Source organism: Colossoma macropomum, unplaced genomic scaffold (assembly GCF_904425465.1).
Source record: "Colossoma macropomum unplaced genomic scaffold, Colossoma_macropomum, whole genome shotgun sequence".
In the NCBI taxonomy this organism is placed as follows: domain Eukaryota; kingdom Metazoa; phylum Chordata; class Actinopteri; order Characiformes; family Serrasalmidae; genus Colossoma; species Colossoma macropomum.
Window position 1 is genome coordinate 485,708 of NW_023494799.1, and position 64,534 is coordinate 550,241.

A 64,534-nucleotide genomic window follows, 5' to 3' on the forward strand; every position below is an offset into this window, starting at 1 on the left:
CAATAAGAGTCATTTTGTAACTGAGTTAAAGTTAAAAAGATGAAGTTAAAGTTAAAGTGCGAGGCATCTGAACTGTGTTCAACAGTCTGATTTCTGTTCACTAATAATTTCTAAAATGAGTTTATTTTGCCTGAAATGCCTTTTTTCTGCGGAGGCTCTTGATGAGACTGACATGCACTACTGAGAAGAAGTAAATGATTCTAGTAATGTACATTGTTATACAATATAAATTTACTATTAACGACTGTTCAGCCTGTTTATTTGTCTTACAGTGTGAAATTAAAACTTGTGAAAGTTATTTTTCATTTTTTTTTCTTTTAAAATTTACAGATGTTCATGGTCAGTTTTCTGAAAAGTGCTCCAAATGTCTTAATAATAATAAAAAGCTACAGTGCAGTGATATAAATATTAAACTATATCTACAGTTTAGAGAACGCGAATCTGTTGAGGATCTGCAGGAACTTTAATCTGAGTGTAAATCAGTGATACATCCAGATGCACCACATGCTGATGATGACGAGGGCGTAGCAGGTGATGATGATCAGGTAGATTCTGAACAGCAGGAAGTCCAGGATGTAGCCCACGTGACACCACTGATCCTGGAGCTTCTCCTCGCGCTGCAGGACGTTAAGGTGTGACCTCATCGCCCGCAGATCCGCACAGATCTCCACCAGCTCCGGAACCGCCACGCCACCCGACACGCACACTGAGACACAGAACCACAACAGAACCAGAATAAACACTCAGCACGCGACGAGAACGCTCATTCATGTGAACCTCACTTTCAGCAGTGTGTGTGTGTGTGTGTATAGTGACTGTGTGTAACGTGTGTGTTTGTGTATACGGTGTGTGTCGTGTGTGTATGTTTAGTGGGTATATTCTGTGTGTGTGTATTTCATGTGTATGAGTGTGTTTGTATGTGTACAACGTGTGTATGTATAATTTGTATAGTATATAGTGTGTGTGTGTGTGTAGGTATGTATATTTTGTTTGTGTATGTGTTTATTGTGTGTATGTATGTGTGTGTATGTGTGTTTATTGTGTGTATGTGTATATCATGTGTACCCTGTATATAGTGTGTGTGTGTGTGTGTGTGTGTGTCTCACTGCTGTTTGCGCTCAGGCTGGACGCTGTGTGTGAAGTGTGGACGGTCCAGGGGTCGCCGCTGTCCGTTTTGGTCAGCTCTGTTTTGGGCGGTTCTTCGGGCCGTCTGTAGCAGATGAGGCCAGCGATGTACCGCAGAACCACAACCTGCACCCAGCGTGGAACCTCTCTGTACTTCATGGAGTTGTGGTGGAGAACGTTGGTGATGATGACCGTCTCCAGCAGACTGATCACCATCAGAGCCAAACACACCGAGAAATAAATACCTGAACAAACACAAACACGTCAGACAGGATTAAAGTGAAAGCAGAACACAAAAATATCCACCTGACCGCTCCAGATGTGGATCAGCCCAGACGTGTTTTAGTGTCTAAAGTTTGCTCCTTTAGTTTTAGCGCTGGTGCTATGAGGCTAACGTACAGTGCTGTGCAAGAAGCCGTTTAGTACAAATTACTAATATTTCTGAGGAGATTAGATATAAAATATTCCACTTACATAAATAAGGAGAAAGTTGAAGGAAAATGCATGGAAAAAAATAAGAGTTTCCAAAACTGGAGTTTAAAAAACTGATTAAAAACTACAGACAAAACCTTCCTCCTAACAACTACCTGGAAGAGCTGGTCGACCCCAAAACTGCCCCCACCAGATTAACAGCACTTAAAGCTTTCATCTCTGAGAGAGAGGAGAAAATCAAGCTGCTTCAGATCTGAAAACATCCACAGGTGTTTCTGTCCATCCTTCCACTGTGAGAAGACGACTCAGCGCTGTGGGTCTGAAAGGATGTGTAGCTGTCAAGAAGAACCTCACTGAGAAAAGGAGACGGACACATTGAACAAAGAAGCTGAACAATGGACTGACCACCCCAGAGTCCAGACCTCAACACCACTGAACGTGTTTGATTACTTCAGAAAATCATCAACCAGCTTCTAAGACTGAACTTTGGAGGTGTGTCTGCAGATTCTTTGAGGAACTGAAAGTGAGGCTCCTGAAGAGAATGGAAGCTGGAATAAAGGTAAAATGGTGATTTGTACTTAAAGGCTGTTTTGACTGGAAATTAAACGCATTAAGGGTCTCTAACTTTTGAACAGTACTGTAGCTAACAAGTTCACACCCCACCAATTAGCACAGTCCTAACTCTCTAATAGTCTTGATCATGTTGTTTCTGACACTGTATGACTCACTGTGCTCTGTAAACGTGGACTAAAGTACGGATATTCAGGTTCTAAGATGCGGCTCCGCTGATTTACTTTTGTCCATTTTTATAGATAAAAATGTCCTCATCGGTAACAGTGAGCACTATGCTAACTGACAAGGTATGCAGTTACATTACTTTTATGTCTTTGAAAGAACCAACTCATGGTGCTTAAACGTTCTTTCGGTTCTTCTGTAGGCCTTTCTGAGGTATCTGACCTATGATCGGCGTTCCGTTGGCTGTGCTGGGCAGCAGGTCGTTCATGATGAGCAGAAACACGGTGTAGCCCAGGATGAGGGTCATTTTGAAGGAGGCGCGGTCCACGCTGTGCGGCGGCAGGTAGAAGGACAGGATGTCGATGATCATGAGGAACGAGCTCGGGATGAGGAGGTTCACCACGTACAGAATCGGACGCCTCTTTATCACCACCTAGTGGACAGACATGGTAACGCAGCTCCATCAGGAACCAGGTTCAATATAAACCACATTCATTTCATATTTTAGTCAACAATAATGCCAAAAAACACTTTTGATAAACGCACTCGTGGTCATTCTCACCCAAAACGTGATGATGTCCCACTCGTCTATTCCAAACTTCAGAATTCCTTCTTCTCCCAAAATCTCCACCAGCTCCCACTCTCCGCTCGCCTCCAGGTACCGCTTAGAGTTCCCGGATATCTCATCAAAGGGCAGCGCTGTCTTCACCCGCACATGCTTTACTGCACACACACACACACACACACACTCTGGCCGTTAGAAACACTAATATTTACATATATATATATATATATATATATATATATATACATATCCACTGACCACTGTAATGTGATCAGACTGTAGATCACTCAGATTAAGTGTGTCTGTTAAATGCCATAAAAATATATGTATATGAAGATTTTGATTCCAAGGTGCTGTTTATCCATTTGTAACAGTTTTAAAGAATTTCTTGTTGTGTTGTATTTGTTCTCTAAATAATCACCTTTGTGTGGTTTTATTCCCCAAAACAGTTTTAATAATGATCATTTTTCAGCCTCTCTTTATCCCTTACTGTTAAACTGGCTGTTTCTGTTACTGTGCCTTTAAGACTGATATATGTAAATGAGCTCTGTTCTGATTGGCTGTCCTGTGTTACGCCTCATTCAAAAAGCAGTTCAGGCTGAAACACTCCTTATAATTTCAGTGTGAGTCGGCTGAACCTTTATCAGCGTTTATACACAACAACGAACTCTTTCACTAAAGAAATTCAGCTTTCTGTGTTTTGGGCCTTTAACCTTGTTGCAGAGTGTTTGTTGCGGAGTGCTTTACTGGTGTGCATGTAGGAGCCGAAGGTGAAGGTGCAGTTCTGGATGTCGAACGGGAAGCTGAAGATCTCCAGGTTACATGCGCTGACCAGTCTCAGCATCCGGTCATAACGGATATGACCCGTATGATTAACGTATACATACGGACACGCTTGGGACACGTCATCATCAACACTGAAACACACAGGCAGACAGACAGAGGGATATTTCAGCATCATTATTTCTGTCTAATCTGTATTTTCATTTTTTCTGTTATTTATATTCCTCCTTTGCAACAATGTCTGTATTTATCTCTGCAGTCTAAAGTCTGTGAGTCCAAACTTCAAATAAAATATTAAAAACAAAAAAAGAAAATTACTAAATCTGACAAAGGGGTCCAACTTCCATATGAGAGTACACTAACAACTCATAAACGATAATGTCCGGCATCCACAGGTTGTTGACGGGGAGGGAGATTTTAGTGATTCCGTCACAGACGTCAGGATCCCAGATCAGAAACTCGTGGAACCAGTACTGCAGAAAAACACACAGACAGTCAGGAACACACTGGGATCAACTACAGCTCAATCACCCTGACGCTGTCTGTAGAGGAACACCTAGAACCTTGTTCATCATTATCAGCATCTGTGTCTCACTTTTCTGTATTTTCCATGTTTTGTGTCTGTTCCTCGTGTAGCACTTCATGTTATTCCGAAACCACATTCACTGTTTTTAGTTTCTTTGTTTTCTAGTGAATTTGGCGCTGTTTGTGGTGTTAGGCTAAGCTAACCGTCACTGTTTGTGGAGGAAGGCTAAGCTAACCGTCACTGTTTGTGAAGTCAGGCTAAGCTAACCGTCACTGTTTGTGAAGGAAGGCTAAGCTAACCGTCGCTGTTTGTGGAGTTAGGCTAAGCTAACCGTCACTGTTTGTGGAGGAAGGCTAAGCTAACCGTCACTGTTTGTGAAGTCAGGCTAAGCTAACCGTCACTGTTTGTGAAGTCAGGCTAAGCTAACCGTCGCTGTTTGTGGAGTTAGGCTAAGCTAACCGTCACTGTTTGTGGAGTTAGGCTAAGCTAACCGTCACTGTTTGTGAAGTCAGGCTAAGCTAACCGTCGCTGTTTGTGGAGTTAGGCTAAGCTAACCGTCACTGTTTGTAAGGTCAGGCTAAGCTAACCGTCACTGTTTGTGAAGTCAGGCTAAGCTAACCGTCACTGTTTGTGGAGTTAGGCTAAGCTAACCGTCGCTGTTTGTGGAGGAAGGCTAAGCTAACCATCACTGTTTGTGGAGTTAGGCTAAGCTAACCGTCGCTGTTTGTGGAGGAAGGCTAAGCTAACCATCACTGTTTGTGGAGTTAGGCTAAGCTAACCGTCGCTGTTTGTGGAGGAAGGCTAAGCTAACCGTCACTGTTTGTGGAGGAAGGCTAAGCTAACCATCACTGTTTGTGGAGTTAGGCTAAGCTAACCGTCTCTGTTTGTGGAGGAAGGCTAAGCTAACCGTCGCTGTTTGTGGAGTTAGGCTAAGCTAACCGTCGCTGTTTGTGGAGGAAGGCTAAGCTAACCGTCACTGTTTGTGAAGTCAGGCTAAGCTAACCATCACTGTTTGTGGAGTTAGGCTAAGCTAACCGTCACTGTTTGTGAAGTCAGGCTAAGCTAACCGTCGCTGTTTGTGGAGTTAGGCTAAGCTAACCGTCACTGTTTGTGAAGTCAGGCTAAGCTAACCGTCACTGTTTGTGAAGTCAGGCTAAGCTAACCATCACTGTTTGTGGAGTTAAGCTAAGCTAACCGTCGCTGTTTGTGGAGGAAGGCTAAGCTAACCGTCACTGTTTGTGAAGTCAGGCTAAGCTAACCATCACTGTTTGTGGAGTTAAGCTAAGCTAACCGTCGCTGTTTGTGGAGGAAGGCTAAGCTAACCATCACTGTTTGTGGAGTTAGGCTAAGCTAACCGTCACTGTTTGTGAAGTCAGGCTAAGCTAACCGTCGCTGTTTGTGGAGTTAAGCTAAGCTAACCGTCGCTGTTTGTGGAGTTAGGCTAAGCTAACCGTCACTGTTTGTGAAGTCAGGCTAAGCTAACCGTCACTGTTTGTGAAGTCAGGCTAAGCTAACCGTCACTGTTTGTGGAGTTAAGCTAAGCTAACCGTCGCTGTTTGTGGAGGAAGGCTAAGCTAACCATCACTGTTTGTGGAGGAAGGCTAAGCTAACCGTCTCTGTTTGTGAAGGAAGGCTAAGCTAACCGTCGCTGTTTGTGGAGTTAGGCTAAGCTAACCGTCGCTGTACCCAGTTTGACTGTTAATTCAGGGTTTGAACGTCACTCAGACTCTTACCAGCCGCAGCCAGAGGAACGTGGTGAGGATCTGCGTCTTCTCGTTCTGCAGGAGAGAGTATAAAAAGCTAAATCTGTACTTTATTGATAGTGAAATACTGGCTGCAGTAGAAGTACCAAACAACAACACTGAAAAAAAGCGACCACTGAGTTCCCTAGTAGAACTGCAGTGGAACCTCTTAGAACATTCAGGCTGCTTATTTACATTTTCCTAATGTTCCTAAAGTAACAGCTAAGATTAACAGTTAAAATAAAACTGAAAATTGGAATGAGATTCCAGTTACTGACTGCAGTTCCTACGCTGCAGTTTTCCTGTTTATTTTTTCTTGTAATTTCATTTCATTTCAATTTTATTTTTCTTTGTTTAGTTTTATGTACCAACCAATAATTCTACATTATAATTTTCCAGCCTCTCTTTATCTTTTGGAATTAAACAGGCTGTTTTTGTTACTGTGCCTTTAAGACTGATATATGCATATGAGCTCTGATTAATTGTCCTGCATTGTGCCGTATTCAAAACGCAGTGTAGGCATAGCTAAACTGTGAGCGCGTCAAAACTGCTGTAGGTTAAGTGGGCGTGGCTAAACCACTGTATGTAGAGTGGGCTCCACAGTGAGAGGAGTGACCAGCAGTAAAGCAGAACAGGAGCTGAACCAACACAGCAAAATGAGATTAAACCCAAAACAGATAATTACAAGCTAAATGTTAATGGCTAAAATGGGAAATGGAGATAAAAGCAGATGAATCGCTGATGTGCTTCACTAGAAGTGAAAATATTGGCATTTGAAAAGTATAAATCCATCAACGAGTACTGAAATCCATGGAACTGAGTTAATGGAGCTAGGTAGACCCCCCGAAATACCACCACCCACCCATCACCCTCATCACCCACCACTAATCACCCACCCCCAGCCCCCCTATTACCCACCCCCAACTCACCACCCCCAGCACGGCGTAGAGAGTGAAGGAGATGTTGGTGATAGTGGGGTTGCTCAGGTTAACGGCTGGTCTGAACGGTTTCCTTTCAAACACTTCCTGCAGAGAGTCGAACGAGGGTCCGCTGTCACCCGGCCGACACCTCAGCTCACACACACTCACAGAGGCTGAGGAACACACACACACACACACACACACACACACACACACACACACACACAGACGTATATTGTATGTATGTGCTGAAACATTGTGACTTCCTGCCTAATAAGCTGTTGGTCCTCGACCTGCTGGACATGGACTCTACAGGACCTCTGACGGTGTGCTGTGGTGTCTGGCACCGGAACGTTAGCAGATCCTTTAAGTCCTGTAAGTTGTGAGGTGAAGCTGCTGTGAACAGGACCTGTTGCTCCAGCACATCCCACAGATGCTCGATCGGACTGAGATGTGGGGAATTTGGAGGCCACGGCAACACCTTGAGCTCTTCGTTCTGGTCCTAGGCCTGCCTGAACAATGTGTGCAGGTCATTATGCTGCTGAAAGAGGCCACTACCCCCAGGGGGGGCAACACCATCACCATGGAAGGTGTACCTGGTCATCAACCATGTTTACAAGAAAGAAAGAAAGAATTGTTGAATTTAAATGATTTAAAAATTTAGAAAAAAATGATTTAAAAAAAGGAGTAACCATGTTGTTGTACCATATTTCATTCATATGGAGCCAATGTTCACGTTTGAATCAGGTAAATTTAAAGGAACCTTTAAGTAACTTTTTGTCAAACTGCTGTCCAGAGCAGAACGTCTCCCAGAGCATCACACTCCCTCCACCGGCTCGTCTTCTTCCCACAGTGCATTCTGGTCCATCACTTCTCCAGGTGAACGCTCACACATACCTGGCCATCAACGTGATGTAAAACAAAACGGGACTCACTGGACCAGGCGACCTTCTTCCATCGCTCCTAGGTCCAGCTCTGACGCTTAAGTGTCCACTGTAGGTGCTTTCGAAGGTGGACGGGTCAGCGTGGGTGCTCTGACCGTTCTGCAGCTCCGCAGCTCCATACGCAGCAGGATGAGATGCACTGTGTGCGGTTCCTACTGTAACCATCAGTAAACATTACTTTACCTTTGTAGCTCTTCCGTCGGTTCTGGCCAGGTGGGATTGCCTTGGTTTACCTCATGCATCAATGAGCCTCAGGCGCCCAACACTCTGTTGCTAGTTTGTGGTTTGTCCTCCTCGGTCCACTGTCAGTAGGTACTCACCACTGCTGACCGGGAGGCACAAAAGCCTCGCTGTTTCGGAGTTGCTTGTCTTAACACATCCAACATGGTGACTACGAGAACCGACCGTTCACTCACCATCTAGTATCTCCAGACCTTCAGCTGCACTGCTGTTACGAGATGATCAGCGTTACTCGCTTCTTCTGAAAGGGCTCGTCATGTTTTGCAGGTGTGTAGTTGATGTGAATATGATGCTAATACTGTACAATTCATTAGTGCTCAACAAATAATTAGCAGGATTTAAAAAATACTTCAGGAAATTTTAGGTCCAGAATAATAACAGAGCTGTAGATTATTATCATATTCATCATATCAGATAAATTATCAGTAAAGCTGTAAAGCATCACCAATGACGTGAGATTAAAATGATCATCCAGAATGAGATTATAATAAAACTGAGATTCAGAATGGCTGATTGAACAGTGCTGAATAATAATTACAATATTATTGTTTTTGCACATGAACAATTTATAGTTAAAGGCTATTTGTACTATATTATGTATCATTTAATGTACTATATAAGTTATTCATGAGTAAAATCACAAAAAATAACAACTGTTTCTTTGCAAAAGTCAATGTTTTCCATACATCTAAACAATGTTTATATATATATATATATATATATATATATATATATATATATATATATATATATATGTAATGATATGATGATCTAAATGAGTTTTCTGATTGTTATTGATGAATTAGTGTTTATACTTTCTTCATTCTGTTGGTGTTAATCTCATACTTTTATAACATCATCATTAAAATACACAAATAATTAATTCTAAATCTGATTACAGAACAGTGATATAACAGCAGCTACACTTTACCACATTCATATTTATATAATAAAGTTATGAGTTACATCTTTATATGACAGTGAGTTAAATCTGCTGTAGAAACTCTTACAGGAACACAAACATCTCTGTAACGAAGTGAACAGATGAAAATGAAGAAATCAGAACAGCTTTAATTAGAATGAATTAAAGGTCATTTAGTCAGGAGGAGTTAATAAAGAGACAAATAATTAACCTGGAATAATAAGATTCTTGTGCTGTTCAGCTAAAAGATTAAACATGAATATAACTGTAACTGTAATACTGAGATATTTATTACTGTCTGTTTACCTGTGAGGAGAATCAACCCTGCAGGTAGAAGGAGAGCCTGGAGTCGCCCCATAATGCCCTGCGGTTGATCTGGCTCAGCCGCTGAGGAGCACAGTGAGCGTCTCTCAGGATCTTCATCTTTTAAAGCTGTTTTTTAGCACCTGTGATGATCAGTCAGCCGCTCTGTTTGTGTCTCAGTGTCGATTCGGCTGTTTTTCCCCGAACAGAGAACTTTAACACCTTTAATTAATTAATGAGAAACGAGCCACAGTCTGATCAGCTGATCCTCACGCATCACTTCCTGTCCTTTAGAGAATATATATGTTTATTTTTAGAGTTTCGCATGAACTCATAACGAGTCCTAAAGATCATTTCTCTACTTCACTTTTTCAATAAATTGACTCTCGGGTCATTTTAATTTATTATTTAAAAGAAATTAATATATTAAAACATCCAACCAAATATCCATCACTAAACTCAGAAACTGCCTTAGCATTCATATTTGATTAAACTGTAAATAACGCAGATTATTGTTGTTATATCAGTTTTACAGCACTGTTATAAACAGTTTTATAAAGGAGACGCTTTTCAGAGCTCAGAGTTATTTGTGTAAAACTGAAGCTGATGTTTTTGTTTCATTATTAAAGTTGTGAGTTTGTGATTTTAACATAGTTATTGGTGGTTTTAAAACTCTAGCACACTCGCTGTGTGTGGGGGGAGGGTGGGGGTGCTGTGGTGAAGAGTCAGTGACGGAAAGTATACCCTAATTCTGTTTGGTGTTGATTGGTTCTGTGTGGTTCTGTTTGATTCTGATTGGTTCCAATTAGTTGAAGTGATTACTTTGATCCCAGTTTCTTCCAGTAAAGCCCCCCAACTGAAACCCAACAAAGGAAACACAAGAGAACAGATGTTTCTCAGCATAAATGATCAGCATTGTTCTTTATTAGTCAGTCAGTAGAGCATAAATAAAGAACCTTACAGCAAACAGCATAAACAGATAAATAAAAGTAGAGAAACCATGGAAATGAGTGTAGTGTAACTATAGAAAGGGGTGTAGTGTAATCATGGAAAGGGGTGTAGTGTAACCATGGAAAGGGGTGTAGTGTAACCATGGAAATGAGTGTAGTGTAACCATGGAAAGGGGTATAGTGTAACTATGGAAAGGGGTGTAGTGTAACCATGGAAAGGAGTGTAGTGTAACCATGGAAATGAGTGTAGTGTAACCATGGAAATGAGTGTAATGTAACCATGGAAAGGGGCGTAGTGTAACTATGGAAAGGGGTGTAGTGTAACCATGGAAAGGGGTGTAGTGTAACCATGGAAAGGGGTGTAGTGTAACTATGGAAAGGGGTGTAGTGTAACTATGGAAAGGGGTGTAGTGTAACAATGGAAATGAGTGTAGTGTAACCATAGAAAGGGGTGTAGTGTAAACATAGAAAGGGGTGTAGTGTAACCATAGAAAGGGGTGTAGTGTAACCATGGAAATGGGTGTAGTGTAACCATGGAAAGGGGTGTAGTGTAACTATGGAAAGGGGTGTAGTGTAACCATGGAAAGGGGTGTAGTGTAACCATAGAAAGGGGTGTAGTGTAACCATGGAAAGGGGTGTAGTGTAACCATAGAAAGGGGTGTAGTGTAACCATAGAAAGGGGTGTAGTGTAACCATGGAAAGGGGTGTAGTGTAACTATGGAAAGGGGTGTAGTGTAACCATGGAAAGGGGTGTAGTGTAACCATAGAAAGGGGTGTAGTGTAACTATGGAAAGGGGTGTAGTGTAACCATGGAAAGGGGTGTAGTGTAACTATGGAAAGGGGTGTAGTGTAACCATAGAAAGGGGTGTAGTGTAACCATGGAAAGGGGTGTAGTGTAACCATGGAAAGGGGTGTAGTGTAACTATGGAAAGGGGTGTAGTGTAACTATGGAAAGGGGTGTAGTGTAACCATAGAAAGGGGTGTAGTGTAAGTATGGAAAGGGGTGTAGTGTAACTATGTAAATGGGTGTAGCGTAACCATGGAAAGGGGTGTAGTGTAACTATAGAAAGGGGTGTAGTGTAACTATGGAAAGGGGTGTAGTGTAACTATGGAAAGGGGTGTAGTGTAACCATAGAAAGGGGTGTAGTGTAACTATGGAAAGGGGTGTAGTGTAACCATAGAAAGGGGTGTAGTGTAAGTATGGAAAGGGGTGTAGTGTAACTATGGAAAGGGGTGTAGTGTAACCATGGAAAGGGGTGTAGTGTAACCATAGAAAGGGGTGTAGTGTAACTATGGAAAGGGGTGTAGTGTAACCATGGAAAGGGGTGTAGTGTAACCATAGAAAGGGGTGTAGTGTAACTATGGAAAGGGGTGTAGTATAACCATGGAAAGGGGTGTAGTGTAAGTATGGAAAGGGGTGTAGTGTAACTATGTAAATGGGTGTAGCGTAACTATGGAAATGAGTTTGGTGTAACCATGGGAACAGCTCGTACTGCAGTATGAAGACTGTAAATTCTATGTTTGGCTGTGTTTTCTGTACCAGCTCAGCCACAGGATGAGGATGATGATGAAGCTGATGGTGATGAAGATGAAGTAGAGGATGAAGAGCATCCGGTCGATGACCAGGCCCAGATGAATCCACTCCTCTGTTCGCTCATCCGTCTTCAGGTGATCCTCCACCTTCAGCCGGATGGAGAACAAATCTCTGCTCACGTTCCTCAGTTCCTGCAGCAGCTCTGGATCGGCCCTCTCTCTCTTTCTTCTCTCTCTCTCCAGAGCTGTGTCTCCCGTGTCTCCAGTGTCTCCTGTGTCTCCAATGTCTCCCGTGTCTCCCGTGTCACCCGTGTCTTCTGTTCTGTCAGACTGTGTTGAGAGTTCTCGGCTGTTTTCTGTTGGAGTGAAATCAGATGATTTATTAAAGCCCCACAAGTTCCAGCAATTTAAACAACATTAGAGGATAACTGTGTTTCTGAAAATTGACGATAATGCAGTAATGTGTAAAAGCTTATGCTCTAGTATCATTCAACACATGTAATTCATAATTCTGTGTTGCGAATGGTTTTATAGTAATGAATTTATTAGTTGTTCCCATCAGGTTTAACGTCATTTTAAATATTGAGTTTAACTGTTTAAAAACTGAACTGAAACATTAACTGAGTATAAAAAACAGCACTAACGATAATAATATTACACTGTAACTGGATGATTAATCAATAATGTCAGAATGATGTTATTCTGTAAGCAGATAAACTGTCTTATTAACTATTACTGAGTATTTAAGATGCAGAGTTCGATGGGAGAAAATTTAAAACTATAACTGAAGTTAAGTTTGTATTGACCCGTTAACTGTGTCACTGTTTTTACCGTCAGGTTTGGAGTTTTTATTCAGGCAGACGAGCCGAGCGCCGCACTGCAGCAGAACTTTGAGCCAGAGCGGTAACCGCGGGTAACCAGCAGAACTGGACAGCAGGTTAGTCACTAATATCGTCTCTAATAGACTCCCCACCATCAGCGCCAAACACACCGAGAAAAACACATCTGCACGCAAACAAACACACAGTGAACAAACAAACACATAGTGAACAAACAAACACAAAGTAAACAAATAAACAAACACAGTAAACAAACAGTGAACAAACAAACGCACAGTAAACAAACACAGTGAACAAACAAACACACAGAAAACAAACAAACAAGCACACAGTGAACAAACACACAGTGAACAAACACAGTAAACAAACAAACACACAGTGAACAAACAAACACACAGTAAACAAACAAACAGTAAACAAACAAACACACAGTGAACAAACACACAGTGAACACAGTAAACAAACACACAGTGAACAAACAAACACAGTAAACAAACACAGTGAACAAACAAACACACAGTAAACAAACACACAAGCACACAGTGAACAAACACACAGTGAACAAACAAACACAGTAAAAAAACAAACACAGTGAACAAACAGTAAACAAACAAACACACAGTGAACAAACACAGTGAACAAACACAGTAAACAAACAAACACAGTGAACAAACAAACACACAGTAAACAAACACAGTAAACAAACAAACACACAGTAAACAAACACAGTAAACAAACAAACACACAGTAAACAAACAAACACACAGTGAACAAACACACAGTAAACAAACACAGTAAACAAACAAACACACAGTAAACAAACACACAGTAAACAAACACACAGTAAACAAACAAACACACAGTAATGTTGATAATTCTGTAAAGTGACCTTAAATGCAGCATGAGCGGAACCGAAGTGCAGGAACTGCTAACTGTCTGACTGACATTCCAAAATCAGTGCAGTTAAACTGTCACTTCCTGATCAGATCAGTAAATACAGCATCTTTGCACCCCTACAGAAATGCATGATGGGTATTTGTGCCGTACTGATGAGCGGGATGTTGTTTCCTGTGACGGGCAGCAGGTCGTTCATCAGCAGCAGGAAGACGGTGTAGCCCAGGATGAGGGTCATCTTGAAGGTCGAGCGGTCCACGTGCTGAAGGGGCAGCAGGAAGCTGAAGACGTCCAGAGCGACGAGGAAGCAGCTGGGCAGCAGCAGGTTCACCACATACACGGCCGCCTTCCGCCTCAGAACTATCTGACCAACAGACAAGGACCAGTCACTGACGCTGATTACTCAATAACTGCGGTCAGTTAGTCGACAACCTTTTCTATATTCTGCAACCTACATTGTTTAATACTCCTCTAAATATTTATGAATATCATCCGTTTTTAAAGTGCACTAACATGGAAGACGAGGCCGTCCCACTGATCCTGAAGGCTGAGGTTTACATCCACTTCCAACTTTTCAGGAATGATTCCAATCAGCTCCCACTCTCCGTTCGTTCCTAGGGTTTCCAGAGAATTCTCAAATACGTTCAGCGCAGCATCAGCGAAAGATAACTGGACATCAGACACTGTTCAAACAAAACATCAGAGGAGCAGTTACTCTTCCTCACTTCCTTTACTTCAGTACAGTGCTGATGGATTAGTGATCTACTGTTTCCTCGTTTCACCTCAATCCTTAAAGGGGAATTTCTCCATAATTCAGTGTGTGAGATGTAAACAGAAGGATTCAGAGTGGTTTGGTGTGAAATGGCTCAGATGTCTTTACAGTGGTGGTGATAGGAACCAGGGGTCGCCATGACTACAACACAGATATAGACATTTTATTTACTATCCAGAACCACCAGTGAACCTACACGAGTCTTCTGAGTTTATATGGAATGTTGATGATGGAAAATAGTGGAAAATCTGAAATAATAAGTTTTCTTTGGGGACTATTTTGCCTCACAGCGCCCTGCATGTATCCCTCCACCATGAATGGAGTTTAAGTTCTCTAAACTCTCATAAAACAGTGTCTCAGTCATCAGGCAGTGAATTCATAACCATTTCATGTAGGAACTTTCTGTGAGGGAGCTTTTAGAGGTGGACATCTGGTTCCTATCACCACCACTGTAATTTAACAACATTTGTAACAACATCTATTTCTCTGTTCTGGGTTCAGTTTGGTTCTGCTGAGCTGGTTCAGCTGCTGTTCTCGTCACTCCCCTCACTTTGGAGCTTCAGCGTTTTATTTTAGACCAAAAATAGAAATATAGAGTTTAATAAACAGATGCCCAGATTCTTATTTTCCACTCCACCTTAAACAGGGCAGCTGTTACATTCTGGTTCTGCTGTTTAAGGTGGAATGGGAAGTTCTAAAGAGAAGCCAGTTTAGCCACATAGTTTGTGTGCTGAGAGATGCTGGATGTTCTGAGATTTTCCCCTGTGTTTGAGCTCACTGGTGTGCAGGTAGGAGTTGAAGGTGTAGGAGCAGTTCTGGATGTCGAAGGGAAACGTGTAGATGTCCAGATTACACGAGCTGATCACATGGAAGGGCAGAGCGTCCGTCACATGGCCTGTGTGGTTCACGTAGACGTAAAACGTCGCTGGAACTTTGTTTTCATCCATACTGCAGAATCAGAACAGTGGGGTACAGACAGTTATTACAGATTAATAAACAGGTCATACTGTAATATACGCATATATTAGGTTTGTAAATGTACAGATTAACCAATAAATAAGTAATTATTCGACCAACATTATCAGTTTAAGGGTTAATTTAATTTGATATCAGTTTCAGTGAAGAACAGATCGTTTGAAATGGTTTATTATTCAAGTTGTGGAACGTTTTTGAACTGGACACATGAGGGTGCTGTAGGAGATTCTGTGGCTGTTTGGTCCATGTTCTCCAAGAGAACGTGTGGAGAACCTTGATGCGAGGAAATCACACAATTATAGAAAAGGACGTGGTGGACCCTGAGCTAAATCTAGAACCGCTCATGGTGTTTATGTTTTAACTTAGTAACGAGTGATAATTAGAACCTTTGGTAGAACACCATTTCATATTCCAGTCATTTCATCAACGTTTTAGTTTTAGCTCAAATACAGTCGTGAGCCCCAATCAAATTATGTTTTGTCGATTTCATAAGTGTAAGTAAGTGACCACGCCCTCTACGAACACACTGCAATATCAGACTTTTCTGCAAATTTGTTTTATTTATTTATTTATTTATTTATAGAGCACTTTTCATATTGGTGGCAGCTTGAAGTGTTAAGTATGCAATTTCTATGTATTTCCTGATTTAGAAAAGAGCACTAAAAAAAGTATAAAATATAAAATGAGCCATAATTTAATAACGTATAAAATTTTGCACCGGCCACTCGGGCCGTAAAGCCAATAAATCTCATGGCCAAAAATAAAAATGTATCATTTTGTTTGTCGTTTACAGTCATGGGTAAAAGTTTGAACAGTCCCAGTCAAAATATATGTTTTATTAATTTTCTAATTGACATTAAATTGACACGTCCTCCACAGATTATTGACACGTCCTCCACAGTTATTTGCTGAGTTTCACATCTGAAAAAAATATAAAACAGAAAATGTACCATAACTTTTGCACAGGCCACATTTTATGCTTTATTTTTATTATTTTGTTTTCCAGTGTGTTAAATTCAGTAAATAAACAATGTGTATTAGTGCGCAGTAGTGAGTCTGTAGAGGACGTGTAACTTATTTGCACTCAGAACATCAATAATTACATGGGCGCTCAAACTTTTGCACATGGCTGTAGTCATGAATATATTAGAGCTTTTCAGTTTGAAGAGAACCCGGTTCTTGTGTGAGGTTTGTTTAATTTGGTTTTGGGCGTTTATTTATTTACATGTTGACGTCTGGTTCCACCTGTCAGTCCACAGCGATCAGCTTTATTATTGATATTTTGTGGGTAAACGATTAATTGCAGATTGGTGGTGGTCAGTTATCGGTAGGTTTAAATAAGAACCTAAATCTGTGACGTTACAGACGCTTTAACTCACAACTCATTAATGACGATGTCAGGGATCCACACTGAAGTTCTGGGCAGTGAGATCCGCTCGGTTCCGCACTCAGAGGGGTCCCAACTCAGACCCTCCACATTCCAGGACTGCACACACAACACATTATAACACTCATACAACCCCCTCACACACACACACACACCTTCAGAGAGACTCACAATTATATTCACACCAGTTATATAAACAGTTTTTATCTGAATGTTATACACTGACCAGTCACTTCATTAAGTCCACCTCCTTGTTTCTACACTCATTGTCCATTTTATCAGCTCCACTGACCATATAGTTTCACTTTGTAGTTCTACAGTTACAGACTGTAGTCCATCTGTTTCTCTGATACTTTGTTAGCCCCCTTTTACCCTGTTCTTCAGTGGTCAGGACCCCCATGGACCCTCACAGAGCAGGTACTATTTGGGTGGTGGATCATTCTCAGCACTGCAGTAACACTGACGTGGTGGTGGTGTGTTAGTGTGTGTTGTGCTGGACTGAGTGGATCAGACACAGCAGTGCTGCTGGAGTTTTTAACCACTGTGTCCACTCACTGTCCACTCTATTAGACACTCCTACCTTGTCGGTCCACCTTGTAGATGTAAAGTCAGAGACGATAGCTCATCTGCTGCTGCACAGTCTGTGTTGGTCATCCTCTAGTCCTTCATCAGTGGTCACAGGACGCTGCCCACAGGACGCTGTTGGCTGGATATTTTTGGTTGGTGGACTATTCTCAGTCCAGCAGTGACACTGAGGTGTTTAAAAACTCCAGCAGCACTGCTGTGTCTGATCCACTCAGACCAGCACAACACACACTAACACACCACCACCACGTCAGTGTTACAGCAGTGCTGAGAATGATCCACCACCCAAATACCTGCTCTGTGGGGGTCCATGGGGGTCCTGACCACTGAAGAACAGTGTAGCCAAGTATGCAGAGAAGCAGATGGACTACAGTCTGTAACTGTAGAACTACAGAGTGAAACTATATGGTCAGTGAAGCTCATAAGGTGGACAATGAGTGTAGAAAGAAGGTGGTGGACTTACTGAAGAGACTAATTGTGTTTATGTGATATTATAAATAATGACTGTGTGAAATGTAACTGATTCTCTCTGCTGTGAAGATCCTCACCAGGTAGAGCCAAATGAACATCTCCAGAACTTGGCCTTTTTCATGCTGAAGGAGAAACAGAGTTTATGTCATTATGAAATGATAATGAGGTAATAATACAGTAATAACAGAGTTTTTTACTGACGACTCCTAAAATGCCATAGATATAGAAGTCGAGGGTGATCACTGTGGGGGTCTGCAGGCTGATCACGGGCCGAACTTCAGTTCTGTAGAGCACAGTGTCCTTCAGAGCGGTCAGCAAGGCCTGGGCGGTCGGCTCTGAGCAGTTCACAGACTCCACAGGGTGGGGGGGCAGCACTGAGACACGGGGGAGGAATAATCAGTCTTTAATTAACGTTCACTGAGAAACACTTTATTTATAAACCTCAACACGGAAATTTACAGTTTCAGTCCTGAACACTTTAAAGAACTTTAAGATTGTTTTTCTATTTTGCTATATTATAATTAATATTAGCTTTAATAGAGAAATAAAAATAAAAAAAAACATAAAAACATAAAAAGATTTATGTCTAAAACTGTTATGAATTAATATACAGCAACATCTGAAGAGCAGTTTGTTTGTCATTTGTTTGTATTATTTATAGTTATTAATTTTAAAAGACACTTATTGACCAGATTATAATTAGAATTTTATATGAAACAAGATTGATTTTATATTACTGAATGCAATTATATGATTTTTATTTATGGGCTGTTTTAAAGGCTGTAATTCCATCACTTTTTTTAGTTTTTTTAAAAAATGAAACTGTTCCATTAGAAATAATTCAAACTCTAATAAATGATTAATGAAAAGATACACTTCTGTAAATAGTCAGTGTTTAATGTTCTTACAGTTCAGGATGAAGCAGATGATGATGATGATGATGAAGCTGAGCTCCGAGTGTTTAACCTGCAAACAGCGCTTAGAATTAAACGATATTCAGCCAATAATTAATAATAAGCTGATTAATGAGAGTCTCAGTGTAATAATCAAACGCTGAAGTCTGATCACAGGAACAACCTGCAGATTTTCAGCTGCTGTTTATCAATACATTAAGAAAAAAACAAACATGGAGTTCAGTCAGCAACAAACAAACAAACAAACAATCAACAAATACAAACATTTTTTTTACCTGAGACATGTTCCCAGTGGCGCTGCTCTCAGAGAAGAATAAACCCAAACAAATAAACGAGCGGCTTTTTTTCTGGACGTCAGTGAGTTTAAATATTCGCAGCTGATTTGCATAAACAAAGTCAGAGAGCGTGTTTATCACAGCAGAACGAGAGAAACAGCAAATCACAACATACAGACGTGCAAAACAGCAACAAACATGCAAAGTGTGACAGTGTGTGGAGTCTCCTCAGAGCAGATGCTGCGGTCAGTAGGCTGGTGGTCACTGAGCTGGTGGTCAGTGAGCTGGTGGTCAGCTGCTGATTTTCATCTTCAGTAACTCAGTAAACTCAGTAAATCTTCTCTGAATGAACAACAAGATCTTCTTCTCTGTTATAATCAGTCTCTGCACTGCGGCAAACAAAATAGAGGCACTAAAGGGTTGTTGGAGTGACATCATAGAAGAACCATTCCTGGTTCCCTAAAAGAACCCTTCAGTGGGTGGTTATCTGATCAGATTAACTGTATAATTGAACTATAAATAATTAGATTACTGTATAATTGAGCTATACATTGCGTTCTGAGAGTCTTCAGAACCTTTCACTGTTTACATGTTGTTTTGTTGCAGCCTCGTGTTTTTCCCATCATTCCGCACTCACAGAATTTTGGAAATATTTGCAACTTCATTGAAAAGGAAACACTAAAATATTGCACTGTCACAAGTATTCAGACCCTTACCATATGAAGTATTTTTTGAAGTAGAGTTAGGGTTAGGGTTAGCCACTTTTACAGAGCAGCATGATGCTGCCACCACCATGCTTCATTGTAGGGATGGTATTGGGCAGGTGATGAGCAGCGCCTGGTTTCCTCCAGACATAATGCTTAGAACTGAGGCCAAACAGTTCAATCTTGGTTTCATCAGACCAGAGAATCTTGTTTCTCATGGTCTGAAAGTCCTTTAGGTGCTTTCACGTGTCTTTTACTGAGGAGAGGCTTCTGTCTGGTCACTCTGCCATAAAGCCCAGATTGATGGAGTGCTGCAGTGATGGCTGACCTTCTGCACTGTAAATCTCACTGCACATCTTAATGAAAGAATTAAGTTTACACACCTTAAATACTGCAGAAATTTGGAGTAACTTAATCTGAAAAATTCAAATTAACTCAAAAATGAATTGTTGAGATAGTAACTAGTCATTTTGAGTAGGATTGTTTTTTCATCATATTTTGAGTTGAGCTAACTTTATTTAAATGTATTATATTCACTATTGTTATTTAACTTGATTTTACATGCAAATACAAACAGGGCAATAGTGGGTTGTTTTTAAAGTCTGTTAATAATTTAGTGTGGCTTAATGTGACAGACGGCATAAATGTTTACATTTAAATAATTTGGACTTTCGTGCTTTTTCCTAACTTTATTTTGATGATTTCAGACTCAAACGGATCTTTGAGTTGAACTTATTGCAGTTTAGTTTCGACTCTCAGCTTTACTTCATAAATGTTTGGTCAATGAAACCTTAGTTAAACTCACATCATTCCTTGTCTCTTCACCATCTGTGTGTTGTCATTCTCCCTCGTGTCGACTAGATTAATAAACGTTTGTGATTCATGCCAATCAGTGTGGATCAAAAATGAGTGTTGAAGACGCTGAGTTACTGAGTTCCTCTCTGCTGATTGTGGTTCTGTTGTGGTTAAAAGCTACAGAAACTACATCGGCACTCTGGACTGAGCTGTCAGCGTTTGGCAAGGTGGTCTGAAGTAACATTAAGTTGAACAAGACATTGTTACAAACGTCTATGATCATATCTCTGCAATACAACATGAATTTGTTAAAATGATAGTCTAGTTTAGCCCAGTAGTGAATTTAATTTACAATTACTTAATTATACTGAGTTAGTAAAGCTTAAACATAAATCCCAAATACTCAATCATTTTAATATCAACAAAACAAATGCAGTTAGTACAATTTACTCAGTTTACTTAAGTGTAAATTAGTTATTGAATATTGAATCATTTGAGTTGATTTAACTCATCAGGTTTTACAGTGTGGAAGTTTCTCCCATCTGCGCGCAGCATCTTTAGAGCTCAGTCCCCGATTACTTAGTTTGGTGGGGCGGCCAGCTCTAGGGAGAGTCCTGGTTGTTCCAAACGTCTTCCATTTAAGTATTATGGAGGTCGCTGTGCTCTTGAGAACTTTCAGTGCAGCAGAAATCCAGATCTGACCTCCACACAGTCCTGTGTCTGAGCTCTACAGGCAATTCTTTCCTCTCATGGACAGATGTGTGTTTCCCAAATGATGTCCAATCAAGTGAATTTACCACAGGTGGACTCCAGTCAGGGTGTAGAAACATCTCAAAGATGTTTGATAGACATGGAAGACCCCCAGAGCTAAATTTTAAGTGTCATAGTAAAGGGTCTGAACACTTACGTCCAATTTTTAGTTTTTCCTTTTTTAATAAATTTGTAAAAATTCTGTTTTCACTTTGTCATTATGGAGTATTGAGTGCTGATTGATGGGGAAAACTTGATTTCTTATTTTAGCTCAAGGCCTCAACATACCAAACTGTGAAAAAGGTAAAAGGTAAAAGGGCCTGAAGACTTTCTGAATGCAGTGTCAATAATCAGATTACTGTATAAACGACTGTATAAATGATCAGATTTACACCATTAATGTCAGTGTTGTAGATGTTGATGATACAACAATAAACAGCACAGAGAGAAAAATGAGAAAAATGTATGTGTGAGCTGTTAGCAGGTGTTGTGTGTTTGAGTGTGTGTGTGTGTGAGTGTGTGTGTGTGTGTGTGTGTGTGTGAGTGTGTGTGTGTGTGTGTGTGTGTGTGTGAGTGTGTGTGTGTGTGTGTGTGTGTGTGTTGTAGAGAATCATTTGAGTTGCAAATTGTGAAATGCAAATATTTGTATCAAACATTATATCGATCTGCTGATTATTTGCATTGTGTGTGTGTGTGATTGTGTGTGTGTGTGTGTGTGCGTGTGTGTGTGTATATGTGTGTGTGTGTGTGCGTATGATGCCACAGTGAATACCTACACAGAATGAAGTGTCTGTCAGTGTAAATGAGTGTAATGAACCTTAATAGTTAAATCATTAAATCTATCTGATGTTAATGAAGGTTGTTATCTCGCTCTGCTACATCAGTGATCTCTGATCGAGCAGCGCTGCAGTGGAGGTTTAGTTCCCCGTCAGAAAAGCTCTTCTGTACAGCTGTGAGTAAAGTAGGTTTCATAGTTTTGATCCTCATCTGTCTCTTTCAGCAGCAGCGCAGCGACAGCAGGAATCACATCCAAGGCTGACGCATCTGAGGAGCTCACGCTTCCGGTTTTCCGTCTTGTTGGAGTCGTTTGATTGGCAGGTTGAGCTGTAGCTGAATGTCCTCTAAAGCCAGAAAGACACTGTGTGATGTTAGAGATCTTGTTCTTTGGTGACTCTCACTGTCCGTTTGAATAGACCATCGTGTTCAGACAAAGCTACGATTTATAAACTCACACTGTACGAAGATGCTGGAAACACCCATAAGCACCGGAGAATAAGACGACACCTAAAATCATGAACCAGGAACCTTTAAATTTTACATCAAAGAGGTTAACCTTCAAATAGGAAACAAAACTCTGAGTAATCTCAGCAACTCAGAGGCCAAAAACTCCATAATCCTGATTCTGATCTCACACTGAATGTCCTTTTATTGACACATTGGTATTTATCTGTATTTGTATTTGTTTTTCTTTAATAAATGTAATAACTTTTAAAACCCTGCTGTGAACAGATGTAAATTAGCGTTCCTCTATAAACACAAAACACAGTACAACTGAAGGTTGAGGATAATTATATGGTGCAGTTTCAATGATGCTGTTTCTTACACACAGATACTCACTTATCTCTTCATTAGTCATTATTAGTCATTATTCTTTATTGTATTTATTGGATTTGTCTCTTAGTTTAATGCTTGTTACCAGTCTGTGTTTGTCTGGTCTGTTCAGTGTGTTGATGTCCTACATGTGAGACTCAGCACGACTGATTCCTCGTATGTGTGACACACTCAGTGAAATAAAGCGATTCAGATTCTGCGAAGTTCTGAACTTACAGTAGCTTCTGTTTAGACTTTGCAGGGAGGCCAGTGAAGAGAGAGTTACAGTAATCAATACGAGACACAGTGAAGGCAAATCTTGAGCATCGTTATTAGTCAGGAACAGATGAAGACGAGCTGTGTAACGTAAGAACGGCGTCTCAGTTAGGGACTTAAAATGTGCGAAATTAAGTGACGGTTCAAGTAAAACACCAAGATTTCTGATGGCAGGTGCAGATTTAACAAGCACAACATCAATACTGACAGAGAAACTGGATGATTTAGATTTGGAGCCGACCAGTAAAACTACAGTTTTATCAGTGTTTAACAGGAGAAAGTTGGTTACAGTCGGTTGGTGCTTTGGGAGGGGAGTCTGGTGTGGGGCGGTGAGATATAACTGAATATCATCTGCATAGCAGTGAAAGTTAAGGCCTGTCTAATCTGGCAAAGGGGTAAGAGGTAGATTAGGAAAAGAAGGGGTCCAAGAACTGAACCCTGAAGAACACCACATTAATAAACAAATCAATTATTATTAGTATTATTCAAGGACAGAAGTGTTTTATTTTTTCCACTCCAGAATACATTAAATATCCTCCATACAGTAGAAACATTATAGTATATACATTATTCTTAATGCTTCCAAACACTACAATGAATATGTAATGCAATTGTGTTTATTACTGTGTTATTACTGTGCTGGGCTCTGAGAGCAGATGCCCTTCAGACAGGCCTCACAGTGCAGTCTCTCATGCGGACCTTCGATTCTGCCGTCAAAACGTAAGTTCCTGTTGGACTCTGGCGGTTCCTCCCCGTAGCACCTGATCCTGATCTTCTCCATCAGCTTCTCCACCATCACGTCGATGTTCTCCACAGTGAAGCTGGGCTCCTCCATCCTCGCTGCCGAGCATCTCCGGCACTTCTGCTTAAAGCGCCTCACTCTCACCGTGCCGCGACGGAGGGACGACTCACGGGAGAAGTGGAAGAGAACCTGCACTTGCTTCGACGGCCACGAGCGCCGGCACAGAGAACAGCGGAACCTGCGGGAGGGGGTGGAGCTCAGTCAAGAAGCTGGACAGGTAAACATCATACATCATTAATATAAATAAAAGCTCTTTCTCATAACTCTCAGAGTTCACTGGACTCAATCAGCCAACACAGATCTGCATAATAAACATCAAAAAGCATAAACAGTGTGAAGATTATTACACAGCTCTGAAAAATAATAAAGCAGACCAAACTGACCAAACAGACCAAACTGACCAAACAGAACAAACAGACCAAACTGACCAAACAGATCAAACAGACCAAACAGACCAAACAGAACAAACAGACCAAACAGATCAAACTGACCAAACAGAACAAACAGATCAAACTGACCAAACAGAACAAAAAGACCAAACAGACCAAACAGAACAAACAGACCAAACAGAACAAACTGACCAAACAGAACAAACAGAACAAACAGACCAAACAGAACAAACTGACCAAACAGATCAAACAGAACAAACAGACCAAACAGAACAAACTGACCAAACAGAACAAACAGAACAAACAGATCAAACTGACCAAACAGAACAAACAGATCAAACAGACCAAACAGAACAAACAGACCAAACAGATCAAACAGACCAAACAGAACAAACAGATCAAACAGACCAAACAGACCAAACAGATCAAACTGACCAAACAGACCAAACAGATCAAACTGACCAAACAGAACAAAAAGACCAAACAGACCAAACAGATCAAACTGACCAAACAGAACAAACAGATCAAACAGACCAAACAGATCAAACTGACCAAACAGAACAAACAGATCAAACAGATCAAACAGACCAAACAGATCAAACTGACCAAACAGATCAAACTGACCAAACAGCGTGATACATTTTTCATTCTGCAGCATAAAGTTTTGTATCTATGAGCAACAAAGATGAGCAACTCCAAATGATAAATATATTTACCTTCTTGATTCCCAGAGAAAAAATATAGTTATTTTACCATTTAATCTCAAAATCATTGTAGATACTGAATAATTCATAATAAACACTGAATAATTCATAGTAGATACTGAATAATTCATCCTTCATTCTTTCTTCTTCTGGTTCTCATGGTTCTGTATGTAACCCCTGCCTTTACTGAGGAACCCTTTTAGAACCCATTCTGAAGGTGCAGCTGTATCTTACTGAGCATAGGAGTTTCTGATGTACTGGTTCCAGCCTCGCTGAGTTCGGCCCGGCTCGATGGAGTCATTCAGCTCCAGAGTCCACTCATCTCCGTCCAGCCCAGCAGCCCGGTCCCGAAAAACCCTGACCCACAGCTCCATCTCTCTCTCTCCCTCTCTCTCTCTCTCTGTTCCGCTTTATTGCTGTATTTGACAGGCAGCAGCTTCAGAAACGAAACTGAAACTCAGCACTTCAGCAGAAAGAAACTGTAAACAAACTGTAAACACACTGTAAACACACTGTAAACTCACTGTAAACACACTGTAAACTCACTGTAAACACACTGTAAACACAGAGCAGCTTCAGCATGTAACTTTCCTCTTTATCTAAACTCTTATTTTCTCTCTTTTCTCTTAATTTAATTCTGTTTAACTTGAATAAAACAGTCAAACTGCTCGTTTCCACTTTAGGGACATTTTTGAACCACAAAATATTTTTGGTGTATTTGGGTTCTGCAGCGACCCACTGACAGGATTAACGCTGGATTATTCTGTTCTGCTGTAAACAGTTTCAGATGTTCCAGATAAGGCTGCAGGTTCCCCTACAGAAAAGCTCAGAAAACGAAACTTTGACTCTGAGTTTCTCGGTTTGTGTGTGACGGAATAAATGAGTGTCAGAATAGAAACTGAACTGAGAGCTAAAAACAGAGACAGTGTGCGCCCCCTGCAGGATGACTAGAGCAGCTTTCATTCTTTAGGTCACCTCTCACCACAAACATTACTGTTTTAATGCAGGTTTAATGATGTATTTCTCTGGGGCTCAAGCAGCAGATTTCATACAGCAGCGAATTAAAAAAAGGAGTTGAAATGGAGGAACAAAAATATGAATAAATGAATACATAAATAACACAAAAGTTAAAAATGAATTAATAAATGAACTAGGGATATAATAATAATATACATTTATTTTATTAATTTCTACATTGTATAGTGTGCAAAGTACATCTGTTATTTCTTTACAAATTTACTGTAAATTTGTACAAATTTATGGTAAATTTAATCAGAGAGAAAGCAGTGTGTTTGTTTACTCTGTGTGTGTTTACTCAGTGTGTTTGTTTACTCCCCTCTGAGGGGAGCTTTATCACTCTAAACGGTCTCGGAGTCGGGGCAAGCCGCTCTGAGGGGAACTTTATGACTCTAAACGGTCTCGGAATCGGGGCTAGTCACTCTGTCGGGGCTAGCCGCTCTGAGGGGAGCTTTATGACTCTAAACGGTCTCAGAGTCGGGGCTAGCCGCTCTGAGGGGAGCTTAATCACTCTAAACGGACTCGGAGTCGGGGCTAGCCGCTCTGAGGGGAACTTTATCCCTCTAAACAGTCTCGGAGTCGGGGCTAGGCGCTCTGAGGGGAACTTTATGACTCTAAACGGTCTCGGAGTCGGGGCTAGGCGCTCTGAGGGGAACTTTATGACTCTAAACGGTCTCAGAGTCGGGGCTAGCCGCTCTGAGGGAACTTTATCCCTCTAAACGGTCTCAGAGTCGGGCCTAGCCGCTCTGAGGGAACTTTATGACTCTAAACGGTCTCGGAGTCGGGCCTAGCCGCTCTGTGGGAACTTTATGACTCTAAACGGTCTCGGAGTCGGGCCTAGCCGCTCTGAGGGAACTTTATGACTCTAAACGGTCTCGGAGTCGGGCCTAGCCGCTCTGAGGGAACTTTATGACTCTAAACGGTCTCGGAGTCGGGCCTAGCTGCTCTGTGGGAACTTTATGACTCTAAACGGTCTCAGAGTCGGGGCTGGCCGCTCCGTCAGTCATGTTATTGCTTTTAAAATAGGACACAAATTGAATCTAATGGAATCGAATCTCTCTTGCTGCTTGAGCAGAAAGGCAGAGTCATCAGAAGGAAACCTCACCTGGAACCACATCACATTTCCTGTGTAAGAATGTGGTTTAGTTTAACTGCAGCTCGGCTGACCAGCTCAGCACATCGCTGTGAGTGGAAAAGTGGTGCTAACGTTATATACTGATTCTCTTAGAGACGCTAGCAGACATTAGCACTTTTGTAACGACAGAAATTGAATGTGTATCATCCAAAATATTTACAATCAGATGGAAAACGAAAACATGTGATTCTGACTCACATCTTAAAGAAAAATACCTTTAAACATTTTTGGAAAATCATTGCAAGTGTACGAGGAACGTTTACTTCTGGGCAGTGTTTGCCGCAGAGCCCTGACTTCAGTATAGCGCCCCCTGTCTGCAATCTGTATATGTATATTTGGGACAGGCCAGAGAACTTGTAGAGAGGAGAATTAACATTCTATAATGTCTTCCAGGTTTCTCAAACACTAGAGGGCGCTCCTGAGTGAGTCCAAAATTAATGAGTTAAGATGGAGCATTTGAGTAAAATCATAGTTTATAAATGCTGAAACATTTTCAATGTAAAATAATACAATCATTTCCTGAATACAGAACAGCTTAAAACGCTGCTGTTAGGTTTTTAATTTAAACTCGAATGATAGGAGTTTGAAACGGCGCCTCATTTACATTTATGATGTCAGTGAGTGCGAACAGCCAATGAGCTGCTCCGCTCGCCAACCAATCAGCACTCAGTAGCAGTAATGTTAGCGTCCTGCTGCCCAAAACCCGTTTGCTGTAGAAAAAGGAAACAAACAGGTGAGTTTTCTTTGCTTTTTTAGTGAAATTCAATCTTCTACTGTATAAAATTAAAGGAAATTTCTGAGTGATTAGAAACCATTTTAACTTTTTGTTTTTAGCCGTTTAGCTCCATTCACCCCCATTCATTGAGAACTCCCTGACAGGCGCCCTCTGCTGTTTTGCAGTCCAGTTTTTGATATAATGGGGGAAATAGGAAGAGGCCAGACTCCCCATAAACCGGCTCTGGCCTTACCTCTCCCTAATATGTGTTAACCCTGAGTACACCAGACTCCAGTCTCCAGCAGGTGTCACTGTGTTTCCTTTAACGTTTGTAAGCATGTGCAGCTCCTACGTCACACTTACGTCACGTGTGTCTTTTGTTTTTAGTTTCTATAGTGTGTGTGTGTGTGTGTGTGTCAGTGTGTGTGTGAGTGTGTGTGTGAGTGTGTGTGTAAGTGTGTGTGGTGGAGCTGAATTTCCAGAGCAGGGCGATGACACTGTGTGAGTTACTGACCGTGTTTGTTGTTGATACTGGAGGAGGCTCAGGCCGATTGTGCTTACTGTGCAGATCAGTGTCCTCTGATAAAGTGATGATCTGAAATCGGGGCGAGTCAGTAACCGCAGGCTGCGTATCACAGTGGAGCTGCGCGGTTAAAGCGTCTCGAGGCTGAATGGAAACAGGCCTCCTGAGGACTCTTACTCACACTGATCCAGCCCTGCTGCGGTTTCGCCTGTAGGTCGAATGGAAAAGTTTTGAGCGCTGACTGAAAGTGTCGGTGCCTCTGAAGGAGTGCAGTGGTTAATGGAGAGCGCCTCAGCTCTCCTCGGAGTGGGCGGTGGAAACGCTGAGGCATCCGCCAAACACACGGGTGTGTGAGTGTGAGTGTGTGTCACGGTTCAGACGCTGCGAAGCTGAAATGTCACTCCTGAACTCACATCCTTTCAGCTCCTTCTGCATAAACACAGCACTGAACCACCTCTGACTCTCACTCTGCTCTGAATGTATCTCACTGGCCGAGCTGAGCTGATAACAGGAGACACACAAACACACACACTCACACACACACACACACAAACACTCACTCACACACACAAACACACGCACTCACTCACTCACACAAACACACACACAAACACTCACACACACAAACACACACATTCCCTCACACACACACTCACAATCACACAAACACAAACACACACACACTCCCTCACACACACACTCACAATCACACACTCATTCACACACACACTCACTCACAGTTACTCACACACAGTCACTCACACACACAAACACACACACACGAACACTCACACACACACTCTCACACACACTCTCACACACACACTCACTCACACAAACACACATACATTCCCTCACACACACACTCACAATCACACACTCATTCACACACACACTCACTCACAGTTACTCACACACACTCACTCATACACACAAACACAAACGCACACACACTCACACACACACACACACACTCACACAAACACACACTCACTCACACTCACAAACACACTTTCACACACGTTTGTGAAATGTGGTTTTAAACCACTTTCTCTTGATGTTGATGCTGAGCTAATGAACTCATGTCATGGTTCTAGATATTAAACTTCAGTGGGCAGGGCTAAGCTGCTGTAGACTAATGGTAAATATGCTTGTTTTTCTGAAATCACAAAAAACAACGGATTCAAAACAGGCTGTTTTTGCAGATTAGGTTCCATACATGGAGCATCTGGACGGAGCGTTTTCAGACTTTAGTAAACTACATTAAACTCTTTGAAATAAAAATGTGGGAAATTTTGTTTTTTCCATGATACGGGCCTTTAATGAGGGTTTTGTTGATGTTCGTTTTGTTCATATCAATTAACTTTTATTTAAACTTTTTTATTACATTATCACTGTTGGAAGGAAAGCTCATTTCTCCAGAAATCCTCCAAACTTACTTGAAATTAATCAGTTTTCCATTAAAGGATTTTTCAAAACTCCCGCATTATTAACTGGTTAAGATGTTAACAGAGGTTCAGAGCAGTTCAGAGTGGTTCAGAGAGGTTCAGAGTGGTTTGGTGTGTTCAGAGTGGTTTGCTGTTCTAGATAAACTTACCGAGTCAGAACTGTTCACAGTGGTGGTGATAGGAACCAGACGTCCCCCTCTAAAAGCTCCCTCACAGAAAGTTCCTACATGAAATGGTTATGAATTCACTGCCTGATAACTGAGACACTGTTTTATGATCGTTTAGAGAACTTAAACTCCATTGATGGTGGAGGGATACATGCAGGGCGCTGTGAGGCAAAATAGTCCCCAAAGAAAACGTATTATTTCAGATTTTCCACTATTTTCCATCCAATGAACCATTTCACTCAAAACTCTGTTCATTAACTGAATTATGAACTGAACTGTGACTCTGTTCATTAACTGAATTATGCAGAAATTGTATAAAATCAGTGGATTTCCTCTTCAACTTCCATTCGAAGTTGAGAACATTTTTCCTTCTCTTGTAAAGGTACCATTTTGGAGATGAGAGCCGTTGTTCCTAAAGCGACGCAGCTTAACGGTGGAGTGAAAGCTGTCACTGGTTAAACGCCGCAGTGCTGATTATACAGCTGCACTAACTCAATAAACCAGGTTTAAAAACTCCAATAAACTCTTAACAGAAACAGAGAAATCAGGACTAAATAAACCGAATAACGTTCTATAGCAGGGGTGTCCAAAGTCCGGCCACACGGCCGAACACGGCAAATTCAGCAGGTCAGGAAATATTAAGCCTTTAAGGTGGAACAATGACGGCTGTTTAATCTGTTCTTCTTGTTTACACTTGAACAGGAATTCAGTTTATACCTTAGACGTGTTTCATTGTTGCTCAAGCAGTTTAGTAATTTGTTATAAGTGCTCACTGATCCAAACTGCTCTGAGCAACCCAGCAATTAAAGAGGCCTCGTGCATCTTTTACACAGTGATAGGAAACACAGAAAACTAATATTTGGAATAAGTTGTGAATAATATTTTAGCCTTCAGGTATTTTGACACTGTAAGAAAGTTTAGACACCCCTGTTCTGAACCTTCCGCTGCAGAGCTGCTGTGCTGAACGTCTGAATTTCAGCAGCTGCTTCTGACTCGGTGCAAAAAGGCGACAGCAGGAACAAAGTGCACTGAAGTGTGAATATAGTGTTTATTATATTACATAAAAGCTCCCACACTGTCTGTGCGAAATGTGGCCGCTGGTGTTGAGCCCGTGCAGTGCGGCTCTGGGGGTTTCTCACCAGGGGCTTTTGTGGTTATTGCTTCTCTAAAACACTGAGTCATTACAGCACCGCTTCACTTACAGTGGGGAGACTTTTCACAATCACATCTTACAAATATGTGAACTATTTATACTATTGTTTCTCCCAAATTAGCACTAAAATATTGCATTTACAGTAACTTCCTCTGCCACGCTCACACTTCCTCCCGGCGAGGCCGCTCAGTCTTTTCTGCAGGTGTAAAGTGCATCAGAGTAATAAAGCGTCGCCGGACGAGAACTCAGTGGTTCCAGCGCTTAAAGGCGGGCGGTGTGAGTTTGTGTGGCTGAATAAAGAAGGTGAAGGGTTTTTAAAGCTTTTCCGGCTCTGCAGAAAGCTTCATCGTGCCCTCTGTCCCCCTCACTCATGTTCTTTTTTTCTGCGGGGGGAACATTATAGCAGCGTATTCGACGCCCCCATCAGCCGCCTCTGGGTTGCTGTGTCTCTCGGGACGGTTCGGTCGGTTCTGGAAGTCTAGAACTCCGTATTCAACACAGCTGACCGATGGCACAGCGGTGGACACTGGGCAGATCCCCTAAGCACAAACACAAAGAACCAGAATATTTTTATTCACCTAATACAGAATGTACGGTGAATTCTGGTGTCAGAGTAAACGCCTGGCAAAAAAATAGGTCAAGTCCAAAATGGCAAAACATTAATCTTTTAATGTTCTTAACGACAAATCACTAAACAAACACACAGCAGTCAGTCAGTGCGGAGAGATTTTCACTCTGATTTCTCTAAGTGTTGTAGTTTAGTGTGTGAATGTTCAGACAGTCTTTTACAGAAAGAAGAGTCAGTATTGATCCACTCAGCACTGACGGCTTCAAACAGCGGGAAAACACTGCTGAGCTGGTCTGGGTTTAATGTGAGACCAAATATTCACTACAGGGTTTAAATCTGGACTCTGACCAGCCAGAACCATCAGTAATAATAATAAAGTGAACTTTGAGGAAGATCAGATTTGTAGTCAACAGGTTTTAGTGATGTCTGTTAAATATGTCCAAACCAATAAACTTAAAAAAGTGAGTGACCTGGCTGCCTTAAAACTGTAGTTCACTGAACTCAAAATTTTAAGGCAACCAGGTTACTCACTTTTCACTTTTAGTCAGAAGAGAAGATGTCTGTTTAAGACGTAAATGCCAAATTAATATAGATATTCATGTTTAATTTGGTGAAGATCAATCATGACTGAACCCCTTTGGAAATGTCATGTACAAGTCTGACAAAATTCATATTGGTGGTTCCTCGATTTTCAGCCTTTTTTGGACAATGTTTACTTTTTTGGAAAAGAAAAAATCAGACTGGCTCAGAATCAGATTGGCAAATTTGTGTGAATCTAAGAAACTCTAAATTGGTACAGCAATTTTACATTTATGTGAAAGTTCCTTTTCAAACATGGTTATTTCTTGACCAAAATAGGTTCTTCTCAAAGAAACCTTTATAAGACCTTTATTAAGAGTAAATAGCACAACTGACATAGATCTATTCTGGTTTCCTGAGTAACAGACAGGAAGTGAATTGGACGATTACGCCGCTTGGAACCATAAACATACTTAATGCCCAACCTACTAAATATTTTACACATAAACACAGGAAGCAGCTGTAGCAGGACATGCTAACGCTAACCCTACAGTTTATGAAGCTGAACAGAATCAGATACTCGTACCTGCTGTGCTGTGCTGGCGTTCAGAGCAGGTGTGTCATCTGTAGATAAGAGTTCAGATGTTAGATCAATAGTTCACTCAAAATACATCCATCATTCCTAGAAAGCTGGTTTATTTGGTCTGTCTGATCACAGTGCAATGATTGATTAATTAATTATTTAATCTCCAAGTTATAATAAGTGCCCATAAGTGCTTTAACTACAGCTAAGAGGGATCAGGGTTAAACGAGAGGAACTGCAGTGTGTATTGCTGATGTAGTGACTGAAACTCGTATCTCCCAAACAGTAACTTTACAGGAAAAGGAAAACAATAAACTTAAAAAACTTAAAATTTAAAACAAACAAACAAAAAAACAAAACAAAAAAGGAGATACAAGCTTTAGTTGTGACAGTGAGAACGTGTACATGTGTGTATTTATAAAGGCAGTGTGTAGAACAGTTTTATACTCAGACTTATTTGTTATTTTGGCTTAATATGGAATATTATGTAGGCGACATTATTTCTACCTGATTTTTATCATTTCAATTCGGTTCTAACTATATAACTCTTCATACAAGAGCCAAGTTCCCAAAGCAGCTTTATCAGAAAAAAACTCCCTAAGAGCATGAAGAAGAACCACTGAATGGAACCAAGGCTCAAAAGGAGAACTCATCCTACTCTGGGCAGCATCTGATAGTGCAGTTAAAATGGTCGGGATGGTAGCTATAGAACATGGTGGAACACATACTGGATGGTAGCTATAGAACATGGTGGAACATGTACAGGATGGCAGATATAGAACATGGTGGAACATGTGCAGGATGGCAGATATAGAACATGGTGGAACATGTACAGGATGGCAGATATAGAACATGGTGGAACATGTACAGGATGGCAGATATAGAACATGGTGGAACATGTGCAGGATGGCAGATATAGAACATGGTGGAACATGTACAGGATGGCAGATATAAAACACGCTTGAACATGTAGAGGATGGCAGATATAGAACATGGTGGAACATGTAGGGATGTTAGATATAGAACATAGCGGAACATGTGCAGGGTGGCAGATATAGAACACGCTGTATGTTCTGGATCTCTGTATAAGTCAGCGCAGTATGAGAAGAGATTGGTTGTGTTACTGTACCTGATTTTCTTCCGTACGTCCGGCAGAACCAAACCAGCAGGCCCGCCAGCACGAGAACCGGAGTGAACACTAGTGTGCTGAAGATTAAGTAGCGTGAGATCATTTCTGGTTGACTCTTGATTGAGGAACTGTTGTTGTTGGTGGAGGAAGTCGGAGCTGAAACTGAGATATAAATCAACTTCAGTGATCATGACTGACAGCTGCGGGTTATTAACAAAAAGCTACAGTAACACTAACAGCTCACAGTAATTCTCTGTACTGTTAATTGGCCAATGCGGCGCTCAGAGCATCAGAGTTGTACCTGTTGTCACGTTCAGTCCTGGATGAACAGTCAGAGTCAGATTAACTTTGGTACTGGTAACAACAGGTGTAACCTGGTTCTCCATAAACACAGACAGGTGATAAACCCCGCTGTCGTTCGCTGTCAGATTCGTGAAGAGCAGAATTCTTTTTCTTAAAGACGTGTCAGCGATGCACAAGTTCTGTTTAGGCGCCGCAGCAGATGAAGAGCAGGGGCTTATGGTGTTTGGAAAGTGTCCGATCTTCTTCTCATCTCTGTACACATTGAAGCTCTCCTCAGCATTAATGCCTCTGGATGAAAATTCAAATGTGATCTTTAAATTCTCCCCGACTGTCCCTTCTACATGATCCAATTCCACTGAAAGAAATAAAAAAGAACAAAAAACATCCTGTGATCTTTCAGAGAAAAAAATCATATCTGATTATCTGATAGTCGTTCCAACCAGAAACACCTTTAAAGCACTGAATTCAGCATATAAACCCCTTAAAATGATGAATAATAAGCATTAATCATGTGCTAAGAATTATTCAGTACCTACTGTGAATTATTCAGTATCTACTGTAAATCAAGCATGTAAGATGTGGAGGAACTGAAATGTGGACCCACAAACAGACCCCTGAGTTTAAGGGTTTAAACTGTGTAACCACAATGAGGCCAAAAGGAAACAGAAGTTGGTGCTCATCAGTTTACAGACTAACAGCAGCGCAAAAAAATAACTAATGGCGAAGTTCAGTGTGAACAGTCAGCGCTGATATCCAGACTACTAACATTTAACTCTGTGGATGAGCAGGTATTAACAGGTTACAGAGGAGCAGTGTGCGTCAAGTGGGCATAATTAGGGGGGGTGGAGGGAAACAGAGGGGGTCCAGTTTTTGAACAGTGCAATTTATAGTATTCAATTGCATCATGTTGGTAGGTGAGCTGTAACTCTGACTGTGCTCTGATGGAGCTCAGCTCATCACCGTTACTGCAGATGGATAAACACCAACAACACAGACCAAAATGACCACAAACACATGAGCAGATATGTAGACACTTCAGATGCGTCTCTATAAAACACTGTGAGAAGATCAGCTGATTGGTGGATCCGTATAACCTGCACACCTCCAGAGTTCAGAACATTCCAGTGTGTGAGATTTTATAAAAACTAATAAACACAGTTTTCAAAACTGCCAAAGCTCGTCTCTGAGCGCGTCTCCCCATAAGAAGAGGTTCCAAAAGCTTCACCATAGATCTATAGATGCCGAACTGCAGTCAAGGTTTTTTATAAATGTGTGGTTTCTGTACTGATGGTTCTTCAAGGAACCATCTTTTGTAAAGACAATGGTTCTATATAGAGCCACGAACACTCGAAGAGACATATTAATCCTTAAATTTCTCTGTGTGGTGAAATGGTTCTTCAGATTGATGGAGAATGTGTTGTATATGGTTGTATATGGAACCATTTTGAAAGGGGTTCCATATAGCACCACCAAAAAGGGTTCTTCTATTGTATCAAGCTTGACATCATAACAACAGCAAAACCTTTTCTGGTGCTATATATAACCCTTTTCAAAAAGGTTCTATATAGAACCATTTACAGCACATTGTCCATCAATCTGAAGAACACTTTGATGATGCAAAGATCATGCAAAAAATGAGTGAGTGTTCATGGTTCTATATAGAACCATTTTCTTTACTACAGAACCCTTGAAGAACCATCATTTTTAAGATTGTACTAAGTCTCACTATCAGTAACTACAGGGGCTTCAGTGTGAACTGACTGAGCTGTTCTGAGATTGTAGAAGTGTGTAATAACACTTTGAGCCCATCGACAGGCCCTGGACATTTAAGCGGTCAAATATATGAGGCACCAATTACACATCCAAAATCAGCTCTGAGTCTGAGCTGTGATGAAGAAGCTGATAAACCGGCTGGTCCAGCTGGAGAAACAGTCAGAAGGTTGTGAACATCAGAGTGATGGAGCAGGATCCAGTGGAGGAACGAAACGTTAAAGCTCCTCTCGTTACTCAGCTCAGAGAGGGAGGGGGGCGGGCGCAGAGCAGAGGGCTGTTTTGGGGCTGTAGCTGCAGGTTTCGTGTTTACGGGACGGGGTGATGATGCAGCAGTGGGTGTTGAAGCGCGCTTTAGGCCCGAAACCCACATCTGATGCAAAACCGAGCAAACAGCTCTTCAGGCCGCAGGTGAAGAAGAGAGAGAGAGAAAAAAGAACTGAATACTGAACACTGAATATGGAAAAGTACAAACAGATCTCAGTTTGGTGACTCGTTCATGCCTTAACCGCACTTCACACCTCACACTTCGTCTGTTTCACTGATCCGCTCATTGATGTCTGTTGTCTTCATTGATGTCCCACTTATTAAAAACATTATTCCAGACTGCTGAACTTCCTCAGAACAAACATGTCATCAGCAGGCAGGAAAAGACCCGTTTAACCCTTACAAGACCAGAGTTTTTACTTTCACTGTATTCTCTACTCTATGTAGTCTAGTATACTATACACACTGCATGACGTTTAATTACAGTCCCATGATGACCACATTTAAAGTTGGTTTACCGTCTGAACCAGCAGGCTCCAGTCTGCACCTCTGACCTTTTCCGTTTGTAACAAACACGGAAAGAAATGTATGCTCTTTATGAACAGCAGTAACTTTCCTTCCATCCGTCCTTCCAACATCAAATAAATCAATCAGAATAAAACACCTGCTGCTCTGCTCATAAACACTGCTGTGGTCTGAACTGAAAGTTTACAATCTGCACTTTCCACAGTTTCTGCTCTCGTTTCACTGAAACAGAAATGTGATCGGATTTTGTGTCAGTGACAACCGAGAGTTCAAACTATTAAACTTCAGTTAATAACAACAAAACATTATTTAGCATTTACTATGAATTATTCAGCATCTACTATAAACTATTCAGTATCTCCTATGAACTATTCAGTATTTACTATGAATTATTCAGCATCTAATATAAACTATTCAGTATCTACTATAAACTATTCAGTATCTACTATGAATTATTCAGTATCTCCTATGAATTATTCAGTATCTCCTATGAACTATTCAGTATCTACTATGAATTATTCAGTATTTACTATGAATTATTCAGTATCTCCTATGAACTATTCAGTATCTACTATGAATTATTCAGTATCTATGAATTATTCAGTATCTACTATGTATTATTTAGCATCTAATATAAACTATTCAGTATCTACTATAAACTATTCAGTATCTACTATGAATTATTCAGTATCTACTATGAATTATTCAGTATTCACTATGAATTATTTAGTATCTCCTATGAATTATTCAGTATTTACTATGAATTATTCAGTAATTACTATGAATTATTCAGTATTTACTACGAGTTATCCAGCATCTACTACAAATTATTCAGCTTCTCCTATGAATTATTCAGTATTTCCTATGAATTATTCAATATCTACAATGAATTATTTAGTAACTACTATGGGTACCACTTGAAAGTAAGCTGTGATGAAGCTGACAGGTTTAGTACTGTCTGATGAAGAAGACAAAGATCAGTAAAGATCAGAATCTGAGGTTTAACTGTATAAATTAATGAGGTTTCAATATTAGATAAGCAACAGCTCACTGTAACCGCTTTTAACGTCTGAATGACCTAATTAATAACCATTAATGAACTCATTTAAAACCATTCATGAACGCTTTGTAAGGGGAGTCTTATTTTAAAGTGCTACCCAGTATCAATTACTCTGTATCCACAGTGAGTTTTTCAATATTTATTATAAAACTAATTTGTAAGTTCTGTAGTTGTAAGACTGGAGAACTGTATGTGGAACCTTATCCAGACCTTCAGCGCTAAAGGAACGTTCAGGTCTAGGCTTAATCTGGGAAACTGGGAAACAGTTTAAAGGATTGGAGTTAGATGCGTGTTTTTCTCTTTGCTGTCCGTGTGAAGCTGGTGATTATGTCCTCTTGTGTTGTGTTTATGTTGTATTGACTATAATATGTGTAAATACATCAATTATTTTTCTTTCACAGACAATTATACGTGTACTCCAAAATGCATCAATACTCTGAACCATACTGATATTGTATTATGTAGAAAAGCAGAAATTAGGACTAAACATTTATGTATTAGCAGAAAAAAATAAGATTTATTTGTGTAGAGTTACGAAAGCAGTAAAATAAATAAAATGCAGATATTTCATTGTAGTAACTCAGCGTCACCTCAACACTCTGATCTTCTGGAGTTCAATAAACACACCATCACACATCAATAAACACACCATCACACATCAATAAACACACCATCACACTTCGGCCACATCTGAAACATGAGCCACATCTGAACATCTGTCCAAAGCACACGTTTTTTTAAGAATTACCTGTCAGTGCTAATATGACTCCGGTACTGCAGTGCTACGTATAATTATTTTTCATTTTCAGAGCATCAGAGTGGAAAATGAGCCGTGCAGATAAACAGGCTGTAGGAAATCCAGAAGTGTTTCCTCTCAGCAGCAGCAGTGGAACAACCAGCGTCTCCTAAACAGCCTCCAGTAAAAGTGAAATAACAACTGCAGTAAAAGTAAAAGTACCTTTCAGAAAAACAGAACTGGAGTAGAACCACAAAAGTGGCAGCTCAAAAAACTACTGAATAACTTACAGACCTGCAGAAGAACATTAGAACATCAGCGTCTCCCAGCTCAGCAGCTACGAGGCTGAAATCGGCATCTCATAGAACAGCCTCACCATTTAAGGTGGAACGGAAAATTGCAATACGAATCGTTATTTCAGAGGTACATGGAACTGAGTAAATGGAGGAGCACTCTGAAAACAGGGTTTTTAAGTAAAGACGATGGTTATATACAGAACCATGAACACTCAAAGAACCATATGCAAGATTAAGTGGTTCTCTGCATCACAGAATGGTTCTACAGATTGATGGAGAATGTGTTGTGTATGGTTCTGTATGGAACCTTTTTGAAAAGGGCTCTGTATAGTATCAAAAAGGGCTCTTCTATTGTGAAAAGCTTGACATCGTAACAACAGCAGAACCCTTTTGGTGCTATATAGAACCATATACAACACATTCTCCATCAATTTCACCATGCAGAGAACCATTTAGGAATGCAACTGTTCTTTGAGTGTTCATGGTTCTAAAGAGAACAGTTGTTTTAATTAAAGAACCCTTGAAGAACCATTTTAGGAGTGTGGTTACTGTACCCCTCTGATCAGCACAGTGCCATTTACTTTACAAACACTGTGTCGTTACGTGTTCACTGACATAAGACGCTCATAAACACTGTTCTGCTTATGCAGGTGTTATAAGTTCCTTGTAGGCAGCGTTCTAATCGAGAACACATGGAACTGAGCAAAACAGGATAAACAGCATCTCACTGGACTAAATAGGCATGAATGAGGATCACAGTGAAGCAGCGTGAAGTGCGGTTAAAGTGAAAACTCTCTCTCGTTCTCGTTCTTCTCCTCCTGTGGCCCACAGAGCTGTCTGATCTGCTTTTAACCTCACAGTAAACGCCCAGGTGATTCTCTCCTGGTGTCGGAGTCTGAATTGTCCATTAATCCGGAATGTTCCCATCTCAGGATACAGATTCTGTAACAGCAGCTCTTTTCATTCATCTGTATTTATACTAAATGCTGAACTCTAAGGCTGTTTGCAGAGATAGATGCGTTAAAAATTGGCACCAGCCACTCGGGCAAAATGAAGAGTGTTTATCGTATACAGCCGTGTGTAAAAGTTTGGACACTCCTGGTCAAACTCCATGTTACTGTTGATTTTCTAGCTGAAAATAAATGAATACGTCCTGCACAGAGAACACACATATTGAATCAATATGAAACTCAGCAAATTTCTATTACGCTAAATATATCATCACTGTCCCAAAAAAAAATCATCTCCAAAATACTAAGTTTACAGGAGAGGCAAAAACGTTCCATGCCCTTAATGTAAGTTAATGTAAAGAGATTTTATTCCAAGCGATTTTGGAGCATTTCTGTTTGTCTATTTATCACAATGTTTTCACGCAATGTGAAGAAACAGCTGCTGAGCTCAAATGATGTAGAAAAATAAAACGAAAAAAAAAATGGAAATACGTTTTTATTTGGACGGTGATGATATTCAGGAAAAAAAAAATTAACATAAAATATAAAGTGTGCAGCAACACAGGCCACGTTTTACGTTTCACCCCCCCCCCCCAAGTGTGTTAAATTCAGTAAATAAACAGTAAACTGTGTCTTAAAATGTGCAGATGAGTTTTCACAAACAAAATCAACCACAGCATGGGATTTGTCCAGGGGCGTACAAACTTTTACATACACCTGTTTACACAGTGTTTACATTAACAAACACACACGGGAACCAAAACCCAGTCAGGTGTTCAGACCTGATAGAGAACATCACATCCCTCACATCCTCCTCCAGCCTTCTCCCCCTCCACTAATCATAATTTATTACATTATCATTTTAATTTTAATGTGTTAATATGAACAAACACTCTCAGCTCTAGAGAGAAGTTGTCACGCACCATCATGTTACCGATCGCCATGATAACGTTAACGTTGCAGTCACAGTTAGCGAAGTTGGGGCATCTTTTAAATCTGAAATTAGTTCTGTGTCTCACTAACCTGTTGTTTTGTTATTAATAGTGGATTGTTATGAATATGTAAAACTTTATCTGGTCTGATGAGTAAAAAACATAAAAATCTCAGAGGCAAATAATCACTCAAACATTTTTAGTAGTAAAAATGTGAAATGCTGTTGGGCAGCAGGCACCATCCTGAGAATAATTCACTCTTGGAAAAAGATGGTTCTTCAAGGGTTCTTTGGTAAAGACACTGGTTCTATATACAACCATGAACACTTAAAGAACCATGTTTATGCTTGGTGAATGCATGATGAAATGGTTCTTCAGACAGACAGAATGTGCTGTATTTGGTTCTGGTTTGATTATTATGTTATGATTATTCTAATAGTTACGACGTCAAGCTCGTACCGATAGCAGAACCTTTTTTGGTGCTATATAGATCCCTAGACAGCACATTCTCGATCAGTCTGAAGAACCGTCTTTTTTAAGGGTTTTAAACTTCACTAATGAAGCCGCCTGACTGATCAGCAAAACTGTTTCAGGCAAATCTGCAGTTGAACATCACGACAACAGAACCTACATTACTGCATCGGCTCACTTTTCACTGTTTATTCCTCCTAAAGCTTTAAACTCTTGCGTTCACACCGATATCGCTGTAATTTAACTGTGAAGCAGTGAGACTCGAATGGAGCTGATCTCCCCTCGAGAGAAATGAACATGTGCCTCAGTCTGGGGAACCCTTGAGACGTGAGATGAATTCCGCTTTCTAGCAGGTGGCTAAACGTGCTGCTGAAGTGAAGCTGTTTAGATGTAATACAGATAACGTTAGACTCACCGCTAAGGCCGGAGCGCAGCAGGACGAGCAGCAGAGCGAGTGCTGTCTGACTGTTTCTGTGTATCATGGTGCAGAGGCCCTCAGAGACGAGGAGAAAACGCTGAAACACTCGCAGCCGCCTGGTTTCCTCTCAAGTCGGGTTTTGTTGCCTTTTCCTGTCTTGTTCTGTTTATGAGAAATCCCATTTCAAAGGGGAGGCGCGCACACACACACACACACACACACACACACACACATGCAGAGGAGCTGAAGTGATGTGCAATCAGATTCACTCACACAGTTACAGCCTCCAGTTTCTCTTCTCTTCTTCTGTTTTTTTTTTTTTATTCTGCTTTCTGTTAAAACCACCAACAATTTTACCAAAACAACAGCCGTCAACTGAAATAGAGAGCAGGCTGAATGCTGTACACCTCTACAGTCAAACACACACGACAGTGTGCTGTAAAATTTGATAGTCTAGGACAGTGTTTCTCAGCTCTGGTTCTAGAGGCCCACTGTCCTGCTTTAACACAACCACTTCAACTAAATCAAATGAATTTTTTTTAAAAATTCTGCATATTTAAGTGGTTCAGATATGATCAGAGTGGTTCAGAGCGGTTTAGAGAGGTTCAGAGTGGTTTGGTGTGAAACGCTCTATTCTAGATAAACTTAGCTTATCAGAACTGTTCACAGTGGTGCTGATAGGAACCAGACGTCCACCTCTAAAAGCTCCCTCACAGAAAGTTACTACAGTAAATGGTTAAGAATTCACTGCCTGATGACTGAGACGCTGTTTTATGATAGTTTTGTGATAAGGTTTTGGCTTAAAATGTGTTTTATTTCATTTATTTCAGTCCATTAATGACAGGATGATGCATGCAGGGCGCTGTGAGGCAAAATAGTCCCAGAAGAAAACTTACTTTTTCTGGTTTGTCACTGTTTTACCATCATCAACATTCCATATAAAACTCACAAGACCCATGTAGATTCACTGGTGGTTTTGGATAGTAAATCAAATCAACCTTTTTATTTAAACTCTGAGTACATTGAGAGAGACCCTCATTTACAATGTAGCAGAGCCAATACAGAAATAAATAAAATTTCTATATTTGTGTGGTTGACATTGTGACCCCTGGTTCCGATCACCACTATAGTTCTCTATAGTGAACCATTTCTCATCACACCCCTCTGAATGACTCCATTTAAACTTCAAGGACTGAAATATTCAGAATTTTTTAAAAATTGGTGAAATTTCCCTTTAATGAGCTGATTCGCTGGATTAGGTGTGCTGGGAGCAGAGAAACACTGAACAGCGCAGGGCTGTAGGCCGTCAGGAGTTGTTATCCACTACACTATACAACCAGCATCATTCTACTGTCCTACATATCTGCAGAACTTGTTTAACTTCTAGTGACTGTTACTGTTAGACTGATGTTTCACATTTAACACTGAGTCACTGAGTCAGAATCCCAGCCTCTGACTGGTCGACGAGTCAAAAACACAACGTTTGACTGGTCGACGAGTCAGGAACACAGCCTCTGACTGGTCGACGAGTCGGGAACACAGCCTCTGACTGGTCAACGAGTCGGGAACACAGCCTCTGATTGGTTGATGAGTCTGCAACATAGCTTCTGATTGGTTGATGAGTCAGGAACTCAGCTTCTCCTTAATCAACGAGTTGAGAATACAGCCTCTGACTGGTTGCGAGTCAGGAACACAGCCTCTGATTGGTCGATGAGTCATGAATACGGCCTCTGATTGGCTGACGAATCAGGAACACAGCCTCTGATTGACCGACGAGTCAGGAACACGGCCTCCTAATGGTTGATGAGTCAGAAACACAACCTCTGATTGGTTGAGAAGTCAGGAACACAGCCTCTGAATGGTCGACAGACTTGACCCAAGGCAACATTGGACAGCTAACAGCCATGCTAACAACAATACTAATTCTTTTCGACATGGAGACACGGATAAACAATCACAGATGATGTTCAGGGCTGCGTTTGTCATTGTTGATTTCTTTTATAAAGCCTCCAAAAAGACGGTGCAGTTCAGGCTGGATTACAAAGCTTCTGAAAGGGACACGATCAGAGCTGAGCCCTCGTGGAACAGAGCAGCGTTCAGGAGATTTGTTCTTTTATGTACAACATCCTTTGATGTTGTATGTGACATTGTCAACCTGAGAGGGTTAATACTCATTGATTAGTGAATAGAACTCACTTATTATCTGCTTAATATCACTCTGTATAACTCTAATCTTCACTTCTCCCTTGAACTCAGCTTCTCCCTGTGCTGCCTCATTTTGTCAGGGGGTCCACAATGGCCACCATTGGGGTTAAGGCACCAACACAAACATCTCTGTACTACAAAGTACCAATAACAGTGCCTATTTTCGATAGTTTAGTGAAAATAACGTCATAAATAATTATTAGAATTGTTTAAAAAAGAAGAAGAAAAGGTTCTGCAGGTGTTCTGTAGGTTACTGATAGCTGAGAAAAGCTCCTCATGCAGTAAAAGCTTTGAAGTAGCAGCTGCAAAGTCAAACAACACATCAAATCTGATGAAGCGTTTGGGATTTATCTCTGCGGAGAGCAGCACTAACGTCAATCTGTCACCGCCAGCTTGGCCGAACACAGGCGCTGGTGTCCACAGCGAGGATCAGCAGGTCAGATAACAGATACCAGCAGCTCTGACTTCTACACGAGAATGTTTATCAGTGAGAACACATTCACATTCAGAACCAAAACCAGCTGAACTATAAACACACTAAGTCATTCTCATAGATCATCTAGTCTCTATCATTTGTGACATTTAATTTTCATGTTGTACGTCAGAGCTTTCTGCAGTGTTTCTCCATCTAATGTACTCGTCCTCATCTTCCATCACAGCTGTGAAGTCGGTTGAGGGGGGTGAACGCGGCAGAGCAGTCACTACATTTATCACTAACATTCACTACTGGAGTATTTAGGGAAAATATCTATCGATTTTTCTGACTCCTGTAAACACTGATTAGTTTGCTCAAAATATGAGAGGCAACTCTGTGACTCAAATGAATTTTAAATTGTTTGGAGTTGTACACTGATTTAAATACACTCAACCTTTAAGTTAAACAAAGTATAAGATTACATCACACAAACTATAAAATATAAGCTATAAAATAAGCATACTTGACAGTACAAACAACTTGTCTGGACTGAATGACAGCAACTAATCACAAGAAAATGAGTAATTATATATTGATTATTTCAGTATAAATAACGATGATCATTTTGGTATCAATATTGAATTCAATATTGAATGTCAGATAAGCAAAAAAGTTCAAACGATGTCCAGCCTTAGTCACCACAGTGACAATGTTCTTATTAATGTAAAGATTTCATAAATATTTTCTTTTTCAGCTTCTGATCACTGTGATACTAAGTGTCTGTAATATTCTACAGCAGCTTTAAACACTGTGAAAAGTTACACAACTTATATTATAATCAATAATTTCTGTGTTAAATGAGTCGTACTGTATATCTGTGTGTGTGTGTGGTTTCTGAGGTTGTCTGGAATATGAGGGGCTTCTGGTTTCCTGCTTTAACCACAGAGACCCCTAGGAGCCCCATCAGTTCACACATACCCAAACGTAGGCGTTAAAAGTTAAAGCTGCTTCGCCGCACTGTAAACATGAGATCACGGCTCAGTTTTAAATGATGAGGTAATCGACCACACTGCGGTCTTCAGTTAATCCAACTCAAACTTTTCTGTTCAGTTAAAGGTTCACTTCGTTTTTTTAGTTTTGCATCTCGGTTTATCAACTCTTAAATGTCCAGAACTCACCAGCAGTTTTATTACACACTTCTATAATCTAAGAGTAGCTCAGCTTCAGTTTGCACTGAAGTGCCTGTAGTTACTGAATGATAAGGCTTAGTGTGTAATAAGCTTGAGATTTTAAGGGGTTAAACAATATAGAATTCACGTTTTTTCCCGAGTTACCCTGCGATCTGCTACTCTTTCAACCACACAGTCTAATCAGGCATTTCTCCTCTCGGGAATCGCTGTGGAATCGCTGGGTGAACTACTACACAACTGCACTACATGTGACCATTAGAAATGTAATGATTCTCCAAGTCCAGGTTTGGTTCACACCTCAGGGTTTTTTTTTGCTTTGTTCTGTTATTTTTTCATGCGTTTTAAAATTTATGGGTTTTATCAAATCACCAACGATTTGGAACACTGAAGAGAAGAACACTGAAGAACACAGTGGATTAACTTAACTTCACAAAAATGTACTATATAATCAAAAGTAAGTAAGTAAATAAATAAATAAATAAGTAGAATAATAATTTTGTGATTTACACGTGTTATACTTAGTAGTGGGCGGTATGGGCAAAAATTAATATCGTGGATAATTAAGATTACTGTCGGTTTCTCTGTGTATTACTGTGTTTTATGAGTGCTGTATTCTTCTGGATGCCGCTTCACTTTTAATAAGAACCATATTTAACTGAAGTACATCTAACGTATATTTACATTCTGGCACCTCAGACCAGCTGCACCACTCAAGGTAGAACAGGAAAATTCTAAAAAGAAGCTGGCGAACAGGAAGCTGGTGAACAGGAAGCCGACTACAGCCTCGTAAAAACGGTACTGAATGTAGTTTTCCGTCTGAAAGTCGTTTGTCTCGTTTGTGCGTCTCTCACACTCGAGCCTTAATCTCCGAGCGTCAGACGCTGCTGGACTTTAGTAAATATTAAAGCCATTCACTCTATCAGTTTTAGCTGAGGAGCTGCGGAGCCTCTCGGCTTGTAGGCCGAGACCGCAGTGTCGTCTGAAGCAGCCGGCCGAGCGAGGAGCCACGACGTGAGACCGTGGACGTTTGTATCGTGGTTTCGATCCTGGTTTCAGAATCATTACTCCCCTCACTGATCACACTACTTTTCAGAAATAAAATTCTACTATTTTCTACAGTGACACCAAGTCTGAGTACCTTCAGGTGTTCCAACAGACTAAGCCGTCACCCCAGCAGCAGAGTCAGAACCCCAGTGATGCCACCGCCCTCCATAAGAGAGAAACTGAGAGAAGAACATGTCTGGTGGGACAGTGTGATAGAAAGAGTTCCAGCCAGTGGAGAAACTGGATTAAAAGCACAATTTCTACACTGTTCATCAAACTGAGAAACAGAACTAAAAAAAAATCAAGAGCACTTTTGACTCAGCTAAGAAGTCTGAGTTGAGCTCTAAATCTGTGCAATCAGTTACCATCAGTTATAATTTGAAGTTGAGCCGAGTTTCATTTTTAACAGTGAGATAAAGATCTGGGCCTAATTTTAGCTTTTACATTAGACATTTTCACAAAGCGGTTTTCTGTGTAAAGCAGTGCAGCCATGATTACTCAAACGCAATTAGATAATATGTACCATCTGTGTGACTGAGCACTGATTAGCCTCCAGTTTGTGTGATAATAGTGAATATTTTAAATTCTGCTGCTGCTCTTACAGCAAACAGAGCCTCATCAAGACGCTTACTCATATCGTTTTTAACACAGCCTTTTTTTATTACTGAGTCTTCTTAAGAGTCGACTACTTTATCTTTTTCCAGTGACATGTTTTTGAAGGCTCTGTGGTTTGTTGTTGTTATAAGTCTTTTTTTTTACTGTCTGGACTTTTTTAAAACTCTGAGATTACACAATTATGTGCCAAAATAATTGATACATTAATCGATCACTGAATAATCGATACTGACAGCATCGGTATACATAAGAGGTGAATAAAACAGCTCTACAGAGGAGTTTTGATGAAGGTGGTGTTACTTACAGCTCTTGTCTGACCTCTAAATCACCTCCACTGCATAAAACTGCCTCTTCAGCAACACTTCTGCTGCAGTTAGAGCTGCCGCTCTGCAAGATATCATGCAGGAGAGGCTATTTTTATCTCATGTAGATCAGAGCGAAACGCAGGTTTGAGTTACAAACAGAGCAGATTAACTTTACATTAGCTGCACATTTCATTTAGACTAATTAAAGGCCTCACTGATAAAACATCACTTTTACACCAGAGAGAGATCAATACTAATGAGTGGTGACTATTTCAGTAGTCAATGTAAAAACTGGGGAAGCTAAATTTAATGTATAAAGTTCCAACTGATTCACTGGAAGAGCTAAAGCTTCAACGAATGCTGACTAATCTACTCTGATTATTCATTTATTGACATCTGTCAGTCTCATCTATAAACAGTATGTGTATATCAACACCTTTGCACACAGACAGGAAAACGTGTACACACACATTCATACACAGTGTACACACAGTCTATATAGGTTATACTGGACTAGCTGTACTGTAATCAAATGCTTTCAGAATTATCTGAATACATGTGATTACTGTGTTTTGTGCACTTCAGAGACGGAATAATAGTAGAATTTTAGTAGTTCTTGTCTACACAGTGACACAGAGCGAACCCTTTCAGTACTCGGAACACTACATTTCTCACAATTCCCAGATAGAATTTAATTGTCTTGTCTTGTTTATTAGTTGCATCTATTAAAACACAAGCCGAAAGTGTCTGAATTGGCTCATCTGTCTTGCTTTGTCTCGGGGTAGCTTGCCTTGTTAGCTCGGTAGCTAACACTGCTATTGTTGTTAAGTTGGTAAACTAAACTGCTGAGTGCAGAAAACACTCACGCACACAAACGCCTCGGTTACACAGAATCGTGTGTATTCCAGCAAAACTTATACTTTTTCTTGAGAGTGAAAATATAAGCAAATACAAAAACAATTCTCGTTCTGCTAGCATGCACGCTAAAACGTTAGCATTAGCTACCCAGCTGATAAATAACCGAATATTTTGTGTTTCCCCTCCAAACATGTTACAGTTAGAAGAAGGAATTTAGGTTTAGTTTTCATAAAACACCACGATGTGTCTCCAAAAACAACTCGCCCTGTTGTGGTTTAATCTTATTGTGAAATATGATGTGGAAAAATGACAGCAGTCGACATAAATCATTTCAAATAACTGTGACAGGCCTGGTCCTCCATTCATTTCAGCAAACTCTGCTACGTTACTTTAGGTCAGTTAGTTTATTTAGCTGTTAGCAGCTGCGGTAGATTTAACACCCCGCTGAAAAAAAAACCATTATAACGACTAAGAATAAAACCTGGTGGTTTAATGGTTATCATTAGAGACCAACAGTTTCCTGTAGGACACCTTTATACCCCATTAGGAAACCATCAAGTGCATCTGAAATCAGAACTCCTTATACTGTGATACCAACCCATCAGGAAAACTCAGAGCACCATTACTCACTACTGGGCACCACCAGGAACCAGCAGAACCTTTTAATGGTTTCCCTAACTTTTTCAGCAGGGCAGCCACTCAGATTACCCGAGACTGGCTGTAATCTGCTTCAAACACACGGATGAAAAATAACGTAAATTACCGTCAATTCCAGCTAATTTACCTCAGAATGTCCTCTGCTAGGCTAACTCCAGCTAGCCTGCCGGGCTAAATTCACAAACTAGAAAGCTGCCTGACGGCAGGGTTAGGGGGAGAGCGGATATTGATCATCTAATAATGATCAGACCCGTAATAGTGCACTGATGTGAATCTGTAGTGAAATCGATCGTGAGATTAACAACTGAAAGAACTGAACTGCTCGCCTCAGCTTTAGCAGCTCAGCTAACGTTAGCTGTTAGCCGCAGCTCGCGCTCATCCGTTAGGTTTTCCGTTAATGTTTGAATTTGAAAGAGCGACTATGAACGGAACCAGTAACATTACAGACGGAGTAAGAACCTGGTTCTGTTTAAAACAGGGCTGACTGATTATTTTATTAGCTAGGCTGATCTGCTAGCCAACGCTGTCGAGTAGCTCCTCAGCTAAAACTGCAGGTGCTGAATTGAAGCGTGATTCGCTGTAAAACTGCAGTGTGAAAAAGCGAAGAGTGTCTTAACTTAAAGCTACTCGAATTAAATGTCCGCGTTTTAGTCAGATCATTAACTTATATTCGTTTCCATCACACTATTGTATTTCTTTTACTGGAAAAAATCCACCTCAAACGAAGTTTATGCAGAGTTTTGCTGTTTGATATTCGTTTTTTTGAACCGACCCTCTCGATGCTGCTTCTGCGCAGACTCACAGCCACTGATTTACCTGTTTCCCCTTTTCTGTATCTTATTCTAACGGTCAAGCCTTATTCTCTGCTCAGGTTGCTCTTGTGCTATTGTTAGCTGTCCGGTCTGGTCCAGAGGAGGACGGGTTCCCTTCTGAGTCTCGGTTCCGCCCAAGGTTTCTTGCTCTTAGGTTACATTACATTAGTGAAGCTTTCAACTTTACATCGCTGAAGCTTTTAAAACTAGAGCTTATCACTGACACCTGCTGGTTGAAAGCTTAACAGCAGCTCCAAATCTACTCTGTTCTGGGGAAGTTTTAAGATAAAAAAATAAAAATCTTTATATTCCAGTGATTTAACAGCATCTCATTTGTTTCCCAAGCAATAAAAATAATAAAAAATAAACACAATGCTGAGATTAATAGATCAGGGCTGTTAATAGATCAATTAGATCAGGGCTGTCTGGTCTTATTCACAGAGGCCTGCTGGAGCGCAGGAGCTCAGCTGATTCACCTGCTCGTTTAATCAGCTGGTGTTTAAACAGTTGACCAGGTGTTTCTGTTTAGTCAGAACGATGAGACACAAGCTGGTTTTTACAGCAGGTCTCCAGATAAAATCATTAAAACCTTATTCATATACAGCATCACCCTGGACTTTCAGAACATTACACCCTCTCACAGTTGAGCTGTGAGCTTCATTTAGGAAATCTAGATTGAGATATGTGTTTGATATCGGTTCTGATCCATGGAAACCCAAAATGGTTCCATTCGTTTAAATCAGTCTAAAGCAGTACCGAGTGAAGCGCATTAGCTTCAGTATGAGGAGTAGCATCAGCAGAGCTCGTCACTCTCAGTGTAACTGACACCTGTGACCTTCTTCTCAGTGTTTCTCTGTAATATTTGCCACTGATGGTGAAGAAGAAAGTTCATCTTACTATAAACCAACAATGCATTTCAACTCCTGGATGATGGAACCCTTAGAAACCTAAAAATTTGGGGAATATTCTTGGTATTTTTGGGTCCATTACAATTCCAATTATAAAGTATTTCCATGAGACAGTCACACGTGCCATATGTTGTTATTTTCAGGAGACCCTACTCAGATATGCCATTGTTTGACATGTAAATGCTAAGAGAGATTTGATATCTTTATGAATTTCTGATCAAAAACGTACCTGCTAAATTTTGTATTTTTTAATTATAGAGATCTCGAAAACAAGTCCAGTTGTAGTTATCTTTTCAGAAACTGTTAGTCTGGAGTGTCTGTGAGCTGAAAGTGCAATAAAATAAATTGATGGTGATTCATAATTTTGATGGTGATTCATTCTATTAGTTATTATGAGTAAAAATAAACAATTAGCATAAGGCGGACATGTTTTTTTATTGATTTTCTGTCCTCTAGTATTCAGGCTCAGTGCTAAAACTCTGATACACAGCAATGCAGGCTTTATTTTTTATTACAAATTGAGTTGCATATTTAATATCAGATATTTTTAATACTCAAAATCAATGTAAACTGAAAGCCCTGAAGTTAGGAAGGCTAGAAGTGACTTTCTCCAGGTCCTTCATTACTAACTATGTAAATTAGTTATGAATATCACTGCCCTTAAAGGAGAATTCCACTGATATTTCAAAATTTCTGCATAATGTAGCTGGATTACAGATGATATATATACATATATATATATATATATATATATATATATATATATATATATATATATATATATCGCTGCTGTCTGAACAAAATCTTGTATCTCTAAAAAGGTAAATTTACAGGACGAGGAAAAACCTTCTTTACTTTTAATGGAAGTGAATGGATGAATATTTTATATTTATATTTATATTTATATTGTAATTTAGGATTATTTATGTTGGTCTGTTCATTGTGAAATTTTTATACATTACAAAGGGCAATATATAAGTATACATACATACATATACATACATTATATCAACAAGTAATCTTTAAATATGTACAAAAGTCTACATAAATGAAATAAAACATGTTATCTATTCAAACAGGAAGTTCAAACAGGATATTGTTTTAAATCTGGGATTGTTTTATTTAATCTTGAAAATAAAAACAACAAAGAGTTTTAATATCTTGAAAAAATAAAACGTAGAAAAGTTACAACAAATAAAAATATTGATAAAATAAAATAAAGAGTAAGCTGGAGTTTCATTGGTCAGACGGGACGGGGCGCGCTGCTGATTGGTGATCAGGGTGACGTCACGCAGCGGGCGTTGTTATGGTAACCGTGGCTGTGTTCGGTAATGGAGGTAGCGGCGAACGCACACAGCATCAGACCGAGTCAGCAGCACCGGTAACACTCACCTTCACACCGAACACCTGCACAGGCGGGGCCCAGCGAGGCTGGAGGGGCTGGGGGTGTTTATATGAGCAGATAAAGGACTTAAAGGCGCCGTTTGAGCCGTTCAGTGTCTGTTTTTAGCACAGCGGCTAACAGCGCTAGCTAAACTGCGCTAGCTAAACTGCTCTAACTCCGTTTCTGATTAAACTCCGGTCTCTAAAAGCCGCAAAGCTGGGTTAACGTTAACTTACTGATGTGCGGTAAACAGTGAAGTGATTTTATAAGTATTTCCATGCTGTAGTAAAGCTACAGCTAAGGCAAAGCTGAAGTTCACCAGCTTTTTAATCGGAATTTCCCGTTCCACCTTAAATGGGCAGCAGCTGATCATTTAAGGTGGAACGGGAAATTCCGATTAAAAAGCCAGTTTCTTCCTTCTTTATGATTTATTTAAGCCAGAACTTAACAGTTCTCTGTAGCTACATGTCCTTGTGCACAGCATTGGTGGCATTTGCTGTGAATGGTTCTCCATCTAGAAGATCACAGGAACCAAACCCATGTTCTCAAGCAGAGGAACCCAAGCAGTTCTCAGTGGTGGAACATGGCTAGCGTGGCTGTTTTCGATAACAACAGGTTTATCACGCAGAACTATAAACACTTAATAAACCGTGCTAACTGTGTTTGTGTGTGTTGAGGTTCCGGCCGGCCGTGGTGTCCGGCTGTATCCGGGAGCTGGTGAGGGAGCAGCTGACCGGAGAGACCTACGACTCAGAGCGCAGTGCGGACATCGCACGGACACTCAGCGCCCGCATCACTGACCGACTCAAAGGTGGGACAGTTTACCTGAACCTGAGCTTAAACTTAGACCTGATCAAGAAGCAAACTTACACCCGGACTAGCTTTGTGAGACCAGCCTGTCTTATTAAGACTTATTGATTATCCAGGTTTAAGGTTAGTTCAGAATTCTTAGACCAGTTTCTGAGCTTCTGACCAATCAGGAAAGACCTTGTGGCCAATCAGAGCTGAGCTTCTAAACAATCAGGGACAGCCTTCTGACCGTTTAGGACTGAGATTCTGACCTACCGTTTTCTCCGGGTCCTAAGGGTTAAACATAAAACCTAAATAAAAAATAGTCATTAATCAAACATGAATTAGTTCATTATTAACTATGTAAATTAGTTGTGAATATCGCTGCCCTTAATGGAGAATTCCTTTCTGCATAATCTATCTGGATTACAGAGAATATATATATATATATATATATATATATATATATATATATATATATATATATATATAGCGCTGCTGTCTGAACAAAACCGTATATCTCTAAAAAGGTAACTTTACAGGACGAGGAAAAACGTTCTGACGGTGGTCCCTCTGGTCGTTTTTCTGTGGTGTTTGTGTCGTCAGTCATATGAATAATGTCTGTTTTCAGTGCAGTGAACTGATCTCACTGCACAGACAAGAAGATTATAAAGCAGTTATTACTGTGTCAGTGAAGCTGAAAGGCTTTTAAACTTAAACCTAAACCCAAAACCTGAACTTCACTGCTCCTCCCAGCAGCACCTACAGTACATGATGGCTGTGTATGAGTGATGCTCTCTCTCTCTCTCTCTCTCTCTTTCTCTCTGTGTGTGTGTGTAGAGTTGGGGCTGGATCGATATAAGCTGGTTGTGCAGGTGGTTATTGGAGAACAGCGAGGAGAAGGAGTACAGTACGACACACACACACACACACACACACACACACATTTCTGCTTCACATGTGAAGAACCTAATAAATCTTCTCTTATTCTCCGCTCACTCACTTATTTCTCATATTCACTCACTGCCACCCTCACTTACTCACTACCTCACTCACTCTGTCCCTTGTTCACCTGTTCACTTCCTCACTCCCTTGCTCACTGCCTCACTCCTTCCCTCACTTCCTCCCTCAGTCACTCATGTATTCACTCTTTCTCACTCATTCACTTTCCCTCCCTCCCTCGGTCACTCCCTCACTCACTCCTGCTCCTCCCTCATTCACTCCCTCTCTCGTTCACTCATTCACTCTCTCACTCACTCTTTCCATTATTCACTTCCTCACTCCCTCACCAACTAACTTATGCTTCATTACTGTAGTGTTTGATCTAATCAGTAATTTCAGTAAAATAAATTGAAAACTTGCTTTATTGTAAATCCAGCTGCAGCTCTGAACAGAAGCAGTTCTAACGAGTTGTTGTTTTTATTTGTATTATGTGTTTTTAAACAGTGGAGTAAATATCAGTGATAGTGTATCTGAGCTCAGTGAGCTCAGTGGAATCTGCTGCTCTGTTTTTCCTCTTGTGTTGGTTTTGCTCTCTGTAACAGCAGTAAGTCCTCCTCTCTCTGTAGGATGGCGTCTCGGTGTTTCTGGGACGCGGACACAGACAGCTGCGCCAAAGACGTTTACATGAACGTAAGGAAAAACCTGTAAATGTCAGACAGACACGTCATCTTCACATGTTCTTTTTTCAGCCACAGGTCTCTCTGTGTTCTCCTGCAGGACAGCCTGTTCTGCGTGGCTGCTGTGTTTGGGGTTTATTATTACTGAGGAACCGCAGAGAAACCGGTTTCTACAAGGGACACCTGTGGATCAGTGTGGCAGATGGACTGTATTTATTTCTGAGGTGCTCAACGCGTCTCTGATATTTTTGTGTAAGAAGTATTCACAGCTTTAATTCTGCATTCAGCACTGAGACCTTCACTCTGCTGCTCCAGACGTTTGGCAGGAAAACCGGCATTATTCACAACAGTGTCTGTAAAGCAGCTGCAGTAAACGGCTTTTGTACTTCTAGAATCTGTTTTTAATGATCATCAAAGCTTGATTAAAACATATGAGAGATTTTACGCTCCTTATTGGCGTCTTTACACCACAGCTTTTTTCCAGATCCAGGTCCTCTTGCTCTGTGAGTTCGGTATGTTTGGTCAAGTATGAAGGCTGTTTTGGAGCCTGGGAGTGGAACAGAGAACCGGTCTCTGGTCCTAGTGAAATCAGTGGTCTGGGGGAACTCCTGGCTCCCGACGCCGCATGTGGGGCTGCATGATTGGCTCATTTTGTAACGTGGTGCCTGCACAGTTAAAGACCTTCTCATACAAAGGCGGCTCCCTTTTGCAGGTGTTCTCCTGCCTGGTGAAATGCTGTGTATCCAAAAAGATGTTCTTTCCCTAAAGAAATAAAGGCAGCAAACAGATGAAGCTAGTAACAACCACTCCCCAACCCTGCAAGCAGAAAAGTGATGTATGGAGTTACGCATTCGATCCATGATTCAGATGAAGTTCTTGTGTGTGAAACCAGTGATAATGAGCTTCTCCCCGAAATGGGCCCGGTCCTGGGTGTGACTCAGGTATTCAGGACAAGTGTGAAAAGGCCCTAAACGGGCAGGTAACAGGGTTCTTAATTGATCAGTGTTGGACACTCAGCTTCAGTCTGTCTGAAGTTCATGGTGCAGAACTGAAGACGGTTTCGTTTTGGTGAAGCTGTCACTATTAGACTTTCAGCGGTTTATTCATTTCTCACTCAGTTTTCCTTCCTTCCGTTTGGCCACAGGGTGGAGCCAGTGAGCCACTGCCACTCTGCACTTGTCTACACTATTAAAGGCTCTTCAAGGGTTCTTTAGTAAAGAAAATGATTCTATATAGAATCGTGAACAGTCACAGAGCCATTTGCATGATTAAATGGTTCTCTGCATGGTGACACTGTTCTTCAGATTGACATCTCTTTATTTTCTGCCTTCTTCTTTTACTCCATCCTTCTTTTACTAAAAGTTTGTCAGTGCTTACTTTGTTTGCAGCCTGTTTAGAAGACTTACAGTCATAGTTTGATAAAAGTTAACGTCCCCCCTCCATCTCAGATGTAGCCGATGAGCCGAGACGTGTTTGGTGTCTTTAGCTGGCTAATGCCTTTAGAGGCTAATGTAGTTAATGTAGTGTTAATGGAAGCTTGTACCCACCAATTAGCTCAGATCTGCCAGTGTATGTTGGGAGACCATCGTCTACAGATCAGGCAAAACCAAAGAAAGCAGATCTGACGAGACCTTTAATTCAAAAGGAAATTCCACTGATTTTACAAAATGTCCGCATAATTCAGTGATTAAGACGTTAAAAAAGTCATTCGGAGTGGTTTGATGTAAAATAATTCATTGTAGAGATACTTACAGAGTCAGATGTCTTTACAGTGGTGGTGATGGGAACCAGGGGTCACAATGTCTACAACGCAAAAATAGACATTTTTACTATTTACTATCCTACACGTGTTCTGATATTTATATGAGTTGTTGATGATGGTAAAATAGTAGTAAATGTGGAAAAATATGTTTTCCTTGGGGGCTGTTTTGCCTCACAACATCATACATGTGCCCCTCTGCCATCGATGGCTTTTAAAAATATACATTCTAGGCCAAATCCTTAACACGAAACTATCATAAAACAGTGTCTCAGTCATCAGGCAGTGAATTCATAACCATTTCATGTAGGAACTTTCTGTGAGGGAGCTTTTAGAGGTGGACGTCTGTTCCTATCACCACCACTGTGAACAGTTCTGACTCGGTAAGTTTATCTAGAATGGAGCGTTTCACACCAAACGATTCTGTTTACCTCTTAATTATTTAATTAGGCAGAAATTTGGAAAAATCGGTGGAGCTCCCCTTTAAGCTGCTGATCTCCTCCAGAACTCGGTGCTCCTCACCATTCTGACCCTTCTGCTCCACTCAGGCTGAAGAAATAGATTCTGCAGTCCAGTCACGTTTATTTGTCCGCTGAGAGCTGCTGCCGCATTGTGCTCTGGACCCAGACGGCCGTGCTGGTCTGTGTTTGAATCGTCCAGAGAAATGTGAGAAGATTACAGTCCTGAACAGAGACCCAGAACCGTTTATACAGCGCTGAATGGAAAGCTGATTGCACTGTGATTGATCCGATTATTCTGGTTCAGGTTCGGTCTGGAGCTGCTCAGGCCAGCTGCTGCCCAGCGTCCAGATACACTCTACTGCTCAATGATCTGGAATTACTTGCTGTATTTAAATTTTTTGTTGTAATTATATATGCAATAATAAACACAATAAGGATTTAAATATTAAAAAACTGTTTAACAAACAAAAGACGTTATATATGTTTAGCATTTTGGGATCAACAACTTATTAAATGAAAAATAATACACTGTAATGATTCACTTACAGTTAAATTTGTCAGGTTTTCTGTGTCGAGATTTGATCTTCACTTTTGAAAAACGCGTCTTTCAGGATATTTTTATTTGAACTTTATTCTGTGCATTATTTATTAGATTGAGATTTACAGGCAGAATGCACATCAATAAACATTCATATGAAAGTGCCAGTCCAGCCAGTTTCACTCTGGATGTCACTTTATTAGAACTATTACAATTACTATGAACCTCATCCTTGATGTTCTAAAGCTCTCAGTGTTTCTATCAGTGAAAATAATCCAGACTGTAACAGTAATATTTCACATTTGTATTATTTACACTGGGCCAGGCCCAGATTAAGCAGAACCCTAAATTAAAGGTTCTCAGTGGTAAATTAGTACAGATTTTACAGTTTAGCCCAAGACTAGTCTTAGTCCTGCCTGCTCTTTAGTCTCATTACTGTGGCAGCAGATTCTGTTGTGTATACATAGATTCTGTATGTGAGTATAGATTTGGCTTGAATCTTCAAAACAAACAACACAGTGCATTATGGGTATCCCTCTCTGCTAGGGTATATCAGCTGTACATTAGTTGTTGCAGTGCATTGTAGGATTGTTTGAGTGCACTTAAAAAGGTGGGGGAGCAGAGGTGAATGTCCTCTAATAACCCAGGGTGGATGGGGGGATGGAGGTGGGGGTGGAGAGGGAGGTGCACCACTTGCTCCATCGCTCCGGAGCCTCTGACTTTGACTGGTCAGATATTTGTAAATGTGTTGATTTCATGACGTTCGTGATGTTTTCCGGGATGTGGCCCTTTAAACATGCCTGAAGGAGTTTGGCTGATTCTTTGGGCTCCGGGACTAAAAGACGTGCTGCAGCGTCCAGCTGTTAGGAGATATTTGAAACCGTGTGATTGATTGGTTTTGTATCAGGCCCATCAGAGTGAAGGTCAGGCTGCTGCTCAGAGCGATTTTCCTCCCGCTGTTTCACTGCTCATGTCTCTTCTGAGAGCAGCAGGACGCAGCTTTCATCGGTGGCTCTAACCGGCCGTGCTGGACTGAGCGGCATTTATTTCTGCTCTGACCCTGAAAACCAGAGTGACTTCGCAAGACTGAAGAGCTGCTGAATTATCCACAAGCTCTCCGTCCTCCTGCACGGCCCCTGCAGGGAGACAGCGAAAACATTTCTGACCTTCACTGTACGGTCACCACATAATTTCTACAGCACTTATATTTTCTTCTGGATTTTCCAGAACTTTCACTTGGATCTCTCCCCTTTAGAGCTCTCTGAGCCGATGTGTTGTCACTCTGGAGCTCAGAGGAAATAGACCAGCTACAAAGTCAGACAATACTTAGAATACAGTGGAGTCCAAGGCCGTGTTCAGACTTACAGCCCACATCTGATTTCTGTCAGATCCAGATTGTATCCAGATTGATTTCTGATAGTCTGCACAGCAAAAATCACATGAAATCTGATTTTTTGCAGATCAAAAACCACTGTATAGAAATCTGAACCATTTCACACCAAACCACTCTGAATCTCTCTGTTTACACCTCACACACTGAACTATGGGAGAATTTTGAAAAAACAGTGGAGTTCCCCTTTAATAATATCTGACTGTTCGTTTTTCCAGGAACAGCGTTTGCAGTATTTCAGAGAATTGCGGCTCGTATGGAGAGTTAAAGAGTTATTTGGGGACAGAAGGGTATAAAATCAGAGCCCGGCGCTCAGTGATCAGCTCTGATTAGAGGAAACGACTCATCACTTTTCTATTTTAAGTGCAGACGCGCTGCAGCCGAGGTCGCGGGAGCGTCTCTGAGAGAGATTAGACGCGCTGGTACCTCTAATGAGACGTGTCTTCTTTTCAGTGGCGCCCAGATCAGACAGAAGCTCCTGCAGCGTTTCAGCCTCTATAACAGTAACGTTACTGCAGATCAGCTCCGTCAGTAAACGCTCTCCGAGCTCCACTTTAACCCTGAATCACCGCCGCATGAGGACACACAGGACCACCCAGCTGTGAGGAGACACACTGTTTATAGAACGCAGTCAGAAACATGAGGGAAAATACGTTCTCGCAAAATACACGCCTCAAATTCTGTTGAGGAACCTTACAGGAACGCAGCTCATGTTCTTTAGGCCTGTTTTAGGATCATACGTGAAAGATGTGAGGTGTTCCAGAACGATGGAGCTCCTCCTCACGTTCAGAGCACAGACAGCTTCAGCAGATCTTCTCCACTTCCTCACTGATCACAGTGCAGCCTGTGATGGAGCATCACCACAGTTCAGATTCACATTTACACTAAAAGATGGTCGGCAGTCAGATTAGTGATGACAGGCACGATTTAAAGGGCACGTATCATCCATCTTTCCTGCATCTTATTTTTTCAGATCTGTTTATGACATTTGTGAAGTTTTATGTACCAAAAACGATCATAATTCATCTCTACATGATCATTTCCAGCCACTTTTCACCCTCATAGTTAAACATGATGTTGCTGTTACTGTGCCTTTAAGACTGACATATGTGAATGAGCTCTGTTTTGATTGGCTGTCCTGCATTGGACCTCATTCTAAAAGCAGTTGTGCCTGAAAAACAGTCCTTAGAACTTCTGCATGAGTGGGCGGTTGGTGCAGTTTAGTTTCCACATGTGGACGGTTTGCACTGGGACATCTACATCAAACCACATCAAACCTGTTTATTTGAAAAAGGGAGGAGAGGGTTTTGCTGTCGTTACGGTGTCAAGGTTCTTACAAAAGAAGAACCCTTTTGGTGCTTTATAGAACCCTTTTCAAAAATGTTTAATATAGAACCATCAACAACACATTCTCCATCAATCTGAAGAACCATTTTACTCTAATCATGCAAGGGGTTTTTTGAGTGTTCATGGTTTTATATAGAACCATGTTCTTTACTAAAGAACCCTTGAAAAAGTAATACAGGAAAGTAGTGGTCTCTAATGGTAAGTTAAGCCAATTCCTATTAGAATGTAAAACCATCAGGTGTTTTTCAGCAGGGCAGTCAGTATCAGTGCAGTATTAGTGTTAAATACCTTGACAAGTGGGTCGACCTTACAGAACACACAAATACACATCACAGACAGATCTGAATGCTTTTAAATGTGTTTCCAGCTGTTCCTCTCGATGATACTCAGTGCTGTAACTGCACTCCAGTGTTCATCGCTCACAGAGAGCCTTAATAACGTCAGCGGCTGAAGACTCGGAGTGACTCGCAGTGCAGAGGAAGAATGGAGTGATGTTATCTGCACTAATCCACTTCTGTCTGCTCTCATCATCCACACAGGACAAAACCCATTACCACTCCGTTCAGCTGCCGGAGTCAGTACTGATTTATAACTCAGATCTTTCTCAGAGCTCAGCGTCTCATTCTGCTGGAAATCAATGAAATCTGTTCACTTTCTGCTCAGCAATTAGAATTAAATAAAAAAAACTAAAGAGCTCCACTCAAACCGCTCGGACTTCAGACTGAGGTGGAAATAGATCAGCAGGAAGTCGTCTGGTCGAGGAATCTAGAAAAGCTGTTCTTGGAAAAACAGTGTTTTTTTTTTTTCAAAACCTTCATAAAATCATAAAACAGTGCCTCAGTCATCAGGCAGTGAATTCATAACCATTTCATGTAGTAACTTTCTGTGAGGGAGCTTTTAGAGGTGGACGTCTGGTTCCTATCACCACCACTGTGAACAGTTCTGACTCGGTAAGTTTCTCTAGAACAGAGCGTTTCACACCAAACCACGCTGAACCTCTCTGAACCTCTCTGAATGACTCTGATTACATCTTAACCAGTTAATTATGCAGGAATTTTAGAAGATCTGAGAGATCCCCCTTTAAAGGACTTCTTTGGTGTGTAATTTAGGGAATCTGCATATGTTGTTTTTGTATTTAAAATGACAAAATTAATTATTATAAAATAATGATTCCACACTTTTGAGTCGATGTATCTCTGTCTCTCTATCTATCTGTCCACAGTGGGTTTGTGTGTGTAAGTTAGAATTTAATAATATATTTTTACCTTCTCTATTAAATACCTAACATAGAACATATATTTATACATTCAAACACTATATACATACATATGTGTATATATATATATATTAGGGGTGCAGGAAAAAATCGATTCTTAGATGCATCGCGATGCGGACATGAACGATTCTGAATCGATTCACAAATGTCAAAAATCTATTTTCTAAATATATAACGTAATGTTGACGGAACGCAAAAGGCGGAACTGGAAGTGGGTAAGTGCAGCGCCCAGACAGTCTGTGGGGCACATAACAAAAACACTACTGGATGAGCGAGAAATCCAACCAGCTCCACTGAGGTTAGATCAGGAGTCACAGCACAAATGATAAGAAGAGCCATTTTGTCCTTTCAACAAAAATCAAACCACCTGGGAGCCACAACATTTAATGCCCAGTATGTCTCAGTATGTGATAATGTCCTAGTATAGACTAAACAATATAAACAAAAACGCAGATTTACTCTGCTCTGCTTTAAGCTTCGCCTACAGCCACTTTCCTCCCATCTCCATCAGAAAACTTTTCCTCAGAAGTTGATCAGTTAAACGTCTCTCAACGTTCGACTGTTTTACGAGGCTGAAGTCGCTTCTTGTTCGAATTTATCCGTTCCACCTTAAATTCTAACTGAGGCACTGAATGTGAATGCGGCACAATTTAAGGTGGAACGGGAGAATTCGAAAGAGAAGTGACTTCAGCTTCGCCATTTCTTAGTGTTTGACAGGCTCTCGTTGCAGATTTAATGTACCAGGAAACCAACCGCGCTGCTTATAAATGCGAATAACGCATCGCTGCTATGTGACCTGCAGTCTGCACGCCGGTTCTCAGTCATTGCGTAAAAGGACTTTCGCGCTATGCTGCACACGACGCGTCTCAAAGATACTTTACTGACACAGCGATCCCCCCGTCTCTACAACGAGACCAAAACCGAAGTGATAAAATCACTAAAGAAGACGGGTAGAATAGCTGTAACGCGCTGCGTGGACGTCCATCACCACTGGATCTTATTTCACCGTAACTGCGCATTTTATCACAGATGAGTAGCAGCAGCGTCTCATGCTCAAAACAAGAGCAGTGAAGAGAGCCGTCTAGTTCACTTACCACATCACTTCCATCTGATTTATTAATAAGAGATAAATTCATTATGGATCATTACTTTACAATACTTTGGTTTAAAAGCACCAAGTCACTTTAAATAACAATAACACACAGTCACTTAGTCACTTTAAAATGTATATTGTCTCTATATTCTGTGTATATTTTGTGTATATTTAATATATGTCAGTCAGTTTTTCTTGTATTTTTATTTTTACTTATTTCCTTTCTGTAGAGTGATTATCTGAGCCTCACCACAAGCATTTCTATGCATAAATGTCCTGACATGTTCTGCAAATGACAAATAAACTTGAAATTTGAACTCGAAAGTTGAGCTCACACAGTGAGAGAATATAAATGCTATATAGAAAAAAAAAGATGCATCAATAATCGTTTTATAATCGCATCGCAGCCTCTGAATCGTAATCGAATCAAATCTTGAGGTGCCTAGAGATTCCCACCCCTAATATATATATATATATATATATATATATATGTAGTGTGCCACACTCATCACTAACAGGTGGATAAAATTAAGCACATAGCCTTGCAGTTTCCATAGACAAACACTGGCAGTAGAGGGTCGTACTGAAGAGCTCAGAGACTTCAAACATGGCTCTGTCATAGGATGCCGCCTCTGCCACAAGTCAGCTTGTGAAATTTCAGCCCTGCTAGATCTGCCCCTGACAACTGTAAGTGCTGTGCAACTGTACGCTTCCAACTTTGTGAAACAATTTGGGGAAGAACCTTTCCTGTTCCAGCCTGACTGAGCCCCAGTGCACAAAGCAGCTCCATAAAGGCTTCACTGGGTGAGTTTGGTGTGGAAGAACTTGACTTACCCTCACAGAGCCCTGACCTCAACCCCATCCAACACCTTTGGGATGAGCTAGAACGGAGATTGTGAGCCAGGCCCTCTTGTCCAACATCAGCGTCTGACCTCACAAATGCTCTTCTGGATGTAAGGGTAGAAATTCCCACAGACTCTCTCCAACATCCTGTAGAAAGCTTCCCAGAAGAGTGGAAGCTGTTAGAGCTGCAAAAAAGTGAGGTGTGAGGTTTTATCCTGACAGCAAAGATACTTGTAGAGGGAGGGTTCACAAAAATGGGATGAAGATCAGTAAACAAGTGACACAGATCATCATCATCATCGTCGTCAGTGTGTGGAGTCTGGATTCAGTTCAGCAGCTCTTCTGAAAAAGATCTACAGGTGCAGAAGCTTATCATCACTGTCAGAACTAAACCTCATATCTCCAAAAAGTGGACTTTACAGGAGAAGAAACATTAGTCATCTTTAGTGGAACCTAAAGGAAAAATCATTGATAACAAGTAATTTGGTCCATTTTTATTGGTCCAATCATCATGAAATTTTAACACTATGTAAATGAGAGGCAGTGATTTCAATAAATGTCAAAATATAAATAACAACAAACTGGAGAAATGAGGTTTAAAATATACTTTACTACAGCACAGAGTGAAGCGTGACCATCGGAGCTGGAGCTTTCTAATGGGGATTGGCTTAATGATTACCTTTAGAAACCACTAGTTTCCTGTAAGACACCTTTAGATCCCATTAGAAAAATAAACCATCAAATGCATCTGGAATCAGAAAACCAGTTAAACCATTCCTTTACACTGTGATATCAACCCATCAGGAAAACCCAGAATACCAAGAGAGACTATTGGACACCAGCAGGAACTTTTAATGGTTTATTTTTTGATCAAGAAACATACATCAGCATGCTAGCAACACAAGCTAACTGATCTCAGACAACACAGGAGAGATTCTCCACTCAGGGACTCTTTTGTTTCCATAAAGATAACAGATTAGCGTTACTCTACATGCTGTGTCAGCAGCGCTAACACCAGCCAACTCTTTCTACATCAGGATTCAGTGAGTTGTCCTGTTTGGCTCGGTCTTCATGCTCCTGCTGGTCATCTGAAAAGTCCTGAAACTGCAGCGTGGTATTCCAGCCTGATCCTCTGCAGCGCTGACTCAGTGAAAATCCCTCATTCTCACCCACTGCTGAACTGCAGGCCATCAGAAGATCAGGAGCACGACCTCCTTAAAGCTTTGACTCATCATAACTGACAGCGAGCTGCAGAGCATCAGCGTGAGTAAGTAAGCGCCCTGTGGCTGTGATGTATACTGCGTGTTTCTGAGCTACTGCAGCGCAAAAACTACAGCCATGTGTCAGTATTGATGATGATGATGAAGATGGTCAAATTTTAATTAGAACGGTGCCCTGATTGCACCAAGCACACGTTATTAAACGCTGAAAGACTCAGCACAGCTTTACTAGATATTAGCAGTAACTAAAACTACCAGCCCACAGATACAGTACAGCCA

The 64,534-nt window shown here is 40.8% G+C and overlaps 5 protein-coding genes across 5 annotated transcripts; 1 reads left to right on the forward strand and 4 right to left on the reverse strand.

The window, feature by feature from the left end:
• Nucleotides 1-479: 479 nt before the first annotated feature.
• Nucleotides 480-9,292, reverse strand: LOC118819540 (5-hydroxytryptamine receptor 3A). The gene is made up of 9 exons (XM_036587385.1): nt 9,241-9,292; nt 6,838-7,001; nt 5,900-5,944; nt 3,959-4,113; nt 3,605-3,774; nt 2,855-3,015; nt 2,515-2,725; nt 1,107-1,370; nt 480-706 (listed from the first exon to the last, which is right to left on the reverse strand). Exons 1-9 carry the CDS (start codon nt 9,290-9,292, stop codon nt 480-482), a joined length of 1,449 nt encoding a protein of 482 aa, XP_036443278.1.
• A 2,410-nt stretch (nt 9,293-11,702) lies between these two features.
• Nucleotides 11,703-18,841, reverse strand: LOC118819244 (5-hydroxytryptamine receptor 3A-like). The gene is made up of 9 exons (XM_036586955.1): nt 18,833-18,841; nt 18,552-18,609; nt 17,841-18,017; nt 16,580-16,742; nt 15,004-15,173; nt 13,967-14,136; nt 13,607-13,817; nt 12,535-12,725; nt 11,703-11,939 (listed from the first exon to the last, which is right to left on the reverse strand). Exons 1-9 carry the CDS (start codon nt 18,839-18,841, stop codon nt 11,703-11,705), a joined length of 1,386 nt encoding a protein of 461 aa, XP_036442848.1.
• A 4,590-nt stretch (nt 18,842-23,431) lies between these two features.
• Nucleotides 23,432-25,287, reverse strand: LOC118818954 (receptor-transporting protein 3-like). Its single transcript, XM_036586520.1, has 2 exons — nt 25,077-25,287; nt 23,432-23,927 (listed from the first exon to the last, which is right to left on the reverse strand). Exons 1-2 carry the CDS (start codon nt 25,214-25,216, stop codon nt 23,579-23,581), a joined length of 489 nt encoding a protein of 162 aa, XP_036442413.1. The 5' UTR covers nt 25,217-25,287; the 3' UTR covers nt 23,432-23,578.
• A 5,818-nt stretch (nt 25,288-31,105) lies between these two features.
• Nucleotides 31,106-41,752, reverse strand: LOC118819219. Its single transcript, XM_036586921.1, has 5 exons — nt 41,525-41,752; nt 34,101-34,457; nt 33,800-33,961; nt 32,674-32,711; nt 31,106-31,539 (listed from the first exon to the last, which is right to left on the reverse strand). The coding sequence occupies exons 1-5, from the start codon at nt 41,589-41,591 to the stop codon at nt 31,369-31,371; spliced, it is 795 nt and encodes a 264-aa protein (XP_036442814.1). The 5' UTR covers nt 41,592-41,752; the 3' UTR covers nt 31,106-31,368.
• A 10,104-nt stretch (nt 41,753-51,856) lies between these two features.
• dynlt2b (dynein light chain Tctex-type 2B) lies at nt 51,857-54,781 on the forward strand. The gene is made up of 5 exons (XM_036586768.1): nt 51,857-51,917; nt 52,598-52,731; nt 53,550-53,619; nt 54,278-54,341; nt 54,429-54,781. Exons 1-5 carry the CDS (start codon nt 51,868-51,870, stop codon nt 54,474-54,476), a joined length of 366 nt encoding a protein of 121 aa, XP_036442661.1. The 5' UTR covers nt 51,857-51,867; the 3' UTR covers nt 54,477-54,781.
• Nucleotides 54,782-64,534: the final 9,753 nt, after the last annotated feature.

Coding starts and splice junctions, on each gene's coding strand:
- LOC118818954 (XM_036586520.1), bottom strand. CDS start 25,216: ATGGAGCTGTGGGTCAGGGTTTTTCGGGACCGGGCTGCTGGGCTGGAC. Junction 23,928..25,076: donor ATCAGAAACTCCTATGCTCA/GTAAGATACAGC, acceptor CCCCTCCCGCAG/GTTCCGCTGTTCTCTGTGCC.
- LOC118819219 (XM_036586921.1), bottom strand. CDS start 41,591: ATGATACACAGAAACAGTCAGACAGCACTCGCTCTGCTGCTCGTCCTG. Junction 32,712..33,799: donor GACGTACGGAAGAAAATCAG/GTACAGTAACAC, acceptor TCTTATCTACAG/ATGACACACCTGCTCTGAAC. Junction 31,540..32,673: donor ACGCCAGCACAGCACAGCAG/GTACGAGTATCT, acceptor GTTTGTGCTTAG/GGGATCTGCCCAGTGTCCAC.
- LOC118819244 (XM_036586955.1), bottom strand. Junction 16,743..17,840: donor TGGCATTTTAGGAGTCGTCA/GTAAAAAACTCT, acceptor GTCTCTCTGAAG/GTGTGTGTGTGTGTGTGAGG. Junction 12,726..13,606: donor AAACAACATCCCGCTCATCA/GTACGGCACAAA, acceptor GTTTGCGTGCAG/ATGTGTTTTTCTCGGTGTGT.
- dynlt2b (XM_036586768.1), top strand. CDS start 51,868: ATGGAGGTAGCGGCGAACGCACACAGCATCAGACCGAGTCAGCAGCAC. Junction 53,620..54,277: donor CAGCGAGGAGAAGGAGTACA/GTACGACACACA, acceptor CTCTCTCTGTAG/GATGGCGTCTCGGTGTTTCT. Junction 54,342..54,428: donor CCAAAGACGTTTACATGAAC/GTAAGGAAAAAC, acceptor GTTCTCCTGCAG/GACAGCCTGTTCTGCGTGGC.
- LOC118819540 (XM_036587385.1), bottom strand. CDS start 9,292: ATGGGGCGACTCCAGGCTCTCCTTCTACCTGCAGGGTTGATTCTCCTC. Junction 7,002..9,240: donor AGGGTTGATTCTCCTCACAG/GTAAACAGACAG, acceptor TGTGTTCCTCAG/CCTCTGTGAGTGTGTGTGAG. Junction 5,945..6,837: donor TCTACGCCGTGCTGGGGGTG/GTGAGTTGGGGG, acceptor TCTCTCCTGCAG/AACGAGAAGACGCAGATCCT.